This window comes from Stomoxys calcitrans, chromosome 3, assembly GCF_963082655.1.
Source record: "Stomoxys calcitrans chromosome 3, idStoCalc2.1, whole genome shotgun sequence".
Classification (NCBI taxonomy): Eukaryota; Metazoa; Arthropoda; class Insecta; order Diptera; family Muscidae; genus Stomoxys; species Stomoxys calcitrans.
Genome location: NC_081554.1, coordinates 142,167 through 214,255, shown reverse-complemented (window position 1 = coordinate 214,255; position 72,089 = coordinate 142,167). Strand labels below are relative to the sequence as shown.

At 36.7% G+C, this 72,089-nt stretch overlaps 7 protein-coding genes and 1 long non-coding RNA gene across 9 annotated transcripts; 6 read left to right on the top strand and 2 right to left on the bottom strand.

Moving 5' to 3' along the window:
- Positions 1 to 12,236: 12,236 nt before the first annotated feature.
- On the top strand, positions 12,237 to 17,288 carry LOC106088538 (protein CEBPZOS). The gene is made up of 2 exons (XM_013254109.2): positions 12,237 to 12,506; positions 17,152 to 17,288. The coding sequence occupies exons 1-2, from the start codon at positions 12,377 to 12,379 to the stop codon at positions 17,286 to 17,288; spliced, it is 267 nt and encodes an 88-aa protein (XP_013109563.1). The 5' UTR covers positions 12,237 to 12,376.
- Positions 17,289 to 17,411: 123 nt separating this feature from the next.
- Positions 17,412 to 17,651, top strand: LOC106088539 (uncharacterized). Its single transcript, XM_013254110.2, has one exon. The coding sequence runs from the start codon at positions 17,415 to 17,417 to the stop codon at positions 17,649 to 17,651; it is 237 nt and encodes a 78-aa protein (XP_013109564.1). The 5' UTR covers positions 17,412 to 17,414.
- Positions 17,652 to 17,690: 39 nt separating this feature from the next.
- Positions 17,691 to 19,301, top strand: LOC106088537 (tubulin-specific chaperone C). Its single transcript, XM_013254108.2, has one exon. The coding sequence runs from the start codon at positions 17,691 to 17,693 to the stop codon at positions 18,810 to 18,812; it is 1,122 nt and encodes a 373-aa protein (XP_013109562.1). The 3' UTR covers positions 18,813 to 19,301.
- Positions 19,302 to 25,487: 6,186 nt separating this feature from the next.
- LOC106088548 (uncharacterized) lies at positions 25,488 to 28,140 on the bottom strand. The gene is made up of 2 exons (XM_013254128.2): positions 27,863 to 28,140; positions 25,488 to 25,887 (listed from the first exon to the last, which is right to left on the bottom strand). The coding sequence occupies exon 2, from the start codon at positions 25,822 to 25,824 to the stop codon at positions 25,654 to 25,656; it is 171 nt and encodes a 56-aa protein (XP_013109582.1). The 5' UTR covers positions 25,825 to 25,887; positions 27,863 to 28,140; the 3' UTR covers positions 25,488 to 25,653.
- On the top strand, positions 25,844 to 26,240 carry LOC106088549 (uncharacterized). The gene is made up of 2 exons (XR_001221468.2): positions 25,844 to 25,934; positions 26,007 to 26,240. It is a non-coding gene; the product is annotated as an uncharacterized LOC106088549 (long non-coding RNA).
- Positions 28,141 to 34,642: 6,502 nt separating the features above from the next.
- Positions 34,643 to 39,274, top strand: LOC106088542 (cytochrome c). Its single transcript, XM_013254115.2, has 2 exons — positions 34,643 to 34,750; positions 38,447 to 39,274. The coding sequence occupies exon 2, from the start codon at positions 38,479 to 38,481 to the stop codon at positions 38,803 to 38,805; it is 327 nt and encodes a 108-aa protein (XP_013109569.1). The 5' UTR covers positions 34,643 to 34,750; positions 38,447 to 38,478; the 3' UTR covers positions 38,806 to 39,274.
- A 1,355-nt stretch (positions 39,275 to 40,629) lies between these two features.
- LOC106088547 (acetylcholine receptor subunit alpha-type acr-16) lies at positions 40,630 to 49,637 on the bottom strand. The gene is made up of 4 exons (XM_013254127.2): positions 49,497 to 49,637; positions 49,248 to 49,429; positions 45,476 to 46,130; positions 40,630 to 41,110 (listed from the first exon to the last, which is right to left on the bottom strand). Exons 1-4 carry the CDS (start codon positions 49,567 to 49,569, stop codon positions 40,746 to 40,748), a joined length of 1,275 nt encoding a protein of 424 aa, XP_013109581.2. The 5' UTR covers positions 49,570 to 49,637; the 3' UTR covers positions 40,630 to 40,745.
- An 8,961-nt stretch (positions 49,638 to 58,598) lies between these two features.
- LOC106088536 (neuronal acetylcholine receptor subunit alpha-2) lies at positions 58,599 to 69,815 on the top strand. Of its 2 annotated transcripts, none has more exons than XM_013254107.2 (4): positions 58,599 to 58,837; positions 61,155 to 61,351; positions 61,430 to 62,048; positions 69,259 to 69,815. In XM_013254107.2, exons 1-4 carry the CDS (start codon positions 58,756 to 58,758, stop codon positions 69,660 to 69,662), a joined length of 1,302 nt encoding a protein of 433 aa, XP_013109561.1. In that variant the 5' UTR covers positions 58,599 to 58,755; the 3' UTR covers positions 69,663 to 69,815. The 2 variants fall into 2 exon arrangements, with proteins under 2 accessions (XP_013109561.1, XP_059221075.1); XM_059365092.1 differs by lacking the exon at positions 58,599 to 58,837 and adding an exon at positions 58,918 to 59,019.
- Positions 69,816 to 72,089: the final 2,274 nt, after the last annotated feature.

Sequence of the window (72,089 nt, the reverse complement as noted above, 5' to 3'; positions counted from 1 at the left end):
TAGAGTTAACGATCGATCCGTGGAGCGAATATAGATTCGGATCATTACCTTGTTGCAGCAAAGGTTCGCACCCGATTGAACATGGCGAGGAAAGTACGATCTGACACTGCACGGAAGCTGGACATTGAAAAGCTGCAGACACAACAAATGGCAGCGGCATACTCCACTGGACTGACCCAACTGCTTGATGAAAGCACTCCTTGTTCCGATGATATAATGGCGCAGTGGCAAATTATTGCCCACTCCATGGAAAATGCCGCGAAATCCGTACTTGGGTACCGAAAGCCTCCTCCAAAAAACCCATGGTACGACCAAGAGTGTCGAGATGCCATTGAAGCCAAGAATGCGGCATATAGAGCAACCCTGCAATCAGTAGCAACGCGCCAGATGAAGGAGAGGTATCGGGAGAAAAGGAGAGAGGAGAAACGTCTATTCCGGAGAAAGAAAAAGGAAATGAAAAGACGTGAGTGCGAGCGAATTGAGGTGTACAGGTGTCAGAATGAAGTCCGGAAATTTTACCAAAGAATTAAACACCAAACCGATGGCTTTGGCGCAGGCACATCCTCCTGCAGAGACAAAGAAGGAAATCCGGTAACTGACACAGAGAACATGCTGAGGATATGGAAAGAACATTTTACCCACCTACTAGTGTCCGATGTTGGCGGCGAAGAGGATACCACAGAACCAATCCCTGATGATGGTATAGAATGTTTACCTCCTAGTCAGAATGAGGTCCAAGTAGCAGTAACCCGACTAAAGAACAACAAGGCAGCAGGAGCCGATGGGTTACCCGCTAGACTATTTAAGACCGGAGGCGACACGCTGATAAGGCGTATGCATCAGCCTAAAGTCAATGGGATAATTGGGCCCTATCAATGCGACTTTAGACCAGGTAAATCCACCCTTGACCAGATATTCACACTGCGCCAAATCCTGGAAAACACCCGAGAAGGACAAATCAACACCTCCATCTCTTTGTTGACTACAAAGCCGCTTTCGATACTCCTTAACGTTCAAAGGTATTTCAAGCCATGTCTGAGTTTGGTATCCCTGCAAAATTAATAAGACTCTGCAGGATGACACTTGCTGATACGCGTTCCTCAGTAAGAATAGGAAAGAATCTCCCCGAACCATTTAATATCAAACGAGGTTTCAGACAAGGAGACAGCCTATCGTGTGATCTCTTTAATATCCTGCTGGAGAAGATTATATGAGATGCAGATGTGAATAGCTATGGCACACTAATCATAAGAGAACACATGCTACTCGCCTATGCCGACGATATCGATATCATATAGTAACTGCAGCCTTTGAAAGAATCGAAAGAGAGTCAGTGAAAATGGGTCCTGCAGTAAATGGAGATGGATGGTTTCCACTCCCAAAAAGCCTTGCACAACCGAGCAGATAAAGAACATGGAGAAAGTTGGGAACCACAACTTTGAGACAGTCAGTAACTTTATCTACCTCGGCACCGCCGTAACCGAAACGAATGACATCAGTTTTGAGATAAAGCGAAGAATAATACTGGCAAACAGATGCCACTTTGGACTAAGTAAGCAGTTTAGAAACAAGGTCACCTCTCGACAGACGAAGACTACACTTTACAAGACACTGATACTACCCGTGCTGTTCCGAAGCATGGGTACTTGTGAAAGCAGATGAGACAGTTCCTGGAGTATTTGAGAGAAAGATTCTTCGTAAAATATATGGACCAGTTTGCGTTAACGGAGAATATAGGCGACGTATGAACCACGAGTTGTATGACGACGATAGCATAGTTACACGCATCGAAATACAACGGCTGCGTTGGCTAGGCCATGTTGTCAGAATGGATGAAGAAGCTCCAGCAAAGAAGTCTTTTGAAGGCAAACACGGTGGTACACGCAAACCGGGAAGACCAAAAGCCCGATGGAAAGATCAAGTTGTGGGAGACACCTCGAAACTTGGTGTCAGAGATTTTAGAATGAGCACAGAAGATCGAGGCGCTTAGAACGCTATTCTACGTTCGGCTAATGGAAGAAATATTCTGTCATAGCCAATTAAAGTAAGTAAGTATGTAGAGTTAATAATATAAAACTGGTGTTTTAAAATATCCGTGCATCAGTAATTTTTTTTAATAATTAATATTTTCTTTCTCAATATACTATATGCCGACCTTAGGAACATTTCATGCTGAACATTGGAAAATGGTGGGTTAATACATCTAAATCAAAACAAAATTTCGAATTGCAAAAACCAAATTTCAATTGAATTGAACATTTGTACCCGGAAGGAGAATGGATTGAAAAAGGCAAAATCCTTAAACTGCCGACTATTGGTACACTTAGCCAATGATTCAAGAAAAACTGGGGATTTTATCGAAAAACTTCATGTTTGAGCCCAAAAATGCCCAATAAATATGGAAACGGAACTATCAATGACAGTAGCAAAGCGTTCAAAGCCATCAACACAGCTTCCAAACAATGCTTAAAACTATGAGTATACCCTTGCGGAGCGGTTTCCAATCTCAAATCCACTTCGCTCCGACAAAATAAAAATCTTTAAAATAATTTTTTTTTGGTTTTCAAACTTGTTATTTTGGAGAGACCATCAGAAAAAATTTTCTGCGTTGGTTTTCCCCTCCTAATGCTGGCAACATTTGTGAGGTACTATGCCACATAAAAACTTCTCTCCAAAGAGGTTTCGCACTGCGGCATGTCGTCCAGACTCGGCTATTAAAAAAATGCGCCTTATCATTGAGTTTGAACTTGAATCGGACTACACTCATTGATATGTGAAAAGTTTGCACCTGGTCATGGGCAAAATTTACAATTCGCATTCGTTAAAGCGCTATCGAAAACATATTAGAGATCAAATTTGTACCAATTTTAAAAAGTATCGTTTTAAAGTCAAAACAAGTAAGAACGAGCTAGGTGCGGTAGGGCCTTATCTTGTATACCATCCACCATTGATGGCATTTGTCAAGTTCTTTTTACAGGCAGAAACTAAAAAGGATTTTTATATTCACCACAGGAAAGAAGGTACATCCCTGTAGTGACTCCGTTTGCAACAAATCGAAATACATATATTTTAGATCGTCGTTAAATTCTAAAATGATTTAACGATGGCTGTGTGTCAGTCCGTCTGTTGTAATCACGCTACAGCCTTCAAAATGTGAGATATTAAGCTTAAGTTTGGCACATATTCGTATTTTGTCTATACGCAGGTTAAGTTCTTGAACGATTGAAATCGGATCATATTTAAATATAGCTGCCGTATCTCCCAGTTTAGGGTCTTAGGCTATAATTAGATATAGCTATCATATGGACCGACCTACCGATTTAGGGTCTTAAGCCCATAAAAGGCCATATTTTCCTATTTCGCTGATATTGGGAGCAGTGAATTGGACTAGATTTCCCTTTGTCCGAAGCAAATTTGGCCCAAATCGAACCAAACTTTGATATAAATTTGGAACATGGAGATCCATAGGCAACCCGATATTCATTCATCATCAGCCCTATTTGTGATTATGTCATGACGAAAGTCAAGAACGAGTAAGCCAAAGATATTTTCGTCGAGCGCCTATAGAGAGAATACGACCGCCACCACGCCTATAATATTAAAGTCTGGGAGATTTTAATGCAAACATTAGAAAAGAGTAAATCAAATTGTTATCCCCAGAGTCTTACTTCTTATGAGCTGTTCATTTCAGTTTGCTAAACAAATTATTATTAATTATTTTGGAAGAGGCCACCGTAGCACAGATGATAACATGTCCGCTAACACTGAATGCCTGGGTTCGAATCCTGGGGAGAACATCAACAAAATTTTAGCGATGGTTATCTCCTCTTAATGCTGGCGACATCTGTGAGGTACTATGCCTGCGGCACGCCGCTCGGGCTTTCGTAATTTGGTTACAATTACTCATCAGCCCCTAATAAGGCTGTGAAGGATTCATTATATTTTTAAGAGAGTAGTCTAATATAAACGTGTAGTTCTATTGTAATTTTGTAAAAAAATATCATTGGCCCACATGAGGAAACTTCCAATAATGGATTGGGGCTAATAGACTTCGGTGCGACAAAGAACATCGAAGTTAGCAGCCTATATTCCAACATAGACCATATTGAGATAAATGGAAGGCATTCAACAAGCACGAAAGACGTACGATCATTATCTTGTTTCAGTAAAGGTTTGCACCCGTCTAACCATAGCGAGAAACGTACGATCTGACACTGCACGGAAGGTGGACGTCGAATAGATACAAACGCCACAGATGACATACTTCACTCGACTGGCCCAATTGCTTGAGCACTCCTTAGACCGAGCGGCGAAATGGGAAATCATTGACCACTCCATAGAAAATGCCGCAATACGATGGGTACTGAAAGCCTACCCCAAAAAACACTTGGTACGGCCAAGAGTATTCTACTTTCGAGTAGTGGAACAAATGTTCTATAAAGGCCACATAAATAATCAAGTAAGATATACTGGTGGTTACCCAACACTCAGACCGGCCGAACTTAATGCGTCTTAATTTCTCCTATTTCCCTTCACAGATATTGACCATTGATTTACAAAAGAATTTATTTGACATTCATTTTTGGCTACCCTTTTTAATTAAAAAAATTCAAATTTCAAAAACTACTTTAAATCTCTCCATCAGGCAAAGTAACTGCATTTTCGAAGATCAGGGTTCCTGTCTTAACGACTGCTGGACTTATTTTATTTTAGAACAATTTTCGCTTGAAAAGGTTCTTTCCTAGAATCGTATATTAGAAGTTATCTGCAAAGTCGTACTTTGTTTGCAGGAATGCCAAATACGTGACCGTGTTTAGTATGTATGCAAAGTATGTTAAATAAATGTCATTGTAGGATTTTCGCTGCAATGTATGTAAAGTAAATTTCATTGTAAGATTTTAGCTGGAGGAATCTGGTGGAGGGAAGAAGCTTCCCTTGTTCATTTCAAATTAACGAATGTTCCATTCAGATAAACCTCCCTCGTGATCAGGTTCGATAGATAAAAATCAACAAACACCCAAGATTAAAATAGCAAATTGCAGACAAATATATTCATGCATTATCCCATAAATTGCTAATATTGATATTAAAATTTTTTGCTCCTGCACTATGCGCTTCCCTTTTCATTACTTCCTCTTAGAATCGAAAAACAAAAATCAAAAGTGGAAAGGGCTGCTTGAATGCGAATATCAAAAAAAGCTTCAAGTACCAAGTTAAAAAGGATTTAGACATTGGTTTGCGCCGAAAGGGTTCGCACGACATCCTCTGCTTGACAATGAAATTCTCTCCAGCAATGCAACCCTCACTAGACAGGCATAAACAAAACTCCCAAATCATTGACTGTGTGGGTAATAGGCTTTCATTTCGACAGCATCTCCTGATTGTTTCAAGTAGCAATGGTATGACACATTGTTCCCTTTGAATGCCTAGTCCCACAGACCTCCTAAATATAAAACACAGGAAATGTATAACCACCCCATGTGCCGTTATCAATCCTGCTTGCGGTGGCTTATCTTATATTTGGGCTGCCGTGCCTTTTTGAATTTGCAGATTTGTGCCAATTTTCGATGCATTCCGATTAAGATCTAACATTGAATGGAGACAATAGACAGTAAGCCACAACTCATCTATCTGGCCAATGTGCACCTAGCACATCAACTCATACAAACATAAGTTTAGGGCGGTATATCATTATGCATTAGGTCCCCATCACAGACAGACATTTCCCTTAAATTTCGGACGATCCTAGCAACGATACGCCGAACTCATACACTACAGCGCTTAATTTACATGACTTTGGTAATGTGCGGCAGGAACTAGTGTTCAGGGACAAACAAATGTTTGGTTTCAAAAAATTATTGTTGAATTGTTGGGTTCCCTCATTGTTTGCCATCTTCGGCCATGGTGTTCATTGCCGACGGTGGGCGCTGAATAAAAACGCAATTAAATGAGCCATTTTGCATTCGCCGAACAGAAGAACAATGAAAAAGACCACAACAGAAAACAATGCGCATGTAATTGATACGGCCAACAACAAAACACACAAAAATGTGTTGAACCAAATGAAATGTCATCGATAAGCCCAGGCTCTATCACAATTCTTTTCAGGACAATAAGAACCAACCTAAAAGCTGAAAAGAGTTTAACTTTCGCAAAAGTTGTGAAGACTAAGCAGCACTGGCATTCAATCATTCATTGCACTGAAAAAAAAATCGGTTTCAATCACGAAATTAATTGGTCCAATTAATTTTTTAAACGAAACGCTTCGAAATTGGCAAATGATATACATATTCACGTTTTGCGAAAGCCCTACTAAGCTCCAGGAACACGAATTAAAAGGCCCGTTTTTGGAGCAAAGGACACAAAATACCACCGCGGGGTTTTCCAAAAATGTCGGGGGACGTATTCAAATAGACTTGACTAAATGTAGATCTTTTGACTCTTTAAAATTTAATGCTAATGGAAAGACTGCTAAATTTGCGACGACGAAATTTTCAGAAAATCCACTAATCCACCAAATCTTCTTTGAAAGTGGTTTTGTAATAGGAAAAACCCTAATGCAATACTGGAATTGCATTGACCACCGCTTATTATCGGTATTTTCGACAGCACCTCTTCGAAATAGCTGACGTTTTCTAATTGAAATTATTACATTTAGAAATTGAATTTAATGAAATGGTTTCAATAATAATACCGTTTGCCACAATAAAAATGCTGAACGCAATAAAAATGAAAAATAAAATGAAAATAAAAAAATAACAGCAGAAATGTTTGTTGTTTGTAGAGATGAATTTTTCAACACAACGCTCAAAAACAAAGCTCAACGCGCTCCATGGCGAAACAATTATTTGTACAACAACCACAAATCATACGATGCAATCCGTCATCTTGCCATCAAGCTGATCGACGTTTTGCCAACACACTCAAAGAAATTTGTGTACGTGTGTGTATACGTGTGCGTACATGAGCAGAGAATATGCAAGAAAGAAGATAACAACAAAGAGAATATACACAAAAATCTGACATCTTAATACCGTCACCGGCTTTTTACAGCTGTTCGTGTGAGACCACTTGTTTAAATCAGCTTTCATAAATTAAGCAGCAAACATTATCAGCAAACAACAGACTTTTAAGCAGGCAGGCTGATCTGAAGAGCAGAACTACTGCTGTAATAGCAGCAAAATTTACTACTAACAGTCAGCAGACAGTGTCTGCTATTATCAGCTGACTTTTTTCTATGAGTGTAATAGATAATAATAGTTTAGTATATGAATGTTTCGCGAGTTGCTAATAACATCCCAAGAAATTAGTTTGCTGATATCAGTATACGCTGTCTGCTAAATTAAAATTAAAAAATTTAAATTTTTGATGCAAACCATACCAAATATATAACCTTCTAAAAACCAATTTTTATACTTATACCCTTAACATTACAAGATAAGATGTTGTTTTAGCATAAATTACTACTGTCCCATATTATGACGATTTTCTGTCATTTAAATACATTTATTTATATCAAAATATAGTGTGTTTATTTACCATCTGTTATGACTCTCATCATAAATGGGAAATTGGGCTAAAATCAGTCAATAATCTAACATAGCTCTCATATAAACCGATCTTTGATCACAATAAAAATGCTGAACGCAATAAAAATGAAAAATAAAATGAAAATAAAAAAATAACAGCAGAAATGTTTGTTGTTTGTAGAGATGAATTTTTCAACACAACGCTCAAAAACAAAGCTCAACGCGCTCCATGGCGAAACAATTATTTGTACAACAACCACAAATCATACGATGCAATCCGTCATCTTGCCATCAAGCTGATCGACGTTTTGCCAACACACTCAAAGAAATTTGTGTACGTGTGTGTATACGTGTGCGTACATGAGCAGAGAATATGCAAGAAAGAAGATAACAACAAAGAGAATATACACAAAAATCTGACATCTTAATACCGTCACCGGCTTTTTACAGCTGTTCGTGTGAGACCACTTGTTTAAATCAGCTTTCATAAATTAAGCAGCAAACATTATCAGCAAACAACAGACTTTTAAGCAGGCAGGCTGATCTGAAGAGCAGAACTACTGCTGTAATAGCAGCAAAATTTACTACTAACAGTCAGCAGACAGTGTCTGCTATTATCAGCTGACTTTTTTCTATGAGTGTAATAGATAATAATAGTTTAGTATATGAATGTTTCGCGAGTTGCTAATAACATCCCAAGAAATTAGTTTGCTGATATCAGTATACGCTGTCTGCTAAATTAAAATTAAAAAATTTAAATTTTTGATGCAAACCATACCAAATATATAACCTTCTAAAAACCAATTTTTATACTTATACCCTTAACATTACAAGATAAGATGTTGTTTTAGCATAAATTACTACTGTCCCATATTATGACGATTTTCTGTCATTTAAATACATTTATTTATATCAAAATATAGTGTGTTTATTTACCATCTGTTATGACTCTCATCATAAATGGGAAATTGGGCTAAAATCAGTCAATAATCTAACATAGCTCTCATATAAACCGATCTTTGAATCTTTCCATGATGACTTCTATTACGATTTCCAATGTTCATGTCGTATATAATTCATATCGGCCAATAAGTTGATATAGTTTCTCTTACAATTTAGTTTCATGAACTCCTAGACGGTGGAATTTTTATCCAATTTGACAATTGTATTCCTTCTTCACTAAAATGCAACCATATGGCAACTGGATACTTCTCGCTTCAAAGAACGCCTTATATCTTAGCCATTCCACCACTTTCCTTAATTACAAGAAATTCCGCTTGATACACACTGCAGTGGTCGGGTAACCTCTTCGATATGAACATTCAACAATTAAAAAATCTTGAATAAATCCTTCAAAAAAATTCAGCTAAAGTTTTCAGGGTCATTCGGGTTAATATGCTTTCGTATTTGCTTAACAAAAATAAGTGTACTCAAAAATGTTTGCAAATTTGCACAAATTTTTACTGGAAGTCGTTCGTGTACTTTATTTGCCAGCAGAAGAGAGCGTCAAAACATGAGAGCAGGCAAAACTTTGACAGTTTGGTAATTAAGAGCTTGCAAATTTGTGCTGCAGGTTTTTTTCCGGAAAACTACGCGAACACACCCAATATGTAGACTCGCTGGTGTAGGGTATTGTATAGATTGCTCCGTTTGAATTTGGCGTTTCTTACTTGTTTTTGCCCGATCTCACTAAACAGATCATCTAACGAATCAAATAAAGGTATCAGCACATTGATTTTTAACACGATTTACGCATAATGTGTTCGGGAAATAACAAAAATGATTTAGAGAATAACGCAAGGTATTCAACTGTGTTAACGAAAATCGTTTTATTAAAAAGCAATAACAGAAAAGTTAACGAAGTTGGTATTCAGTATCCTCTTTTAACCATAATCGCCATCATTGAAATCAGCTGTTTTCGCTGACGAACAGAAAATCATCAACTAAACGACGGACAATTATTTGGTGTTTTCTTTAAGGAAGAGAAATCATCATTTACAGTGGATTTAGATAATTTTTCTCTTAAAACATTACGGATGTAATCAATTATGGCGCTATCACACTGCATGTTCTTGTCTTGTGACATGTCACTTTTTATGTATCATTGGTATTTCATTATGGTATTAACAGCAGATTTCTTTATGTTTTTCTCGGAAAGAATAGAGCACCGTTCTAATCGAAAAAATAAAAGTGCTATTTTGAAAAGTGATTTTCATGTGTAATTTTTATTCATATCATGCTATGTGTGCAACTTTAACAATTGTAAAATTTGACATGTCATAAGACAAGAACATGTAGTGTGATGGCACCTTTAAAAATAACTTTTATACGAATAAATTAGTATTGCTAACACTTTTCCTAAACACTTATGTACATTTTATTTAGATTTTTGATGTTTTTAAATTAAAATTATAATGGGAAGAATTATTTACGTATTTTTGGTGATTTCTCTTTGTGATTTTCTTTTTTTGTGTAGAGTTGCCAAAGGGAATAAATAGATGATAAATGGGTTTATTAGAAAAGAATAACAAACTAGATGTACTAGCATCTTGTAAAATTTCCAAAATCTTTGCCCTTGTGTCAAAACATGAGTGACTCGACTAACTTGAGTAAAAAAATGTTAATAAATTAGGCAGTTAAACTTAATACCCACCGTAACAGAAATCATATATTTATTCCCTTTGGCAACTCTACACAAAAAAAGAAAATCACAAAGAGAAATTGCCAAAAATAAGTAAATAATTCTTTTCGGTATGATGTTTACATTTTGCAATTTTTCCATTAAATAAAAAATAGGCCTTTAAACCATGGCGAAACAATCAACAAATCATATGGTGCAACCCGCCTTCTTGTCATCAAGCTGATCGGCGTTTTGCCAACACACGCAAAGGAAGTTGCGTGTGTTGGTCGTTCGTTCATTCTCTTTTAAATAAATGCTGAAAAAATTTATTTTTGTTTTTGGGTTTACCCAATCCTTTCTGGACCGACAAAGAAGTGCAGCAGGGTTGAATCCTGCCACCGACGCTATTTTTAATTTTATAAAACTCCGTATTAGAAGGAACTGATAAATGAGTGCAGCTGGGTTGTATCCTGCCACCGACGCTATTTTTGATTTTATAAGACACCGTATTGGAAGCAACTAATGTTGAGGCACCCTATGGCATACGCTGGGGTATTAACCATGACGTATTTACCAGGTAGAATACCGTAAACAGCTGAGTGCAATTTTTTCTCGCGAGGTGAAACTATCTTTCAACGAGTTTTGGTTGTGTGCGTGTATTATATATACAATGTTTTTTTTTTTTGTTGGGCAACTGCCACTATCTGTAAATGAATATAACTTGGTATTAACGACTTCCTCGGAGACACCGACGACGCTGATGATATATGCCTCTTCGATTTTTCACACGAACAGCTGTCAAAACGCACTATAAAAAAATGGTGACGAAGATAATGCAAACACATTCCGTACAAGTGGTACTGAGTTCTATGGGCCGAATAAACTCTGCTTCAATACTGTTGCCTTTGCTGTGTGTTATTGTTTGACTTTTGTTTGTGTTCTGACAAAGAAATGAGTCCGCCGTATTTCGCAATAATTTAATAGGCATTTTCGCTGTGAATGACATGTCATTGCTATTTTGCTCATAGAACTCAGTACCACTTGTACGAAATGCGTTCGTATAATCTTCGTAACCATTTTTATAGTGCGTCGAAGTCAGTACTAGGCTTAAAGGTGAAACCGGTACGATTGAGCGAAAATACTGCCAAAGTAGGACTGAGGATAAATATAGCAAAGACCAAATTGATAAAGATAGGAACGGAGGCAGACATACGCGTACGCACCAACAAGGCTAGAAGCGCCTTTCTTAAAATCAACAAAGTTCGAAGATGCAGTAACATCTAATTTAATTTATTATATAGTTGTACAACTTGGAGCTTGACACAAGCGACTACCCGTAAAGTCCAAGTTTTCATAAATTGCTGCCCACGACAAATACTTCGAATTTTCTGGCCAAACCGTATTTCCAACGAAGAATTGCAAATAAGAACAAACATTTACCCCATCAATGTAGAATTCCCGAAGAGAAAATGGACTTGGTTGGGATATACGCTACGCCGACCGCGCGATGATGTTGCGAGAAATGTCCTAGACTGGAACCAGCAAGGACAGCGAGGGAGGGGACGCCCGAAAAACACATGGATCCGCTGTACGAAGAAAAAGAGAATCAACCCATATATAATGGAATCAAGCCAAGGCTACAAAAACTTGCATTTTGGGTTGTCATAGAAAGATAATTGAGCCCCTGTTGTGCTTTCAGAATAGCTATGAAAAACTTAATTTCTTTTCATGTATTCAAAACATGAAATGCAGAGCCATCAGAAATAAACAAACATATTTACAGTAAAGTTTCTGTACCAACGCAGAAGGTTTATTTGGGAATTTTCATTTTTATTTCTTTACCATAAAAATAGCATTTCAATTTTGAACATATTTTCCTAATTTTAAAATACTTCAAAAGCCGACAAACTTTTCAAATATTTATTTGAAATGTTGACGACCCATATGCAAGTCTGTGTGTGTGAAGTTCTCATAAACTCTATTACGTTGCAACTATTTACGTTTTGTTGAACTTTACGCAGTGACACGTTTGTTAATTTCTTTACGCTACGACTTTTAGTAATTCGAATAAAATGTTAGCTGTCAACAACATCAGCTGACAGACTAGTCGCACCACACCAAACTGAGCAAATAAGTTGGAACCAGACTTTTCCAACTTTAATTTTCTGACTTCGACGTGTTTAAAGAAAAGAGCCAAGTTAAAGTGAGTTTTTATCGGTTATGTGTAATGTTGCCTAAAACACCCAAAAGTACATTCTGGAAATTTGTCAAAGGCAGTGCCAAGACACTTTTTGTAATTGAAGCCGTTTGTTTCGCAGCCTCTTATGCTGTCTACTATCGCATGAACACAAACAGAGGTGGGTATTTTTTATGTAACTACAAATCCATCGGTCTATACCAGCTTTGATACGAATCTGTTTCATTTTGTCAAAGATATTCAAAGTGATCCAAATAAAAATCTACATCTCTTTTCATCTTGCTTTGGTAAGAACGCAATATATTGTTCTAAGTAATGACATGGCGTCGCAATGATGACTCACAATAAAATCTCGCCGTTTAGCTGTGTGTGCAGCTACCATCTGTTCCAAACTTCCTCTAGAATACATTTTAAGTAACACAGACATTCTCTCCTACCCTGCATCTGAAGTCTAATTTATATCAAGTTGATCGACCAAAATCGGGCAATTAATTAAGCTTAGCTTGCAAGTGATATAATTATTGGTACGCAGTGCAATTGGCATGCTCTCTCATAGATAAACAATGTTATTGTCGTAAAGGTAAACCGTCAATTTCTTTTGTTGTTGGCATTGCGTCCAGCTTAGACCAATGGAGATTGCTTTCTATTGAGAATAGATATGAAAAACACGCCACGGGATAGCTGGGAGCGCCAAACAGGCTTTAACATTGAGGTGCGTTCTATGTAGTTGTTGTTGTAGCAGTGTGTTGTACACTGAAGAAATCCATCGGGTCAATCCAGCACGTACAACCGGCTTCCATGGGATTGATCTATGTAGTGTTCATTGCTATCACGAGAAGCTTAGCTGCGACCCCCGGATAGTGGAATGGCGCCTTTAAATAACCAATGGCCACCCTGTACCCGCGGCGATCGGTCCTTTGGATCGGAATGAGCTTGCTCACCGACAAAAGCTTGACTAGGATCGCCAAGTCCACATGAAAATGTGGTTACAACAACAAAAAATTTAAAAATAAATATATATAGTAGTTATTTAGGAACAGGGGATACTTCTCTCATATCAATGAGTGTAGCCTGATTAAAGTTTAAGCTCAATTAAAAAGTGCTTCCTTGTAACGCCGAATCGGAACGGCGTGCCGCATACCGACAGCACATCATTAGTAAAGGGATAACCAACGCAAATTTTTTTTGATGTTTACGGCGGAAATTGAAGCTAGGTGTTGGGGGTCATAAGTATATATGCTAACCTCTGCGACAAGGTGGCCTCCTACGTACCGGATTCACCCGATGGAATCCTTCATCAGCAAGGGCTGCCCCCTCGGTTTACAACACACTGCTACAACATTGCTACCACAGAAGCTTAGCTGCGACCCCCGGATAGTGGAATGGCGCCTTTAAATAAGCAATGGCCAACCTGTACCCGCGGCGATCGGTCCTTTGGATCGGAATAAGCTTGCGCACCGACAAAAGCTTGACTAGGATCGCCAAGTCCACATGAAAATGTGGTTACAACAACAAAAAATTAAAAAATAAATATATATAGTAGATATTTAGGAACAGGGGATACTTCTCTCATATCAATGAGTGTAGCCTGATTAAAGTTTAAGCTCATTTATAAAGTGCTTCCTTGTAATGCCGAATCCGAACGGCGTGCCGCATACCGACAGCACATCATTAGTAAAGGGATAACCAACGCAAATTTTTTTGATGTTCACGGCGGAAATTGAAGCTAGGTGTTGATGGTCATAAGTATATATGCTAACCTCTGCGACAAGGTGGCCTCCTACGTACCGGATTCACCCGATGGAATCCTTCATCGGCAAGGGCTGCCCCCTCTGTGTACAACACACTGCTACAACAACAATAACTCAAAAATGGAGTTTTTACTAGTTCATGGGATTAAATCCAAATCTTCCCTATTGTGAATTTATAATATTGTGAATAGACAATAATTTTGCTTGCAAGTATACTCCATTAAATTAGTTGTCATTAATAAGTTATAGGACAATGTTTTATATAACTCCAGGGAATAGAAGCCGTTGACCTCATGCCACGATATATTATTTCTCGGCTTTTATTGGCCAAGTTTTGTTTAAAGAAGAAATTAATTCAATTTTTTGTTTCGAGTTTATGGCTCATCATGGCTGATTGACTATAGGTAGGTATGTAGCTTTTTAACATTTTTAGCCATTTGCAGAAACAAACATCACAAAACATTTTGTGTGAAACCACTATATTTAAATTTGAACAGGTGTTTTTTTTCTCTTTGAGGGAAGTTAAAGGTCTTTAGCAACACTTAGTTCAAGATCACAGCATATTATACCTCAAATAAACCATTGGGAAAACAGTTTGAAGTATTTTTCGTTTTTGGCTATGTACCTACTGTATCGTCCTGAATTATCCTATTAGCAATAAACTTTGCGAATAGAAATTTTTTTTCTATGCATTTAAAAGCCGTTAAAAATTTAAGCCTGAATCCATGGATTTCGACAAAACGCAATGATCGAAAAATGTATATCCTATTATAGAAATTAATTAATTGGAATTTATAGCATAGTATCATAAAAAATCACTAAACCCACAAAAAAATCCTCTTTAGTATTGCCAAAGCTCAACTCAATCTTTAGTAATGGGCTAGTCGTCAATTTTGTTTCTAAGGCCAATTTTCGCTTAACTATTCTAATTACGGCCCCGCACGGGATAGCTATAAACATCACAAAGGGAGAACTTTGTGCTACATTCTGTGTGGTGTTCTTCGTTATCACGAGAAGATTAGCGGGGAACTACTGGGAGAGAACATCAGAAAAAATTATCAGCGGTGACTTTGCACTCCTAATGCGGGCGACATTTGGAGATACTGTCCCATTTAATGTGGCAGCCATGTAAAAACTTCTCGCCAAAGTGAAGTCGTATTGCGGCACGCCTTTCGGACTCGCTATAAACAGAAGGTCCCTTATGATTGAGCTTAAACTTGAATCCGGCTCGGTACGACAATGGCCATAATGTTCCCACGGCGATCTGTCGTATAGACCGAAACATGCTTGCTTGTTCAGAACATCGAAGTTCCCAAAATTCAATTCAATAGGAAAATTTTAATGCACAAAATATACAAACATTAATAGTTTGCTTGTGATGATAGAGGTATTTACAACTACTCTTCTAAACTTCTAAGGTACTCACAAAGTTTACCACGATAGGAATTATTGCTAAGAGAAACTTGGTACCTGGTATATTAACCAGGTAGGCGGTTGAAAATCTGACTTCTCTTACCTGGAATGAATTATTTACATAACCCTTAGTACTGGGCAATATCAGTCGGTTAGCACTGCGTGACCGGGTAAAACTGAGCAATTCGAAAAAAAATGGAGATTGTTGAATCAAAATCTTTCGTAATAATATTAATGAGCGAATGTCAATAAAATGTCAAAATGAGCAACCTAAAAAACGTTGCACATGTGGAGAAATACGATCAAATCGCTTAACCGAATACAGGTAATTAACTACTCAATGCAGTAAAGAATATGATGCATAACTAACGCATGAACCCGTTTTTACTTTACTGAAAGAGTAGAACAAGGGCAGTGTTATAAAGACAACGAAGTGTCAAATGGGTATGTGTGACAACTGTCTATAGGTCTATCAAAATATAAATCATCATCGGTAATAACTCCTAAACATTTTATATTTCGTATGAAATCAATCGCATGATTGTTATAAACGAAACGTTGGTCCCTGCAGTTATGAGTGGAAAATAACATAGCTATAGTCTTCGAAGGATTAATGGACAATCTATTAAGGCTCTATTACACGGCAAGTAGTTGTGTTATGACATATCAAATTTACCACATGTTGAGTTGTGCATGTCGTGCCACACAAACATAAAGAAATCAGCTGTTTTTGTCGTCAAATTAAATTGTTTTCACAAATTTATGATTTAGCCAAATATCTTACAAATTTAACAATTATTACGCATAAAAATCTGATTTTGCTCAAATTTTCAGGTTATGTCATACGAAAATAACATACATGTGTGATAGCAAAAAAGAAGAGTCATATGTAAATTGACAATTTTGACAAACGTTTTCATTTAGCGGAGAATACAAAAAGTGACATGTCATAAGACATCTACATGCCGCGTAACAGCGCCTTTAGACACCATCCATGCCATTAATAGATTCATTATATAATCAACCTTGGCTTGCAATACATCCCTGTGGTGGATATCTCCAGTACCTCAAAACCATTGATCGGAAAATAGTTGTAGCCACATTTCTATGTGGATGTGACGATCCTTGTCAAGCTCTGAGGGCACCCAAACACAAACAAACCACCAAAGGGATACTTACTCCTACATTTAAACATCCGATTCGTAATCTTCTTCCAAATATAAAACGTTTATTATGACTACTTGTATATTTTTTGCAGTTATTTCTTTATTTGTTTGAAGTACTTGTGTCTGACTAAAATAATTTAAATGACACTTAGGTTGAGTTGAAAAGAGGGTGTGGGTATTAATCCGTCCAATTGACATACATCTAAGCCAGTAATCGGCTTGCTGTGCGCTCTAAATTCTAACAAGGTATTTCAGGTTACTTTGTTGAACTTGTGAACTACATGAAGTAAATATTGAATGACCCATCTTGCCGTGTGCCGTGACTTTAAAACGCAGTATTAATTAGCTCACAAAAAGTTGCGCTTTGAAAATTATGTAAATATCTGATTTTTCTGTACCTTGAATTTTTTTATGTTTATAAATTCTTTTCGTTAAATACTGATTATACTGATTTTATTTAAAAAATTATTTTCAGAATTTCGCCATTACATCAACGAAAATTATCCCTTTGTTTTAGACTATTACTACAAAGTTGGAGAAGCAATTGGAAATAGCAACTTAAGGGAAATCGATTCTACAATTTGGCGTGCCCAGCAAAAGAAGGATAACTAGAAGTGGAGACGATAGCATCACTTTATCCCTTTGTTGACTACCCAGCCGAAATCTCATCCAGAGAGTTCAAGAACCTACCATTAAATTAAGAGAGAAATATATAATTCAGCGACTAGCAATTTGTAAATGGCTTCGAATCCTTACGTTAAATCGTTAATATGGTTAGTATCCTTTGGTGGAATTGGTTATGGTCTTCTGCGCTTAACTGAACCCTCAGATGAGAAAATAGCCAAAATACGAGCAACCACTGCAGGAGTACATCTGAGCGAAGAAGAAAAAAAGAAATTGCTATTCCTGAAGAAATTGCAATCAGCTGTCACAGACAAGACTCCGGTGTATTTGAAGAAGAGCGAAGACAATTAGAATTCTACAACCACAAGGCATTTTAAGAGGGGAACAAACATGAATAACACATGTTTCTCATTGCAAAATTTGGGGGACGATGGTGGCGATGGTGTTTCAACGATCAAAAAAGATCAAATATTGGAACGTTTGAATAAACGCAATAAGGAAAGACAAAATTATTTGGATGTGAAATTGGAACAGAGACACAAAGAGACCCAAGACTCAGAGGGCGCCGACTATTTTTCGCAGGCCTTTGCCGATAAGGTCAGGGAAATAGAAGTCCGCGTCAAAAATATTAGTGAAATATCTGCTAAGAAGTCTGTAGGTGAAGGTACCAGCATTGATATAGCGCGACATTTTACCGAAATTACTATGGAAATACAAGAGCTGCAGAGATATCTGACAAATTCAACCATGTTTCTCACAGACTTCAAAATAAAGGCTTGTCAAAGCATTGTCAATGATTTGATGCAAACATGTGAAGAGGCAAAACTAAAACTTATGCCCAAAAAGAAATTTGGATTCAGCGGACGAAAAGTGACCCCAAAACCATCTCTGAACCCGAAATTGGCTAAAAGCGACAACTTAGATGGCGTAGACAATAGCGAGCTTCCAGCCGCAGTATGCAGCAGCAAAGTTAACTGGACCCTATGCAACAGAACCAATGAATATATATGCCTAGCAGGAGATGCAGTTCACAGCAAAGATATAACAATTGCAAATTTAAAAAACTGCTTCGTCGAACTGCAAGGACCGGCCGGATCCGTGCAAATTTCTCATTGCTCCGACTGCACATTCCTCTGCGGCCCCATCGCTCGTTCCTTGTTTGCAGATTTTTGTAACAACTGTTCGCTTGGTGCCGCTTGTCAACAAATGAGGTTGCACTCTTCGTCTCAATGCCAAATTTATTTGCATGTCACCTGTCGCGCCATCATTGAGGACTGCAAACACATTGAAATTGCACCCTACAACTATGACTACTCCAGCATAGAGGACGATTTTTCTACAGCCAGTCTCAACAAGGAACTCAACAATTACAAAGACGTGGCAGACTTTAACTGGCTTTCCCCGGACGTACCCTCACCCAATTGGCATTTAGTCAAGAACTGTCCATCGGTCAATTGGAACGAAAAGAGACAAGAGTTTCTTTCGCGCAGAGTAGACAACGCGTCCTTATAGTCCTCAGATAATGCAAAACAAAATCCAGCGAATGTGCTCTGCAGAAATGTATCAAGAATTATTTTTGTTTTCCTAGTTGTAGTCGGCAGCATACACTGTGTTGATATATTCCAAGCACTTTGTAATTTTTTGGCATTCAAATTAACTTATTTCTTTTTATTGTTTTCTTATCCTAACGATAGTTACTCCAAGTCTTAAAACCCGGTACTTCAAAGTACGATAAAAATTTTTTTTATTTTCCTTAGTTCTACATGTATCATGATAATTTTTTTTCTTAAATACAAATAACACTTAACACTCTACCATAAAAAGTACGAATTTGCAATACATAATTTAAATTATATATATATATATGAAATTTGAAAATTGACGTTTTTTTATTTGTATATAGTTGGACATCTTTGTCAATCAGGTGTGTTCTGCGGGTTCACTTTTCCCATCAAATCAATTTGTTATTGTAACACCAATAAAGTGTTTAATTATCATTGATTTTCATTATAAGCTTTCCTAAGGCTAAATCTGTATTTTACCACAAATAATTAATTTTTGTTTACATGTGAGTCCACCGTGCCGCAGAGGTTGGCTTGTTCGCATGTGACTTTGAATGCTTGGCTTCAGATCCTGACGAAAACCCCAGAAAACTTTTTCAATGTTATGAGGAGATAATCGCTATCGCCTGGTGACATTCGTGAGCTAATATGCCGCGTAAAATTTTCTTCCCAAAGATTGATTTATTGACTCGGCTATAAAAAGGAGATCCCTCATGGATGAGCTTAAGCTTGAATCGAACAGCATTGATATGTGAGAAGTTTGCATCCGGTTCCTCAATGGAATGTTTATGTATACATTTGCATTTTTTTTACGCGATAATACATAAAAAATTGTTTAAACGTTCAGCTGAAAAGGCCAATCATTTGGAGGCCGAATATGTTGCGTTGCCAGGTGATATAACCATAAAGTAAAAATAAGTACAAAATTTTCCACAGTTCCACATATCAGTGTTTTGAACGTTCAGCTACTAAGTAAATTGTAAAAACATATGTAATTCAAAACAAAAATAGAAATTAATATAACAAATTTACTCAACTGAAGTTGGGTTGCAATCCATAATCGAACTATTAGAATGTGCAAAAACATTAGTTTAAATGGGTTGCTCAACTATATATATATTGGGTTGCCCAAAAAGTAATTGCGGATTTTTCATATAGTCGGCGTTGACATATTTCTTCACAGCTTGTGACTCTGTAATTGCATTCTTTCTTCTGTCAGTTATCAGCTGTTACTTTTAGCTTGCTTTAGAAAAAAATTTAAAAAAAAGTATATTTGATTAAAGTTCATTCTAAGTTTTATTAAAAATGCATTAACTTTCTTTTAAAAAATCCGCAATTACTTTTTGGGCAACCCAATATATATATTATATATATATATATATATATATATATGTATATATATATATATATATATATATATATATATATATATATATATATATAATTTATATTTTTATATATCATATGTATACAAATATTTTTTTGTATATATAAAGGCTTATTTATTGCAAAGGACTATAGCACAAACCTACCTCGGTTTCCCCATATGACTCAACAGTTTCAAAAGGAATCTATTATATATATATATATATATAATTTATATTTTTATATTTATAATTTATATTTTTATTATTTTTATATTTATATTATATATATATATATAATTTATATTTTTATATATCATATGTATACAAATATTTTTTTGCTGGTTTCCATAGGTTGATATGTTACAGCAAAAGCTGTAAATATGTTTGTTCGCGTTCTTTTCCAGGAAAAATTTCCAGGAGAGTAAGAACATCCTTTACTCTCTTTTGCTATTTATATGAATTATACACAGCTGGTTTTCATAAAACCGATGTTCGATGCTGCAAATTCCTGCTGGGAAAAAGCCCAGTAGAAATTTGCAGGCTCTCAGTTACCAACTTCCAAAGTTTTACTTGATTCCAAGCACTCTCCCTCTCTCTTCTGCAAGCAAATAAAGTACGTGAACGACTCCCAGCAACAATTTGTATTTCAAATTTAACAAAAAACTAGCTGCGCGAACTCTAAGTTGCATATGGACATAGGCTATGAAGCTTTTAAAAGAAAGCAATTAAGACGGACTTCGGATATTACTTTAAATATGTTTAACCTTCATAATTTCGGGCACCACAACAACTTTGAAGCCGGAAAAATTAATCTAAAGGCTTATTTATTGCAAAGGACTATAGCACAAACCTACCTCGGTTTCCCCATATGACTCAACAGTTTCAAAAGGAATCTATTTAAAATGGATGCCTCTTTCTACTCTTAAAACAAATGCAAATTTGCCGACGAACATTCCATTAAAGAACAGGAGGCTTAATTTCTCACAAATCAATGAGTGCTGTCCGATTCAAGTTTTATTAGTTGAAGAATCAGGCGTAACCTCTTAAAGGAGAAGTTTCTACTTTTGAAACATCAAATTAAAGGCGACTCAGAATGCCGCCCCACGATCTCACTTTTTCAGATTAGATTTATTTATTTAAAAATGTAAGCGAAGCCATCCGGTCCAATCAAAATCAGTTTTAACTTATAAAGAAATTGTTCGTACACAAATGAAGGGCAGATGAAAGTATTGATCGAAAGTCGAACATCACATTCGCGTTCTTGGAACAAATCGTTCCAAATATCCGATAAATCATACATTTGCCATTCAAAGTTGTATTACTTCGTATTATTTCCCTTGACGGGCTGAAGGACGACTAAAATTCTTAAAGGGAGAAATTTGCGTCACTTACCATTACGTATACTGTGCACTTGATGTAAAGATCTCTCAGATCCTTTGCATTGTTAGAACCATCAAAACTACACGCGACTTTGTCGACAAGGTGCATTGGCAACAAATAAAAAAATGCTTTAATATTATTTAATTGCTACGTTGTGTTGTGGTTGCATTAAAAAATAACAGTAAAACAAACTTGACATTTAACATATCGATAAATTTTAAAACCAAAGCGATTATCGATGATTTGTTTTTGATCCACAAACGATAAATTAAAATTGATAAATCGTGGCTCTCATCCACAGATGTTCAATAAGAGATAGATGTATTTATTATGCGACTCTTTTAAGAGCACAAAGAAATAAACGAAGAAAATTAAGAGAAAAGAACATTTAAAAGAGAACTGTGAATGACCAATTATTATGATTTGGCTAGTTTTCAATAAACGAAACAAAGAAATAAACGAAGAAAATTAAGAGAAGAGAACATTTAAAAGAGAACTGTGAATGACCAATTATTATGATTTTGCTAGTTTTCAATCGAATGTGCACCCTTTAGCTGTTGAACTTTAAACTATTTTTACAAAACACTCTCTTTTTGGCTTCTTTTTGTTAATTTACTTGTGTTTTTTGTTCCCAATTCCTTTTACTCCTCTCGTAGGTGATTGAAATCAATAATATTATAATTATATTAATCATATAATAAATTAATAAATTGTTTCATTTCCGAGGTGTTTTGTTTTCTTGTTTTTCATCATAGCGAAAACCATAGATGAGAACCATAACAGCTGGCAAAAGTAGAAACCGGAAACATTTTTTGACATGCACGAAACATGCAACATGTTGCAGCGAGGTGTTCCTCCAATTAAGTCTTGCAACGGCCATAACTCAAGAACTCGTAATATCATGTTTACACTTATCGAGTTTTGACAAGAGATTACCGAAGTTTTGAATTACCACATCCAATCATTGGGATTTTGTCATATCTCCTTACGTACTTATGTGTCTGCTCGCATAGTTCCATATATTCGTTCGCATAGTTCCATAAATTCGAAAGCTTTTTCACCACGTTTTTAAAGAAGGAATTCCAATAATCAACGGTAGAAAAATCTTCATGTGTTTTCGGTAGTAAATTCATGATAAGTTATGGCTGGTACTATGTTCGTTTTTCGTGACACTTTTTGTGATAAATAGAATTTTAAGGAACAAAACTTGCTGATTTCAATCAGTAGGACATTCTATCATTACATATGAAAAAATCGAAATAAAAGTATTTTTGTAGTGTTTCAAAAAAGTAACTGTGAAAAATGTGTGTTTTCAACTGTGTAAAATGAATATATTGTAGTATTAGCCTTTAGGTTAAATTTAAAATATAGTAATACACGAAGTTCAAGTTTCCTGATGCACGTTATACTTATTTTTTACAAAATGTAGATGTCAAAATCAGCCAAAGCGGGGTGTTCCTTCAATAAAACTTAGTATTCTGTTCAGCTTTTCAAGCGGAATGCTGTCAAACTCCATATAAAAAACTTCGGCGAAACGTTGGCTAAAAATAAACGGAAAAGTAGTACTCTACTTACAGGGCTGGTATTCCATTCTGCTTTCGGAATAGCCGCTGAAATTTTTAATTGTTTCGCGAGCGGAATTTGATAGCAATCAAATGTTTTTGTTCCCATACCAAAATACGTTTCTCTATCTGCACTTATTGTTTTCTCTATTTTATATATTACTTCTCAAATAAATATATAAAGAAAAACGAACCATTAAAACCAATAAAACAAACTAAAATGATGTCGGCAATAGTTTCAGGTGTTGCCACTATAATAGTTTTTTGCCATTTTCCTCACTATAAACAGAGTACTATTTTTCCGCCGATTTTCAGCCAATGTTTTTTTATATGGAGTTTGACAGTATTCCGCTCGAAATGACAAAAAATCAATATGACAACACTTGAAAACATTGCCGGCACTATTTTTGTATGTTTTATTGGTTTCAATTGGCTTTTTTATGAATTTAATAGAGAAAACAATAAGTGCAGATAAAAAACGTGCTTTGGTATGGAAACAAAAACACATGATTGCTGTCAAATTCCACTCGCAGAACAATTAAAAATGTCCGCGATTATTCCGAAAGCAGAATTGAGTACCAACCCCAAAGGCCAAAACAGAATGAGCGCATTGAGCTCTGGATTTAAGCATCGCGTTGCAAAAATGCATCTTTGCACACAAATTCCACAAAAGCAACGAGGAAAAGTTAAAAGATTTTCAACATTGACGCCTGAAACCGAGAGTCATTCGGTGTTGCCACACTGGAAGTAATGTTTTTGGTGGTCAAAGTTAAAAAATTGTTTAACTTTTGCGAGTTGCTTTTTTAACATTTGTTTGTAGAGTTGCATTTTCAACGCGACGTTCCTCAACGAGCTCATTATGTTTAGGCCTTAAGGATGAAACAAAAGAAAACGTCAGATTTCTAATCTTTGTTCGTAGTTGCAATTTATAAGTTAACCCCCACTGCTCTTAAAATCCAGATTTAATGGCTCGATCTGTTTTCTCTTTATAAAATCAGCTGACGTGAGCCTTAAATCCGGATTTAATGCGATTACACCATGTTTAAACCAAATTGAGATAATTCCCAAAGCCCATTTACACTACGATGCAAGCTATTTGTATTTGTGAACAGGATTTTTATTGTGTTTAGCATAAATGATCAACATTTTTATTGTGTTTAGCATATATGTATAATGTAGTGGGAAATTAAATTGGTGAAGCGATTTAATTAAATTTCTCTACAAAATTGTATAATTTCAAAAAGAAATTGTCAGTTCTTGAGAAAAAGTGCTTCAGAAAATACCGTTTATAATCTAGATTTGCTTCGAGTGTGGAAGTCTGACGTTTTTGTTTCGAATTGATCCATATGAAGAAATGTTCGGAAGCTATGCTTCTATCAATCAATATTAAGAAGCATACATTATAAATGGGTAATTACATATTCCAAGACATTAGAGTTAAATTAATATACATATGTTAATACCCTATTCAATTACTGCAATGCTCTCCATTTTCGGCAGGGTATCGGAATGCATTTATTCTGTTTATATTTTCACTTTTAAGATTTTTCTGTTTGCACTTCTCCATTTCAAACTATAAATTTATTTTATAAATGCAAAATTATTTTGTGTTTTTTTAATTGCATCAGGTACATATGCACAATATGAGAAGCAAGAAATTTTGTTTTGCATTCAGTGGTGTGTATATATATATTAGTCTATATCTATATTCGTCTCATTGGCACCTTTGTTCGGATTACATGCAAGTGAAAGAGAACAGAATACCATGTCGCCTTTTGTAGAGCCATTTACATACTGTTTATGCTATTAAATAACAATTTTAATTCATGTAATTAAAAATGTGTTATGCATTAGTCTTTTTACCAATCACATGTCATGATTCAATTGAAATTAGTATCTCAATGTCAAAAATGTTCAAAGAAATTAGTCACTTTCTTTAAAACGTTTTTATCAATCAATGCCAAGTAAATTATCAAATTAAAGTCAATAATTTTCTGTGAATTGGCACGCCAATCGACGAAAAAGGATCCTTGTCATTGAGCTGGAACTTCAATCGGGCATCATCGATCCAGAGAATATTCACCAAGAAAGCTTAACGCGCTCATTCTAACAGCAACCACCATTAGATGTTGGAAGTCATGCATAAGTCTCTATAAGAAAATTTAGTTTTAGCAATTTTAGTCACTGACATTAAAAATGACGGGAAACAAAGCAGTTATTTCTGAACTGTCATCAAGGGTTGGATACTCGACAAACTTTTTCGAAACCAATAACACCATACCTTTATGCAACATTATGAAGAAAACAAGAAGGAGATTTTCAATTAACATTACTAAACATTTTTAACACTAACGACATTTACTAATCCATTCTAAGTTCAAGTACAGGTTGTTTTTTGCGACATAAATTGCATACTAATTATTATTGTTATATTGACTCTCTAGTGTCCAGGATAGCATAGTCCTTCAAATGCGGCTTGGAATTATTCGGCACGACATAACAGGGAAGCAAAGCGGAATAGACGCATCCAACTAAATATTTTCGATTCGACGAAGTTTTCATCCGCCTGAGAAGTCGTCATACTCACTCGTGACGTTGATGAGTTGGAAGATTGACTGCATCGATTTTCTTGTTTGAGGGCCGGGGAAGCCATTTTTGTAATCGGTGTGAACGTAATTTTGCCGAGCTAAAAGCACCAGTTGATCCAAAGGATTGTCTGCGAGTAAAAGAAGGAGATAGAAAATGTATCAATAATCAGTAAAGGTAGGAACAAAGTTCGCGTATTCACAGTGCAAATTACTTAATAATATTTTTTTCCTTCTTCAACTCTAACAGATTATCGGCTCAGTTAAGCGAAATATTCGCGAATTTATTGCAATACGCTGTTGTTGTTGTGGTAGCAGTTTTGCGGCGGGTGTTAAGTCCTTGCCCATGTATATCCGAAACAAAACGTGTAAAAAAACTTTGTCATCGTCAGGTGACGAGAAAAATGTCCAGCTTGAACAATGCATACAACAAACTGTAGCAAACACTAGAGAATAAAATGTTTCATTTATTATATAAATCCAATGCCAACATTAAGGTTTTGCATTTGTTGTTGACCTTCAACATTTCTGTTCTCCAATGAAATACGGAGTAACAGCCAAAACATTTTTTCTCCTAGTAAAATTCCCTAAAGGAAAAAAAATACTGATTAACTTTTTTTCAATAAAAATTAAGTTTTATATCAACAACCAAAGCATTGGTAAGTCATTCAAAAAACACTACGTGGTAAATTTCAGCCAAATCCCCTTTCAGGGGTTCAAGATGTCAAATCGGGAGATAGGTTTATATGCGAGTTATATCAGGTTATAAACCGATTTAGACCGTACATGCATGACACATTTATTGGAAATCGTAAAAAATAATGTGTGCAAACTTTCAGCCTAATCGGACATCATTTGTAGTATCTAGGGGCTCAGAAGTCAAGTCGAAGGACCACTTAATATAGGAGCAATATTCAAGTCTTAACTAATGTGGCCAAAAATTTCAAGGAAATAGCTTCATTCGTTCGACTGCTATCATGATTTCAACAGACGGACGGATGTGGCTAGTTCGACGTAGAATGTCAAGACGATCATGAGTATATACCGTAGATCAATATTCCGGGGTGTCACAAACGGACAAACTAGTATACCCCTATAATATAGTGGTGGGTTATCTTTTTATTTTGGATGGATTTTTTGGATTTTTTTGGATTTTTCATCTCGGGAGATGCGTTTCTGCAGTAAATATCAGTGTAGGTGAATATGCTTTCCATTAAATCATAGCTAATCCAAGGCTATTGGCCAGCACCAAACACAACGAAAATTCGTATACTCAAGAAAACTAATTTTAAAGCTACCTTGGTGGAATTTGCATTAGAAAATCCCCAATTTTTTAGTTTTCCACCATCATAATTGCCGTACTCCAAATGAAAAAATGTTTTCCCCAATTACGAAAAAATACCGTTTGGCCAAATTTCCCCTAGTCTGACAACACTGATTATAGCTCGCACAGAATCAAATAAATTGTAATTTTAAAATTTCAAGTATTTGTAATCGAGACAGCAATAGCCAGCATGACATCGAGTAAAATGCAAAAATTATACTAAAAAGCGAAAAATATGAAAAGTTGTCATCAAATGCTCGTCACCTCTAGAACAATTAATTGAAGCAGAGCTTGGCATCTCCGTTGGCCTCTATGGTTTCGGTCTGCTTTAAATTCTTACGTTACAACATAATCACACACATCACTCTGTGTGTCAGTGAGTTTTCAGTGGTTTCAGTGTCACCGAGTTAGATGGCCATACATCCAACTGCACTTATACATACTCGTACGTGTACATACGTACGTACGTTTGTACATACATACGTAGGTACGAATCAAAATGTTTATGTTGTGTATACGTACGTGCTTACATACATACATACATATATGTATGTATATATATGGACGACACAAACTTTACATAAGATACTCTTTGGAGATTGATAAAATTGAACAATTCACTATAAAAACGCACCTGTCAGCCTAAATAGTCCGTAAAATGGAATATGTGTCCAATTACTGTGTCCAAGAACATCTTATAAGTCCAAAATCATCGGAAAGCAACTCTAGTACTAATTCTAACTGCTAGCCCAACTCATATACCTACATACATACATACATACCTTTTTATGTATAAACGCAGGGTCACGATGGCTTCCCTAAAACTCCACTTTAACAAGTTCGAGCTCTATAATTAACTTGGTGATTGGAATTTGTTGGACTAGAGAGTAAGAAGTCCAGCGAAATTGTTCTGTAGGTAAATGCGAATGAGGAGGATGTTTAGATGCTTTCAACTTCGAGCGCTAAACCGAGTTATAACGTGCCAGCTAACTGAATGAATTTCAAGTTATTAAACACAACACATTTGATAACGAATACACAGAAAAATGACAGCAACCGTAAGCTAAAAACAAAACATACAGAACGAAAGCTTTTCCAAAGCTAAAACTTTTTCAATAATAAACAACACTATGAGCGCATCTCCTAAGAAAACAAAATAGCCAAGGCTCTCTGGCCCATAGACGACGTACATCTCATTAGTAGAACGTCTATTCTCTGACCAGTGTTACAACATTACAAACACACGCACCCACACACATGTTTATATTTGTACCAACAGAAAACGGTATAACGGTCAAACCGAATAAATGGATTTGGTTCTGAACAATTTTGCTTAACTCTGATTCGGCTCTACAGGGATGTAAATTATAATAAAAAACAAGTAAAAGCGTGTTAAGTTCGGCCGGGCCGAATCTTATATACCCTCCACCATGGATCGCATTTGCCGAGTTCTTTTCCCGGTATCTCTTTTTAGATAAACATATTGCTATGCTATTAAGCTATATCAAGATATGGTCCGACTCGAACCATAAGGGAATTGAATGTTGAAGACCATAGTGGAAGCCATTGTGTAAAATTTCAGCGAACTCGAATAAGAATTGCGCCCTTTAGAGGTTCAATAAGTAAAATAGGGAGATCGTCTAAAATGGGAGCTGTATCAGGCTATAGACCGACTCAGACCACACTTGACATGTATGTTGAAGGTCATGGGAGAAGCCGTTGTACAAAATTTCAGCCAAATAGTATATTAATTGCCCCCAGATCCCAGATCAATTTATGTGGCGGCTTTAACAGGTTATGTATCGATTTGAACTATACTTAGCGGAGTTGTTGGAAGCTATAACGAAACCCGTCATGCAAAATTTCAGCCAAATCGGATAGGTATTGCGCCCTCTTGAGGCTCAAGAAATCAAGACACCTGATCGGTTTATTTGACATCTATATCAGAAATCGTAATAAAACACCTCATGCAAAATTTCAGTCAGATCGGATAAGAATTGAGCTCTCTAGTGGCTCAAGAAGTCAAGATCCAAGATCGGTTTATATGGCAGCTATATAGAAACATGTACCGATATGGCCTTATTATAATCCCAACCGACCAACAATAGTAAGAAGAATTTGTGCAAAATTTCAAGCGGTTAGCTTATTCCTTAGAAAGTTAGCGTGCTTTCGACAGAAACGTGGATATATTAAATAAAGATGCATATATTGATTACAAGCTGACAATGAATTTACAAGAAATGTGTTGTAACAGTACAAAAAGCTTCATTCTGGGTTTTTATTCTTATTAGTCAGACTTAAAGAATCTCACGGTTTTGTTTTTTTTATTTCCGCCCACTGCCAAAAGGATACTTTTTATTGAACTCACCTTGACTTAAAGACGATGGAAATGCAACACTTGCTTTTTAACATCAAATCGTAAGGCTTTATATGCATTATTAAGGAGGGTACTTAATTCGATTTTCACTGTGAAATATCAAATATCTTACTTTAATTAAAAATGATACTTTAATTAAATTATTAAATAATTTAGTTTTCGTTATAAAGAAAACATTAATTTAACCTGTGAAACACGAACTTAATACCGGCTATTAGTCTACAATCTGGGAAGAAGATAATGAATATTCGCTTTCTTTTGAAAACAGGCTTTCCATCACTTCTTCAGTTAAATCTTTTTGAAGTTTCGGTTGAACGCGCATTCGGCAGTCACATTTGTCCATGAGTCGATGTAAATGCGAACAAATACAAGTATGCGCTTTTCTCTCAAAAGAGGGCAATGCCAGAGAGAATTTTTGTCGGTTCAAAGAGACTTTGAATTTCGTTGCTGTGTTATCTCCGAAATGTTTGCCCAAATGTATTGGCGTCATACAAGTGTCTAACAGAACTGGGTAACAGTGTGTATATGGGCCAAAGCTTTTCGTTTTATTTCAAATTTTGTGTTGACATGCCAGATTTCTTTATTTTTTGTAACCCTCCTTTTTGGTACAGGGTATTACAGTATATTTCGCTAATAGTCCACATAGTGCGTTGCACGAAATCAGAGACTTATATCGTGAATTGGGCTAAAAGTTATTTTTTATATATGCCATTGTTTGTAAAAAACGAAACAGAAAACAAACATTGTTATTTCAAAACAATCTTTCGCCCTTATTCATAATTAATTAAACAACTAACTTAATGAAGCCTTAAAAAGGTTTATTTGACAGTTCTATTAAGGAAATCTACATTAATTTTTGTGAATACCGGTGATAGTTTATAACAAAAGTCATTTGCAGCTCTGACTTATTTTCGTTTGACTAAATTTAATTGAAAGATTGTAAACTTCGTTCTAAATTTTATGTCTCAAAAATATCATTCTAAATTTTTTGTCTCAAAAATATCATCCTCCATATCACCAAAGAAGGCTGTACTTCTAACATTCGCTTTGCCACAATTTATAGTCTCTAAAATTTCATCATCGGAGTCCCAAAACAGTCAAGCTTAACATTATAATATAAATATTGGGAAGGAATTTGAAATATAAGGTTATCGATATCAATATTTGCGTAATGGATATTATCCACTTGTGGGACAAGTTACTCTTTAATGCACATACAATTTTACAGACCTGTATGTCTGTCAAGCGTCTGTCAAAATGTACAAAATTTTAATTGTGGAGTATATCTTACAAAAATTATGTTATTTTAAAATACGAATGCTTCATTGATTTGGCTTATAAGCAAAAATGGACTATATCGCTAATGGAATACTCGACTCGAAAACGAAACATGATGGAATATATCTTAAAATCTACTACATGCGATGTGGACTATAAGCGAATATACTACATAACTTAGTGACTGTGTTGTAACACTCGAATGGTTTTACAAACATTTTCCTGATTGACTTAGCCATTTGTGTACAAAGAACAGATTGCGTTTCTGATCAAATTTACTTCAAATTTGGCATAGATTTAAAATATTTAAGTTGTTTAAATTCAGGTGTAACGCCCATAGTCAATTGCAAATGCAAATTTGCCCATGAATATTCCGTTAAGGAACAGAGGCAAACTTCTCTCATGTCAATGAGTGCTGTCCGATTCAAGTTTAAGCTCAATGATAAGGCTCCCCCTTTTTTTAGCCGAGTTCGAAAGGTGTGCCGCAGTGCGACAACTCTTAATGGATAAGTCTTTACATAGCTGGCACACCAAATTGTACAGTACCTCTTTATTGTCGACAGCATTAGGAATGGATAACCACGGCTGAAACTTTATTCTGATGTTCTCGCCAGGATTCGAACCCAGGCGTTCCGCGTAATAGGCGGATATTCAAACCTCTTCGCTACTTTTCTCCAACGTTTCGCCAACGTTTTTTTATATGTGGTGTTTGAGAGCATTCCGCTTGAAAAGCTGAACAGAATACTCTGCATAAAGCCTACTACTGATTTCATTCGCAGCGCAAATGCCTATTAAGTTGTTGCGAAAGTCGACGAACTCTATTCTTTGCCAGAGCACAAAAGTTAAAAAAAAAAAAACAAAACAAAGACAACACCATTGAAACAGAGATGATTGGTGCCCATTTTACATTGGCAATTAATTGAACGAAAATTTGTATTGGCGCAGCGACATGTCGCTACTATTTTGTTTATAGAACTCAGCACCACTTCTACGGAATGTGTTTGCATTTTCTACGTCACCATTTTTTTATACTGCATTTTAACAGTTGTTCAAATGAAAAGACCTTGACATAATTGCCAGGTAGTGTTCCGTAAACAACTGAGTACATTTTTTTCTCGCGAGTGAACTATCTGTCAATAAGTTTTGGTTGTGTGTGAGTATTATAGTTAAGAACCATAACACACACAAACAACAAAAAATGGCGCGAACTAGTAACATACTCAAAATCAGAGTTGCACTAATCATTGGTTTTGACAGATAGTAAACTCAATATTTTGTTGTTGGGCAACTGCCACTACCTGTCATTTAATATATCTTGGAAAAGACGAAGTCAGTACTAGGCTTAACGCAGTAATCTTTTTCGATAGGTGTTATGTTAAGCAGGGTATTTTGTTCAGCTCTTCACGCGGAATGCTGTCAAACTCGATTTACAAAAAACGTCGGCTAAACGTGAGAAAAAAATTGGTGAAAAGTACTACATATTATGATTATAATGAGGGAAATCGCGAAAAAAAATAATGGCTTTCAATGGTTCGTTTTTTATCTGAACCATAAGTTCAGATAAATAAAAACAAATGATTGCTGTCAAACTTCGCTCGCGAAACAATTAAACATTTCAGCGACTTTTTCGAAAGCAGAATAGAATATCGACAATAAAAGCTGATACTATGTTCGTTTTCCACCGTTAAAAGCTCTTGTTCTGACGCAGAAAATGCGAACACATTCCATGGATGTGGTCCTGAGTTTTTTGAGCAATATGCCAGCGACATGTCTTTGCGCCAATACAAATTTCGCGTCAGTCAATTGCCAATATAATTAAAAGCTCTTGAACTGGGTCACAAGCAACTCTGTTTCTAAGAGTTGCTTTTGTTGTGTGGCTTTGTATGACTTTTGTTTGTGTTATTGAGTCCAACAGAATGCGGCATACTTCGAAACCAAGTAATAGACAATTTTCGTGCGAATGACCTTGGTGCTAGGTTTTTTGTAATAAAGGCTATGGTCAAAATCGACAAGTCAAATTCCCAAAGTGTCTACAAATGATTTCCAAAGTTCCCTAAATAGAGGAAATGTGTAAAAATATAGTAAAATAGGCAAAAAAAAAAAATATATATATATTGTATGTAGACAATCTATAAGAGTAATTTTTGTTTTATTCTGAAGTTTGTCGTTAGTATACTGAAACATCAATAAATGGGCATATTAGACTAGTTTAATAAAAAAGAGAAGATTTACGACTTATTAACACACGATGAAAAAATATGACCAACTCATTTGAGCAAGAATTGGCAAAAATTATTTCTATACCCTCCACCCTAGGATGGGGGTATACTAATTTTGTCATTCTATTTGTAACTCCTCGAAACATGCGTCTAAGACCCCATAAAGTATATATATTCTTGATCGTCATGACATTTTAAGTCGATCCAGCCATGTCCGACCGGTTGTTCGTCCGTCTGTCTGTCGAAAGCACGCTAACTTTCGAAAGAGTAAAGCTAGGCGCTTGAAATTTTGCACAAATACTTTTTATTGGTCGGTACTTTGATATAGCTGCCATATAAACAGATCTTGGGTCTTGACTGCTTGAACCTCTAAAGGGCGCAATTCTCGTCCGATTTGACTGAATTTGCACGTGGTGTTTTGGTATCACTTCCAACAACTGTTCTAAGTATGGTTCAAATTGGTTCATAACCTGATGTAGCTGCCATATAAACCGATCTGGGGACTTGACGTCTTCAGCTTTTAGAGGGCGCAATTCTTATCCGATTTTGAACGTGGTGTTTTGGTATCACTTCACACAACTTTGCTAAGTATGATACAAATAGGTTCATAACCTGGTATAGCTACCATATAAACCGATCTTGGATCTTGACTTCTTGAGCCGCTGGATGGCGCAATTCTCATCCGATTTGGCTGAAATTTGAACGAGGTGTTTTATTATGACTTCCAACAATTGTGATTACTATGGCTCAAATCGGTACATAACCTGATATAGCTGCCATATAAACCGAACTGGGATCTTGACTTCTTGAGCCTTTAAAGGGCTCAATTCCCACCCGATTAGGCAGAAATTTTGTACAACGGCTTCTCCCACGACCTTCAACATTTGTGTCCGATATGGTCTGAATCGATCTATAGCACGATACAGCTCCCATATAAACTAATCTCCCTATTTTGCTTCTTGATCCCCTACAAGGCGCAATTCTTATCCGAATGGACTGAAATATTACACAATGACTTCTACAATGTTTAGCATTCAATTAATTTGTGGTCGGAATCGGACTAGAACTTAAGATAGTTCCATTGGCATGACATTTCTTATTCATTATTCAAGAACTCGCCAAATGCGATCCATGGTGGAGGGTATATACCATGGATCGCACAAATCTGGGGTCTTGATTTCTTGAGTTTAAAACAGCAAAATTTAATACAAAAGTCTACTATAAAAATAACAACATTCTATGATTTTATTTTAAACAAATTTTGGGATTAAATTTTTTTTTTGTTGAAACATTTTTTACTACTTTGACACGAGAGAAAATTATCTCGAATCCGGGCAAAATTGATCGACTCCGCAGCTTATCACAGAACTAAAGGGCACAGAACTAAAGCTCAAAAGTAAAAAAGAATTGGCAAGGAATATTTGGCATTTCTTTATATTCGATGCATTTGCGAATTTGGCGAAAAGGACAGGGGTCAAACTTCTAACATATCATTAAGTGCTATTCCATCCATTCTATTCCATCCATGTTTTTGTTTTTTTTTTTGTTGCGTCCAATCAGCTGAACCCTTGTCTGTAGAACCATTAACAGAGGGTTATCTATTTATGTTTGTCGCTAGATAAACTGAGCAACTTCTTTCTTATGAATACAGTCAAAAGTTTATTATGGCACTCTCTCCTCTCTCATTTTGGGCGAGAATCACTTTTACCTTTTCAGCGGACCGTCCGTAGCCAATTCCGTTTGCCTTCAATTTTCAGTTTCAGTCGTTTTGTGTCATTCGGTCATTAGTGTTCACTGTAAGTATTAGCTGCAAGAAAAGTAAAAAGAAAAAGTGAAAAGTGTTTTCAAATACGTACAATACGCGAATAGAAATGGCAAAGGCCTCCAAATTATTCAAGGAATCCATAATAATTCGCACGCCAACCAAATGCTAAAGACATTATGATTTTGGGAGATAAATTGGAGCATGCTACACAATACCATCAAAATGTGATCCTGTGCAAATTCAATTGTTATCCAACTTCATGGTTAAATTACATAATTTTGATGGGTCGGTTAATTGTATTTACTTGTTGGTAGCACCTACATACTTACATAAAGCCACCAATTTTCTTTCTTCCTAAACTCTGGTCTTCGGGCAAGTGAATTTGGGGGCAACTGTTTGCAATTTCCCAATTAAGTCTTGCACTCCTAATTGTTGTTTTGTTCCAAATATGGAGTGGATTGGGGTATTGCATAAGAAATTTTTTGGAATGAGGACCCTGTAGTGGGGTTCACTTATTGTCGCACCAACGTGCTAAATGAAGTAATATCGTTTAATTGCCCTTAAAAACCAACAAGTGAGTGAGGATTTTTCATGATCAATGTCATGCAATAATTCACACTACGAATGGCGTAATGCATACACACGCCCATAGATATATGTATGTACCCATATCTATGCATGAATGTTGGGTATAGAACGTTTATAAACATTTTCTTCGATGAATTTGTGTGTTATTTTGGTACTCTCGTGCAAAAAAGAAATTTCTCTGGATGCAAAGCTACTGTGGGGGAGAGTGAAAGCGCTGTAAATTGTTTTTGTCTTGTTTGTTTGTTTCATTACCTCTCATCGCCTTGACATCTGTCGGAGAAAGGGGGTGGTGGAGGGTAGCATATGCAGCTTGCATACTTGGCCTACATGTGGGTTATGTAAAATACCGATTCAATGCCATTGCGGGAGTGAGTATTCGTGGTAATTCTTCTGACTTTTCAATTATTCCCAACTGCCTCTTCTTTTCTTCGCCACAAAGAGTTAACAAGACACTGAGATATTTTTTTATCCAAGCATAGTGATTTGGACTATTCGTTGGCATGGGTCCAGTTTCTATTTGCGATTTCTTTCAAATCGCTAGTATTTAGTTTTGTTTTTTCTCAAAGACCAAAATAACACAAAAAAATCGCTCAAGGTTTTTTTGTTTAGACAATTTCTCTTACATTTGACGTTTCGTACCACTAAAAAGAAAAACAAATTTAAGTGTATCTGTCTGGTGTTCGCGCATCTTGGCAACATAGATAAAAGCTAGGTTTTCGAACCCAAGGGAATACAGTGCAGTCCGCCTATGAGTTATACAATTACATTTACATGTTAATTTACGTGCAGTTGTAACGTTTTTTGCGTGGCTACTCGTGGTTATTTCCAACAAGTTCAATGTGATATTTCGTTACAAACTCATTGTAACAAATTTAGTTTTGGTCGAAAATAAACTTTTTTTGTGTGCAGATAATTATTCGAGAGCAGAACAGTTATCCTCAAATAAAGCGGGTTTCCTCCAAATTGCGTAACTTGGTGGTTCGGTACATGCACTTTTACCGGCCACAGCGCATTCAAACTGAATACTAATAACAAATAAATGAAATGGGCTAAGCTATACATGAAACATTTCAAATTAAATTTAAAAAAAAGTAAAATATTTATTTTGACTGTACTTAAGCTTATCGGCAGTACCCGACTCCTTTCGCTGAGCTGTAAGGTGGGCACCAACCCTCCCCTGGCATATTACAACTCTTTGGCACCAATTACTATTTAATTTCAACCCTTTTGATTAAGTACCTTTAACCCACTTGTCGTATATTATAACAATCAATGAACCAAACTTCTTTTGATTTATGTATACAAAGAGATAACCCGATCTATATTTTTAAACTTAAGATTCTGCATCATATTGACCTTAAATTCTTTAATTGTATAAAATTGTTACTGACAATTTTCGATGTGAAGTTTAAGTCAATAGCACAACCATTGGCGTAGCTCGACATTTTCCCTGAGGGGAGGAGGGGTTGAAAAGAAATTCTTTCAACGTATGCATTATTGCTTTTGTAAGCAAATTGGCTCTTCTAATTTCATTTTTTGTGATAACACTGCGCAAACAACACAATTTACCAAAATAATAGGTTTGTTCGCGTACTTTTTCAGTAAAAATTTGCCTGTAAAAAATTGCAGGAGAGTAAGAATAGCCTTTACTCTCTTTTGCCATTTATTTGAAATAAACAGCTGGTTTTCATAAAACAGCTGTTCGGTGCTGCTAATTTCTGCTTGGGAAAAACCTCCAGTAGAAATTTGCAAACTCTTTTAACAATAATTTCTGCTGGGAAAAAAACCTCCTTCTGCTGGGAAAAAAACCTCCAAACTTTAAACTTTTAACAATAAGGGAAGTAATGTTTTGTGAAAAACAGACAGTGGGCGATCTTAATACCTACCTTATTAAATAAATTTTTGTTGAAAATTTACTTTATTAATTTTCAACTATCAAAGAAATTGCAAACATTATGCATTGTTTACCATGTCTATAGTGGAGAGTGTAGCTCTTAAAAAAAGCAGCTATTGTTTCACGGATATCATGTATATTCGCGATAGCCTAAATATAGATAAACTTCACGCGTAAAACGGCTGATTGTGTGTTTCAAATATAAAAAAATTAATAAATGTATTCACAAAACCTAATGCAGCAGAAAGTTTATTTTGCAGTTCAATAAAGAAAACAAACTCAATTATTTTTTTTTATTTTTAAGTTCCGCATATGAACATGTGCGATTGAAAATGTAAAAAGTGCAACACTTTGAATGGATAGAACGACATCTGCACAATGTTGTACCGAAAAAGTTAAAATTTTTTCTCGAATCGAAATCACTATTTGCGATCATATGGCGTATTTTCATTTATAGAAGATACTTACACCCATACCTCGCATGCGTCGTTTTAGTTTGCTTTTTTTCGACGTTGCGTCGCTACTTAATTAATACCAATTTTCCCTTTGAGTCTTTCGATATTCCTTTGTTTTCCGTTGGAGATTCTATTTTATTTTTTTAAAAGATGGTACTATCTTGGTGCTATGGGAAAACTTAGTCCACTTTGTGTGATGATTTTTTTGGAACGCAATCCCGACGCTAAGTGAGGTATAGGTGTACTAGTGCCCTGTCCTTTACATTAGCTTTGATGGCTAGTCTTATACACATATTCTTATGCTCTATGTTTCAGTCACTGTTGAGATAGCGACAAATGATCACGCGAAGGGGTTGATGCTTCGTTTTTTGTTTTTTTTTAAACCTATGATTTTTATTGATTGAACGCTTGGTAGGTATAAAAAAGTTCTATTTTTTATGTTTGTTTTTGCAAAACACCAATAGTTCAGTCCAAAACATGTTTTTTTACATATTGAGGGAATTGAAAATACATATAGAGAGTATTTCACACACACAGTCACATTTTCGTTTTGGGCATCGCTGATTTAGGGTTTCACTACATATTCTGCTATATTATCTTGCTCAGTGATAATTTGTTGTGTATGTTCTCTGTAATGAGCAGGTGAATTACAATCTCTGTAATAAAATCTATTTGTGAACTGTTGTATACGTATTTAGTAAATTGTACATATTTGAAAATAAAAAAAAACATTTGTTTATTTTCAAATTTCGCAATTATGGAACCTTTGCTAACTGTTATTTATTTTTAGGACACTTCGTTAACAAGATTTAAAAGACAACAATGGGTGTTCCTGCCGGTGATGTTGAAAAGGGAAAGAAGATTTTCGTCCAACGCTGTGCCCAATGTCACACTGTTGAAGCTGGTGGCAAACACAAAGTAGGACCTAATTTGCATGGCATTTTCGGCCGCAAAACAGGCCAAGCCGCTGGTTTCGCCTACACAGACGCAAACAAAGCCAAGGGCATTACATGGAATGAGGATACCCTCTTCGAATACTTGGAGAACCCCAAGAAATACATCCCCGGCACAAAGATGATTTTCGCCGGTTTGAAGAAGCCCAACGAACGTGGCGACCTCATCGCCTACCTCAAATCGGCCACCAAGTAAATTAGTCAACTGTTGCTACATTTTAGTAGATACAGCACCACCAACCCAGCCACCTAATACAACAAATCATACTGATCACAGAGCATTAACAAATTACTGTACTTCAACGTTTTAGTATGGAACTGTTCATGAGGCCAGCCAAAGTCCGAATATAATCGGTAGTATTTCCGAGGCAACTTTCTCATTTTCTGTACAAATCTTGAACGCAGAAGATCCTCCATCATAGGTCAATTTTAATTTAAATTAAATTTTAAATTTAACGAAATATAATTAAATTATTAATAAAAAATATATAATATTCAAAAACAAAAAAAAATACAATTAAGGAAAATCAACTCAATATAAAATTATGTTAAAAAAGAATAAAAACGCGTAAAGTTCGGCAGAGTCGAATCAAATATGCCCTGCAGCATGGATCGAACATGGATCAAATAAAATATTTTCTTTATTGGCAAATACTGAGAAGTGTTATTTGGGGTCATAATTTTTTTTATACTGGAATAATAATTTTCATGAATATTGGGGCTCACAGCATGCAAAATCTGCCGGGAACTGCCATCTTCAAGAGGTCAAGAAATTAACTTGGGATATCGGTTTATATAGTAGCTTTATCTTGTTATTTACCAATACGGATTGTACTTGGCATGGGTATTGATAGTCGGAGCAACACACTACCAACTAAAATTCAGCTAAATCCAGATAACAATTGTGCCCTGTTCCGGCTCGAGAATTCAAATTGAGAGATATATATGGTCCATATGCAATTCCATTGCATATCAAGAAGCAATATGTGTGTAATACTTGTAGGTGATAGCCTTATTTGCCCAAAGTATAGTTTGCTTTTGATAGACAGAAGTAGACTATCATGGCAATCAAGAATAATAATCTATGAGTCGTACATCAATATTTGCTGATGATACAAACGCAATTACGAAGCTATGTGCGTTTATCATACATTTCCCAGAACAAACCCCTAAAGCTTGAGGGAAGCTAAACTCTGGAACGTTTTTGTATGCTAATAGTTCCATTCATAAGCTATGAATGGGGGTAGTATAAACACCCTATTGAAAAAAATGCCCTTGCGTGCAGAAAGAGAAGTGGTTAAAATTGTTTTTTCTATCATTTGCTTCTATGCACACGTAATACATTGAAGATTTATTTATTTATTTGCAAATTTAATACTATAAAAGCTACTATTTCTAGGATTAAACGACCACTAGCAGCTACTCTGGCTTTCGGCTCAAGATTTATGTAATTTAAAATCTTTAGAAATCAAATCGTACGATTTATATGGCAGCTTTACCATTTGGACAATATTTGATACAATTCTCTTCCCTATTAATGTAAAGCTTGAAATATATGTATGTTGGGGATCGTAACTAAAGTCCAGCTTTAGAACTGAGATTTGCTCATGAAGCCAAACAGTACATCAGTCGTGGAACAATTTGGAGCATACTTGGCGAGGGTATTAAAAGCCATTACCAGACTTTACATGCAAAATTTAGGCCAAACTAGCCAAAATGTGATCTTGTTGGTGTAAAATTTTTTTACTGCAAAGGTTCTCTTTGAAGATGTTTTGTGTATTTTTGATTTGTATTTATAATTTTATAAACTAATTAACAAATCAATAATTGCACATACTGGCCTGTTCCGGTTTTCAAATTCGCAAATCCCAAAAAATTGCTTTGCGTATATTTTTCAAAGCTTATACTTTTAGGGTTTGAAATCACTTGTGGTTCCACTTACTGAAAAGAAATTTGATTTAAATGCGCAAGCAAACTTTTATGGGGAAAGGTTTGCAAAAAAATTAAGGCAAAGAAAATCTTTTGTTTTGAGTTTCCGAAACCCGGTACAGGTCTCATAGTCTTTATATAAGAAACCATTGCATTTTTTTTATTAAACTTGGATCTTAGGTTGATATTTTCATTTCTGTTCGAAATTTATACAAAACAAACTGTTGATACTATTAGGTAAGTTATAGCTATTGAGCAAAATGTGAGGCGCTGCAACAGTTTTGCGAAACGTGTCCAATCAATTTCAGGTTGGTATCGCTGATCAATCAAGTTCGAAACATCATCCATCCCTTCCAGTGGCACTAATTTAGAATGCCTCATACTTCGGCCAAAGGCATTCTGCGTCCCCTCAACTGGAACAAGTCGCAATGCCAATGTTGAATACAGCATCCAATCTATCATATGCGGCATAGGATACTTGAACTTCAATTGAGAACGAGTGGCGTACTTAGAGAATACAGCTACCAGTTGGGAAATGGTCACCAAAATGAAGCTTGTGCTGTAAAAAATAACTAAGATAAAACAAAAATTACATACGTATGTATCAAGAAACAGCAACTTCCAGAACCCAAAGAATTCATAAATTTTGAATTGAAATTCTAAAGAAAACAAAATAAACCATCTTAGAATATGTACATTGATAAAATTTTATCTAATTTTAAAGATTCGAGCCAAATATTAGCAAACTAAATATTTAAAGATCATAAATTTTCTAACTTTTTAAGGAAACATCCCCATTGGCGACAAATATTTTCCTTTCACGCTTTAACATGCGAGATAAAAGCTAGGGGAAAGAGTGGGTCTGGGAGTCTACTTGGAGAACCCAGGGAGTGAGATCTGTTTTAGACTGCCAGACCATAATACGGTCCTGCGGGCAGAGATCCGGGCGATCACAGAATGCGTGAGGTGGTGTGGTGCTAACGCTAGGACGTCGAGTGTGAACATCTTTACGGATAGTAAAATGTTCATAAGGGCAACAACAATAAGGACGATAAGATCACGAATAGTCTTGGAGTGTAAGAAGGAGATAAACGCCTTCTCTGAGAATGGCACAATCCGCATCGTTTGGGTGCCGGTCCATAACGGAGTAAGGGGGAATGAAAGGGCGGCAGTGAAGGCCAGAGGACTGCCGTTGATGCACTTGGTTAGCCCAAAGCCTTTCGGGGTGACTCAGTCCAATTTAAGGGCGTGGGCGACAAACGCGTATCTAACACTGTGGAACAGCGAAAATCCTATGGGGTCATCCAAATCGTGAGAGGATGAAGCTATTACTGAAAGGAAGTAAGAAGGAGGTCAGTATAGCTTTTGGTGCCATAACGGGACACATAGGACAGCGAACTCACTTATGCAAAATCGGTGCGGCAAGCGATGGCATTTGTGGGGAAGATGATGAGACGTTGGAGCATTTCCTATGTCATTGCCTGGCTTTAGGGGCTAACAGAAACCTATACTTAACTGGGTACACAATACGATACATCAACCATCTTAGGGGAGTGGTATGGATAACAATTAAGGATTTTGTAAGTAGCACGGAATTCCTAACATAAAATTTTCTTTTTCGAGGTTACTTTTTTGTTTTTAGACTGCACAACAAGCTGATTACTGGCTTAGGTGTATGTCTATAGTGGAATGGGGCCGATTAATATCTGCACCCTCTTTTCAACCTAACCTAAGGATTTCTTATTTTAAATGGTAATACATTATTGTTGAAAGGTTCCAAGACAGCAGTGGAAAGTAGTTAAAGACGCAAAATAGCCCTACAAAAAGGAGCGTCTTTAAATGTTAAATTTTTTTTAAGGTTAAGATGCTAAGTTTTAAAAAACTAATTTTTCAAAAATAATAATTGGGCAGTCACCTATGAAGTGAAATAAGAATCAATCAGCCATCAAAATTTGAAACGGATGGTCAAGTTCCTTAGTAAATAGGAAATTTAATTTAGAGAAAGCATCTTTGTTTTAAAGTTTTGGTTCTTTGGCTCGTTGCGATTTCATTGCTTAAATCCTACGAATAACGAAAAGTCTTTAATTTTGGGCCAACTTTTTTTCAGTGTACATAGTTAGATCTATGGCATGTTTTATTACTGAATTCAATTTGTACAATAGTATAATCCGCGAAGCCATGTAGATTTATTTGCAGATCGTTCCTGTGTAAACTTTGCCCCAGGTTAGGTGACTAACAACCAACCAAGCCAAAAAAGTAGGGAACCAAGAGTACCGGAAAAAAAACTTTCATCGGTGAGAGTATGGTTCAATTAAAAAATTTGGGCTACGGAAATCCAGAATGATGAGAGGACTGATTGCCTAGGCGGAACCATCCAGGAATCCAGCTTTACTCTTAACCAACCAACCAACCAAGCCAAAAAAGTAGGGAACCAAGAGTACCGGAAAAAAAACATTCATCGGCGAGAGTATGGTTCAATTAAAAAATTCGGGCTACGGAAATCCAGAATGATGAGAGGACTGATTGCCTAGGCGGAACCATCCAGGAATCCAGCTTTACTCTTAATTTGGATGCATGATTTCCGCTACATATACTCCCGAAGACTTTCATTATAGTCATATTTTGTCACGATCGTCCTACATGTCCGCTTGTTTGTTTATTTTCTTTGGAAGCGAGAGCAGCCCCTCTACACTTGTCCCAAATGTGGATATCAGATACGTACTCCACTTCTGAAGACATTTCATATTAGTTGGAGAGAGTTAGGTAATGTGGCGAGCCGTCATTATTCCGATCGCATACATTTCCCTGTAGGGGAAAATGAATTTGCGGATGGCGTAGCTCACCAGATATTTAGTGCCCAATATCTTGAATACTTTTCGTTTGGGAACCAAATTGTCCAAATTATGTTACATGTAGTTTAAGAGGGTTTGGGAGCGGAGCGTTCCCGAAGTTTATTTCACCCCGAGTTGTTTTTTTGTTTTTGGCTTATCGTAAGGGGGTATTGGACGTATTGGTCAATTGGTCATATTTTATTGATATATATTTAATGTACCCAAATTGTAAATAAAGGACATATATAAGGGGGTAAACAAAATTTAACCTTATACAGTGCATCCATCTCCAATACATGCCGTTTCGAACAATGAGTTGATGGACATAAAAAATCAACTACCCTGGCAATTTTTCAGTTAAAAATTAAAGTGTTTCTATTCCAAATTGGTGTGTTGTTTCCAAAGACATAATTTACCCAAATGTTCGTTTTTGGACAATAACTGTGTTTATCGCTGTTTTTTGACATTAATTCGTAAAGAAGATATATTGGGTTGCCCAAAAAGTAATTTTGACATTAATTCGTAAAGAAGATATATTGGAAGAAGAAGATATATTGAAGATATATTAATATTCACCCCAAATTGGGTTGCCCAAAAAGTAATTGGGGATTTTTCATATAGTCGGCGTTGACAAATTTTTTCACAGCTTGTGACTCTGTAATTGCATTCTTTCTTCTGTCAGTTATCAGCTGTTACTTTTAGCTTGCTTTAGAAAAAAAGTGTAAAAAAAGTATATTTGATTAAAGTTCGTTCTAAGTTTTATTAAAAATGCATTTACTTTTTTTTAAAAAATCCAAAAAAATCTTTTTGGGCAACCCAATATATCAAAACATGGACCGATTTGAACCATACTTAGCACTGTTTTTGGAAGTCATAACTAAACATGTCGTACAAAATTTCAGCCAAATCAGATATGAATTGGGCTTAAAAAGTCAAGACCACAGATCGGTTTATATGACAGGTTATGTACCGATTAAAACTATACTCAGCACTCAGTTGTTGGAAATCATAACAAAACACCTCGTGCAAAATTTCAGACACATAGGACAAGAATTGCGCTTTCTAGTGGCTTAAGAAGCCAAGATTGGTTTATGTAGCAGCTATAACAAAACATGGACCGAAATGGCCCATTTACTATAAAAAGTATTTTTGCAAAATATCCAGCTGCCAGCTTTACTCCTACGAAAGTTAGCGTGTTTTCGACAGACAGACGGACGGACGTGGCTAGATCGACTTAAAATGTCATGACAATTAGGAATATACAATATATACTGCATGGGGTCTTAGACGAATATTTCGAGGAGTTACAAACAGAAAGTGAGTGGCCAAGGTGACGTATTACGTATTGAGTGTGTGGGCTTTATTATCGAACAGAAATCATACGCACTCATATCCAAAAAATATAAAGAAATTTTACTTTTTTTTAGTTAGTTGTTAATTATTCAATTTTAATTCGACTCAAAGTCCTTTTTATTCAATTAAATTCCAATGGATATAGGGTATTTTAATTAAATTTTATTTTCGTTAATTTTTTTGGTCTAAAAAAAGTTCAGCATAATCGGATAAGAATTGCGAACTATAGGGGCTAAATAAATACAATCGGGAGATCGATTTATATAAGGTCGTAGGAGAAGTCATTGTGCCAAAGCCAAACTAGATAATAATTGCGACCTTTAAGGGCTCAAGAAGTCAACTTGATAGATCGGCTATATCCAAATCTGACCCGACATCAATAAGAAATGTCTTTGCAAAGTTTTAAGTAGCTTGTTTAATTCGTTCGAACTCAATCGCAATGAGAATTTATGCAGTTTATAGGGTCGAAAATCAATATTTCGAAATGTTGGAAATGGAATGACTAAACTAGTATACCCTTATCCTACGCTGGTATGTACTAAAAAACTTTCAAAATATTATAAAAATTGTTGCAACTTTCAGTTAAAAGCAAGTTTTCATAATAAAGTGTCCAAAATTCTCGCTGCTTCGCAAAAAGGATCGTAACGTCCCCTTCCATCGCGAGTCTGTTATGAGACAAAGTATCAACGAAGCTGGTTAATTTATTGATTTCTTCGTGCATGCAAATCTATCAACTGTGTTTAAATGTCTTACCAATGTTTGGTGTTTCTTTCGAAAAATGGTGACCGATATTAGCAAAGTAGATGAGATGTCCGGTTATAAGCCACAAACTCAGGGCATTTAGCCAAAACATTTCACATCGGCTTGGTTCTAGGTTCAAACCCAAAAGCGTAAAAGCAATTATCAATATCCCGGGCACACGGAATATGACGACATAGGACGATTCTCTTTCGAATGTGATGTTGTAGTCCATGGAAACGTAGGGACTTGGGCAACAGGGATAATATTTTGTTTCATGTGACGCGTTGTACTTTGTCACTTTGTATTCCATGTTCAGCCTATTGGTTACCGAGAAGTTCATACTGGCATTGGCGTTGATGTGCAGGATGTCCAGCTCGAGACCATCAAAAGTCCACGAGCCCAGGGTCAGCTTGCAATCGTGACTATCGTGGGGCCAGTTTTTCATGTTGGTCGAGCAAAAGATGTTCGCTTCAATAGTGTCACTCCAAAGGACAACACCATTATTTTTAACCGTCACAAAGCCGTTTCGGTGCATTCGCATGAACTTATCTGGAGCATTGTTGTAGAATTCCAAATCCGGAACCCAAACATATCGCTGTCCAATACTTATGTGGCGCATGTTACCATAATTCGATGGATTCCAAACCAATTTTGGATCACGCCATCTCTGAAAGAAAACAAAAAAAAAAAACACAGAAAGGAATCAAAGCCACTGCTAAGTATACTGATCGACTTAAAACCACTTGCTGATTCGAGTTTGCCATTTCCGCCTTAAGTCTTACCATGTATTCTTGTGATGAAATGCTTGACCGATGGCGACAAAGATACAATTTTGGTCCGATATTTACAAAATTTTAACTGACAATGTTTTATTTGATGCCTCAATATGTGTGCACAGTTTCTTCGATATCTATTGTAATTAGATTTAAATAAAGCCCTTTCATGCAGGCAGATAGATATGATGGTGTAGGGTCCGTTTATTGCCTTTCCTAACTTGATTTGTAATAAGATTTTCATCAAATCATTTCACACAAAGCTTTTACGGTTAATACAATGATCCTATGTTCTCTGAGGCCACCGAGAAGCAGAGGTCAGTATTACTAATGTTGGCTACATTTGTGTGCTGTGCGGCACGTCGTTCGGAGTCGGCATAAAAAGAGGCCCCTTATCATTGGGCTTAAACTCTAATCGGACTGCGCTCATTGATATGAGAGAAGTATCTTCTGTTCTTTAATGGAATGTTCATGGGAAATTTAGTAATTAGTAGTATGTTATCCGTTTTAACTTAAACAAGTAAAAAGGCCAGGCCGAACTTTGGATACCCACCAACTCGGGTATATATGTAAACCCCCTTTCGTCACAATCCGGTGAAACTTGGATAACTTAAGCACCCAAATTCGTCACGGACATTGAGTGGGCTAATAGATATAAGTTGCTGTTCAATTATGTAGAACAAAATATTGGTCTTTTTGGCAGCGTTATCCAAATATAAACCGATCTGAACTACATAGGAAACTGATGTCGAAAAGTCTAACATTAGTCACTGCATCAATTTTCAACGAAATCGGATAATAAATCCGCTTTTTATAGGGCCAAGTCTTCAAACCGAGAGATCGTTCTACACGGCACCTGTAACCCAATCTGGGACAACTCCACTATTATATCCGTAGTTATATCTTAATAGTGGCTGGTCTCGATCATATTTTATTCAGGTCCCGAGAACTCATATACAAGTAACGTTTTCAGACAATAAATCTACTTTTTATGGGATTAAGACCCCAAATTGGAAGATCGGTCTATATGACAGCTACATCTACATAGTTTGATCTGACTCATATGTGGGTCGGATGTCGGGAGGCTTAAAACAACTCACTTTTTCAACGGAATCGGGTAATAAATAAAGCTTTTATGAGCTTCAGACCCTTAATCGGCAGATCGGTCTATATGACAGCTAAATCAAAATACAGTCCGATCTTTACCATATTTGGGTCAGATGGCAGGTAGCTTAAACAACTCACTGATTTAAATTTCAGCGGAATTGGGTAACAAATGTATCTTTTATGCGTTCCAGACCCTTAATATTCATATCCAAATATAGTCCGATCTAAACCATATTTGGGTCGGATGTTGGGAGGCCTAAAACTAATCACTGTTTCAAATTTCAGCGAAATCGGAAAAAATAAAGCTTTTATGGGCTTCAGACACTTTATCGGCAGATCGGTCAATATGGCAGCTATATCTAAATATAGTCCGATCTGAACCATATTTGGGTTGGATGATAGGAGGCTCAAAATAATGGACTGTTTCAAATTTCAGTGGGCTTTAGACCCTTTATCGGCAGATCGGTCTATATAGCAGCTATATCCAACTATAGTCCGATTTGACCCGTTCAAGAACTTAACCAGCGTGCATCAAAAAGACGTATCTGTACCACTTTTCAGTTAAATACCCTAATTTTTGGAGGCTGTCAAGTGATTACAACAGACGGAAGGACAGACAGACACAGTTAAATCTTCTTAGAATTTTTCGACGATCTGAAATATATATACTTTGTAGGGTCGGAATTTTATATTTCGATGTGTTGCAAACGGAATGACTAAACTAAATATACCCCCTATCCTATGGTGGTGGCTATAAAAAAGCGACGAAAGAATAATTTGAATCGTTCGAAGTACAAACAAATTTTCGCTTGAATCGCGTTACCCATCTCTGTTATCTGGGGGTTTTCAAAATTTCGTCTTTGATCTAAAACTGTGGTCTGTGAAAAATTTCGTGAAGATTGAGTAACAAATACGGTCTCCATCTTGATTACAAATAAAAAAAACGTCAGACGGACAATCAGTATAGAAAGGATACGCGGAAAGATGCACATGGATGAACCGAATCAGGATGAATTTCCGAGTAGAACCGGCGTTTATGTCTTCACTTTAAAAACCAAATAACTGTGTACTTTGTTTAATTCTCAAATGGATCCTTTAGAAAGTGCCATATCCTACCGTGGACGTCGTGTCGGCACGGGTTAATATTCACCAATCGCCATAATATTTCCTATTTTGTTTATAAGGACCAAAAAATGCGTCTCCCTATTTGCAAAAGCCAACTCTTATATCTAGTTTTAGGTAAATAGGAGAGCATTCGAGTCATATCGCCCGTTTTGGTCGACTCCAACGATTCTATGGATTCTTCTTGTCGGTGTTAAATAGTAAAGTCTCTTATGGTTCTATAAATCAAAACGAGATGTTGTTTTTCGTGGAAGCTAAATGAAAATAAAAAAAGCGACGAAAGAATAATTTAAATCGGAAGATCGGTCTATGTGGGGGCCATATCAAGATAAAGTCCAATATAACCCACCTTCGAACTTAACTATGCCTATGGCAGACAGAGCAAAACTCATTTTTAAAATATGAAATTTCTTAGATCTTTTTGTTGTATATGCGTTCAAGATCAGTTATTATTGGCTGGCATTTACCACAGAGGTAACTACCTAACCAATGGTTCTCCAACTTATTAATTAGTTGAAAACCCTAGATGATTTTATTTATTAATAAAAGCACCATTTGATTTTAAATCAAAATGTATTCAAAAGCTTGGTCAGAAGGTTAAACGAACTGCATTCTCTGGAATTCCATCCCTTCATCAGTGACCTTCTTCAATGAATGACTCAGTCAATCATCAACATTAAGAGCCTAAACGCCGAGTCTTGAAACAGAATTTGCCTATTATTTTCGATTTTAACAAAAGGTGCAACTACGAGCTAATTGAAGTCCAGCGCTTAAAAACTTACGGCGTACAAAATTCCCACTAAATGGAATGCCCCATCTCTTGCACGGTAATCGAAATGCTGCAATTCAATGTTGACGAAAACCATTATTATTTCATTCGATGGTCCCGGTTTAGATGATGGATGATAATTCGTTAGCAATGTCTTCATTAGCAAATCTCGGACATCGTCAGCCGTCAATGTGGCTGTCAACGAAAAGAAATTTAATATGTGACAACTCGTTTCCTCCACATAGTTAGGCACAGGACTCACAATTATCCGTTGCTATTGCTGGATAGACGAGGGAGACCACAACAACGCCTAATACAAAGGATCTAAAAGTCATTATCCTCGCCCAAATACACCGTAGCAAAATGTTCAGATTCACGTTCGACACACAACTGAGACTTTGCTTCCCAATCGTTAGAGATTTCTCTGCTTTGAATTCAGTTTCGTGGGCAGCCATAGTAGAAAATTTGTTTGATTTTTTGTCTGTATTTCAATTAAAGTAGTGCACAAACGGCCAATAGGGCGCCTCCAAAGCAGGTAATTTTTAGTAGACCGATAGAAAGAAGCTGAGAAAAAAATCCATGCACAGTCTAGCGTCTCTTGAACAACTTTTTTGCAGTTCGCATCACTTAGCTCCTCTTTCGAAATTTTTCAACTCATACGGCGCTTCACTGCGAAAGTTTAATGTATAAACATTAAATTAAGAAATGATTTTGACCTCTCGGTGCTAACGAAATGAAGGTTCAATTGCAACTCTTTTCTCAAATTCGACTGCAGTATTTATTTGGTGAAATGTTGCTATTTTCCGCATTTCTATCAAATTGACTAAATCAACGGCACGAGGCGCCCTAATACATTTCTGTGTGTGCCGCTTTTCGCCTCCCCATCACAAACTAAATTAGGCTTTAGTCTGACACAATGCTGGTTAGGTCTCTATCAAATAGCTTAAAATGATCTCCTAAAAAATGTGAACGCTAAAAAAGAAGTCTTTACATAAGGAACACAACTAACGTTGATTAACCGCATTCTAAATCAGTTCGTTCAATGGAATTCTGAGATTTGGTGGGGGAATTTGCGAAGCTCAAAATTAAAACCCAAGATGCTTCTCCCTATTGCTTTCGGGATAAATAGTCGTTGGCTTTGCAGTGCAATTGTTAAGTGGCTGTCGAATCACACGTTTCGACTAACAAGAAACATTTTAGTTTGGGTTACAAGTAAAAGCTTGCAAAGCCTCGTAGGGCCGAATCTTGGACAAATTGTGTACCAATATATTTAGTAGTTTTATTGGTATGTTGGTTCCAATCCCATTTTTTAAGAAGAATTTATTTTACGTAATACACCCGCCATATACGTTATCGACAACCATTTATATAGTTAAACAATTTAATTATTTTATAAATGGCCGACATAAAATTCAGTTTTGGATATAAAATGTATGGAAACACTCTCGTTAAATTGTAAGTATTGATCAAAAGCGCTTTAAAGTTGCCCGAAGATGGTATATAGTAAACTGACTACGTGGAAGTAAATTTCAGCTTTAGTGGAGAAGAACGGTATCTTCAAAACTCTTCGCCCCAATTCCTCGTTTTTAGGTCTTTACAAATGTGTACTGAAATTTGTTAAAGTGTCAGTCGAATTGGCTGACCCATCAATAGATATAAACCATTTACAGATTACATGTTATTGAAAATATATGACCTCTATACGGGGGTTGCTATATAAGTTTCTGGTCTAATAATGAAAACTCAAATTTTTATCATTAAAAATGGATTTAATGGGTTTCAAAGTATCCTCCAACAAGATTTATGCCCTTTACCATGCGCTCAAACTAATTGTCGAAGCACTTTTTCCATTCCGATCGAGACACCTCCAAAACATGATTGTTGAACGCTTCAACAGCATTTTATGGCTACGAAAATCATTGACCACGCATTTTTAGCTTAATGTGCAGGAATAAAAAGAATTCATTGGGTGCCAAATCAGGGCTGTACGGTGGATGACCCATCAATTCAACGTTTTGCCCGAGCATAAAGGCGCTGGTTTTGAGCCGATGTGTGAGAGCTCGCATTGTCGTGGTATATGATTCGTCTTCTCTTGTTCGCTATTCGAATTTCTCCCAAGACTTCAGACAATCAAATTGTGGTGTATCACTCAGAACAGTCGTCTCATAACCAGTTTTGTAGAAGAAACAGGCGTGCATTTGCTTCGAAGTGCTTCTTCCATCGAGCCAAATACAACGAAAGTTATATTTGGCTCGACTTCGACGACCTAGACGGTCGATTTGCACTATAGATCGATCGAACGATCTATAGCACAAAGGCTGGCTCAGAATCGATCATGGAAAGCGATTCTGAGCGAGCGTCGCCCAAGATTTAATTCGTTAAACTAGATTTTCACAGTGTTATAGGATGGTGCTTCATCGCCATACAAAGATATAAGTTCATCAATGCACTCTTGTCGTGATAATCTATGTCGAAAGTGGTAAAAAATGGTCGTACGAAAAGTTAATTCCATTTTTATACCCCCCACCGAAGGATGGGGGTATATTCACTTTGTCATTCCGTTTGCAACACATAGAAATATCCATTTCCGACCCTATAGAGTAGATATATTCTTGATCAGCGTAAAAATCTAAGACGACCTAGCCATGTCCGTCTGTCTGTTGAAATCACGCTACAGTTTTTAACAACAGAGATATTGAGCTGAAACTTTGCACAGATTCTTTTTTTGTCCATAAGCAGGTTAAGTTCGAAGATGGGCTATATCGGACTATATCTTGATATAGCCCCCATATAGACCGGTTCGCCGATTCAGGATCTAAGGTCCATAAAAGCCACATTTTTTATCCGATTTAGCTGAAATTTGGAAGAGCGAGTTGTGTTAGGCCATTCGACATTCTTCTTCACTTTGGCCCAGATTGGTCCAGATTTGAATATAGCTGCCATGTGGGCCGGTCTCTCGATTTAAGGTTTTGGGCCCATAAAAGGCGCATTTATTGGCCGATGTCGCCGAAATTTGGGATACTGAGTTGTGTTAGACTCTTCAACATTTTTCCGCAACTTGGCCCAAATCGGTCTAGATTTGGATATTGCTGCCATATAGACCGATCTCTCGATATAAAGTCTTGGCCCCATAAAAGGGGCATTTATAATCCGATTTCTCTGAAATTTGGCACAGTGACTTTAGTTAGGCTTTTCGACATCCGTGTCGTATATGCTTCAGGTCGGTTAATTTTTAGATATAGCTACTAGAGCGACCAATATTTTGTTATACACAATTGAACAATGACTTGTACTTATTAGTATTAGGTCCAAATCGGAACCTATACATAGACGAAAGGGGGTATATATATATACCCGAGGCGGTGGGTATCCAAAGTTCGGGCCGGCCGAACTTAACGCCTTTTTTCTTGTTTTTAATTAATTTTTTCAAGTCACTGCAAATAAAACATTCATTCAGCTTTAACATTAATTAAAATGAGAGAAGTATCCCCTGTTCCTTAATGGAACGTTAATGGGAAATTAAGTAGTAGTATTATATGCCAAAAATTTAAGATTTTTCCTCAATTGTAAGATTTTGGCAATGAGAACGAGCCATTGAGCCAAAACTTTAAAATAAAGACGCTATAAATAGCTACAAGATTAAGATTTTTCTTTATTCGTAGTATTTTAGCAACAAAAACGAGCCAAAGAGCCCAAAACTTAAAAAAAAATGTTACCTTTTAATAAAATTTCCTATTTACTAACGGACATGACCATCCTTTTCAAACTTTGATAGCTGATTGATTCTTTTTTTACTTCATGATAACTATCTAATTATAATTTTTTTGTTAACTTCCTTTTAATCTAAGAAAATGAAACATTTAAAGATGCTCCTATGTGTGTATTTGTAAGACTATTTTGCGTCTTTCACTAAGATACGATGTTGTCTTGTCTCAAGGTCAATTTCCTAATTTCTTACAATATTTTAACCTTCATTTAAGATATTTGTCTTTATTAACAGGACGCAAAGTTTAGTATTTATTAAATTAATATCTTTCATCAAAGAGAACTTTTCCTTATAATGTAGGAAAATTTATCATCTTTAAATTAAGTTTGCTAAACTTTTGCTCGAATCTTTAAAAGTAGGACAACAAATTTTACAGTGTAGCATTGCAGATTAGTCTATGTCGGTATATAAGTTCGGCCCGGCCACCATGGACCGCATTTGCCGAGCTCTTGCCACGGTATCTCTTATTTGGCAAACAAAGGATAAAAGAATAGAATTGCTATGTTATTGAAACAATATCAAGTTATGGTTCATTTCGGACCATAAATGAATGCTAAACATTGTAGAGGTCATTGTGTAATATTTCAGTTCATTCGGATAAGAATTGCGCCTTGTATGGGCTCAAGAAGCAAAATCGGAAGATAGGTTTATATGGGAGCTGCATCAAGCTATTGATCGATTCACATCATATTAGACACGTATGTTGAAGGTCATGACAGAAGCCGTTGTACAAAATTTCTGGCAAATCGGATGAGAATTGCGCCCTCTAGGGGCTCAAGAAGTCAAATCCCAGATCGGTTTATATGACAGCTATATCAGGTTATGTTCCGATTTGCGCCATACTTAGCACGGTTATTGGAAGACAAAACAAAACACCCCATGCAAATTTCAGCCAAATCGGATGAGAATTGAGCGCCCTATTGGCTCAAGAAGTCAAGATCCCAGATCGGTTTATATGACAGCTATACCAGATTATGAACCGATTTGAATCATACTTAACACAGTTGTTGAAAGTTATAACAAAACACTACGTGTAAAATTTCAGTCAAATCGGATAAAAACTGCGCCCTCTAGAGGCTCAAGAAGTCAAGACCCAAGATCGGTTTATATTGCAGCTATATAAGGTAATGGACCGATTTAGAGTATTTGTATTTGCGGAAAATTTCAAGCTGCTTCCTCTACTCCTTCAAAAGTTTGCGTGCTTTCGACAGGCAGACGGACGGACATGGCTAGTCCCACTTAAAATTTCACGACGATCAAGAATATATATATTTTATGGGGTCTTAGACGCATATTTCGAGGTGTTACAAACAGAATGACGAAATTAGTATACCCCCATCCTATGGTGGAGGGTATAAAAACTAAACATGGTATTAAGAAATATCTGTGCCAAGTTTCATCCACATTCGTCGATCTCTGCTATTTTTTGCTAACTGTACTAAAAAATCGACAATGTGTATCATAGCATGCCCGCCTTTGACGCTGAACGCCTAGGTTCAAATCCCGGCGGTAGTTGTGCTTCACCAGTACTGGCGACATGTGTGAGGTAAATTACGTTGGGTAATCAGCCGTGTAAAACTGCTCTACTAAGTGGTGTCGCTCTGCGGCACGCCGCTTGTACTTCGACAGCACTCATTGGCATGAGAGTAGTATCCCCGCTTTGATTCGTCTTTATAATTCCATTGCTAACTATTCCAGCATCACTTCCTGATTAGATTAAGCCTGGGGCCCATTTCTCTATCTATGAAAACACGAAATGAAAAGTTTAAGTTTACGTTTTCATAGCATTTCTGATTCTTGTTTTGGATAAACACAAAAACGAAAACACATATTGTCAGCATGTTTTCATACGAAAACAAAAAAAAAATATTTTGTTCATTTAATTTTTTCATAGAAAGAGACTATATATATCAAAATGAATTTGTGTTTGTTTGTATATTTGAGGGTATGTACGTTTGTTTGTTCCCTATAGACACAAAAACGGCTAAACCGATTTTCTTGACATTTTCACAGATTGTGGTCTGAAAGGAACAATAGGCTATATAATTAGTTGATATCGGAAGGGGGGCGGACCCTCCTCCTACCCCAAAATTAAAAAGAAAATTGGACCGATCGGGACAATATGGGACTTAAATGAAAGGTATTCAGGAGTAGAGTACGAATTTTGTATTAAAAATTGGGACCAAGTAACTGGGAGGCCGCCCCGAAACCAAAACCCCCTAATATAGGTTTATTGGACGATAACGGCAATATGGGACTTGAATGAAACATATTCGAAAGAACATTACGAATGTGGTCAGGAAGGAGGTATAGGCCATATAATTTGTTGATACCAAAATCAAAAGTGGACCGATAGGGATAATATGAGTATCAAATAAAAGGTATTGGAGAGTAGAATGCGCATATGGTATTAAAAATTGGGTTCAAGTATCTCAGGGGTTGCCCAACCCTAAAAACGGCCCCAAACTGACATATTGGACGTACATACCAATATAGGACTCAAATAAAAGGTATTCGGGAGTGAACTGCAAATATGTCATCAAAAAATAAGGTCCAAATAACTGGCGGTCGCTCCCCGCCCCCCTCCCCCCAAACACACAAATGGGAATACTACCCGATCATAGCTGGAGAAGCCTCGAATGAAATGTATTTGGGAGCAGATTACGAATAAGACATTAAACTTTGTGTCCAAGAATCTAGGTGGTGCTTTACCTCCTAGAATCGCCTCGCCTGGAGTGCGTCATTCAAAAGTGTGCTTAAGTGTACTTATTCTGCTCATGTATCTAGCGGACCATCTCATTCCAAAACAGTCGATTACTCATAATGACCTAACAGGACGCTGTGTGATTTAATTGTTTTGGGACATAAATAAATGTATATTGTCGGAACTGTGGCGTACATTGCTGGGTCAAAATGTCGGCTTTTCCCAATATCGACAGAAGGAATCAACACAGCCGTACATACCAGACTCAATGCATTTTATTGTTAACTAGCTGACCCGGGCCCGCTCCGCTGCGCCTTCTTTTACTTTATATAGAACAAAAGCTTCCTTGGAATATTTATTTTCGACAGTTAAGGATCTTTTAGTGAAATACCATGCTACGAAAATAGTACAATATATAGCTTGACTAACAGTTTAACAATATAATTGCCTTTATCTTAATCCCATATGATCTTTATTGGAATGTAAGGTGTACTCCATTCTTAAAATACTTCATTTCAGTCCGATATTCTCATGATGTCTTATTTAGTGGTGTCCCCCAGATACTTGGCCTGAAAAAATATGAGCATCGTGCTCTTCTCTCAAATATCATTTATTTAAACCTCATATTGCCACTTGGCTTAAGAGGAGTTTACAGGATGAGGCGTCCCCCAAACACATGGGCCCAAAATAGGTTATCAAATTCGTTTTCTAATCTCAAATACCTTTCATTTGAGCCACATATTGGCATGGTCGAAAAATTTTTTCCCTTTGGGGGTGTTTTGGGAAAGGTGTGATGCCCTAAACACATGGTCCTACATTTGGATATCAAATTCGAATTCTACTCCCAAATACCATATTGCGATGGTCACTAAAAAATTGCTGTTTGTGGGATATTTTGGGATCGTGCATCGTGCTCTTCTCTCAAATATCATTTATTTAAACCTCATATTGCCACTTGGCTTAAGAGGAGTTTACAGGATGAGGCGTCCCCCAAACACATGGGCCCAAAATAGGTTATCAAATTCGTTTTCTAATCTCAAATACCTTTCATTTGAGCCACATATTGGCATGGTCGAAAAATTTTTTCCCTTTGGGGGTGTTTTGGGAAAGGTGTGATGCCCTAAACACATGGTCCTACATTTGGATATCAAATTCGAATTCTACTCCCAAATACCATATTGCGATGGTCACTAAAAAATTGCTGTTTGTGGGATATTTTGGGAAAGGGGTAGACCCCAGAAAATTGGTCCCGAAAATGGGTATCAATTCTTGCTCTACCCCCCAATACCTTTCATTTAAGCTCCACATATATCTATATATCATTTATTTGAACCGCATATTGCCATTGCCTTCAAAATTGGATATCAAATTCGTTTCTAATCTCATAAAAACTCCTTATTGCCAAAGTCAGCAAATATGTTCGGTTTGGGATATTGGCCCTAAAAACTATGAATATTTAGTTCCACTCTCTTTAAGACCCAAATTGTCTTGGTGAGCAAATACGTCCTATTTGGGGGTTGTTACGGTGGTGGGACGTCCGCTAGACAGTTGGCCTCTAATGTTGATATCAGATACGTGGTCTACTCGCACATACCTTTAATTTGAGCCCCATATTTCCATAGTCGGCAAACATGACCGGCTTGGGGGGTGTTTTGGGGGATGGGCGGCCACTCAGTGAGTTGCCCTTGAAAATATACATCGGACTCGTGTTCCACTTTAAAAGCCCTCTTATTTGAGCCTCATATTGCAATGGTCAGCAAATACATCCTATTTGGGTGGTGTTATGGGGGTGAGGTGGCCCCATAGACAGTTTTCCCCAATATCGGTATCAAATTCGTGCTTTACTCCCAAAGACCTTTCATTTGAGCCCCTTATTGCTATGGTCGTAAAATTGTCCCCTTTGGGGGATGTTTTTGGTGAAAGGCGGCCCACAAACACTTGGTCCCATATTATGATATCAGATTCATATTCTACATTCAAATACTTTTTATTTAAGCCCCATATTCCCATGGTCAGTAAATAAGTCCTGTTTGGAGGGTGTTTTGGGAAAGGGGTGGACCCCCAGAAACGTGGTCCCACATTTGGAAATCAGATTCGTATTCTACTCGCAAATACCTTTCATTTGAGTCTCATATTGCCATGGTCGGTAAATATGTGCGATTTAGGGGTGTTTTGGGGCTTGGGGTGGTCCCCCTAGAACTTGGTCCAACAATTGGATATCAGATACGTATTCTTATCCTAAATACCTTTCATTTGAGTCCCATATTGTCGTGATTGTTCTAAATATATGTTTGGTGGATTTTAGGGTGGGACAGCCCCCCTAGGTACCCCATCCGAAATTTGGATACCAAATTTTTATTTTTAGGGTGCTATATAAGAGCACACAAAATTTCGCTTAAATCGCACCACCCATCTCCGATATCTGTCGTTTCTGAAAATTACGGTAAGGGGGAGGTTCCGCCCCCCTTCAGATATCAAAAAATGTAGTACCATATTTTCACCACGGGGTCATTATGCACCATCTGTGAAAATTTCAAGAAAATCGGTTCAGCAGTTTCCGAGTCTATAAGGAACACACAAACATACAAACAAACAAACAAACCTACAAACAAACACAAATTGATTTTTATATATAAGATATTCTTAACACACAACATATCCTTAGTCCTTCCAACTAATGTTTTCTACAAAAAACTCTGAACTGGCATTGTTTGCTACAATTTTTGACATCGAGAAATATGAATACTGTGTACTTACTTTTGAGATAAGCCATAATTAAAGTCTGCACTTTGTTATTGTGTTCGTGTGTGTTTGTATTGTTTATGCGTGTGTGTGTGTGTGAACATGAGTAGCTTTGGGCTCGGCTCGTATCCATAGAAATGTTTTGTCCGAGTTCAGTTCGCGTTTGCATCTCACAGCGCTCGTTCACCGCTTCACAAGGAAAGAAGAAAAAGAGGCTCTCGCCAGAGCAGTTGACATTTGCAATTCAATTTCAAATTAAGAAAACCAACAAAAAATAAGAAAACAAAACATTCCACTTGTGATAAAAAAATGTACACTTCCTGTCTTCGTGCCACGTCCACGTTAATCGCGTTGGGATTTTGGTTGCTCTCCTCCGCTCCGCATGTGAATTGTAAGACTTTGTTTATTTCAATTGTCGCTTACTTTCTTCATTGTTGTAGCTGTGCTAACGGGACAAGCGGACGGTCACAAAAAGCTAATCAACTGCTAATCCAGCGAAATCACTGGCATATCTGTAGTAGATCATCCATGTGCCAGCCAAAGACTAACATTGGGTTTATAGTTGATAGTCAGGTGGGGACCAGGTTTACGTTCGTCGATGTAATGCCTGAGCTAGCCCAAGCTGTACAAACAGTTTTTCCTTGCGAAATAGCATTTTCATGGAAAAGGTCATGACATAGGTCGTCTAAAAATTCAAGCATGCATCCGCAATCTACAAAAACTTCCAGTTATCCATCTTTTTCGGACAAAAATAAAAATTGTATTGGGCGTGATTGATTCGAGCAAGAAGATAAATTAATTCGATTGCAAAAGCATCCATCAGCATCTTATACATATATGAGTATGGAATTGTGCGTTTTTTTTTTTGTAAGTGGAAAAAATCAACAAAGCCATGATCTATGACAAATTTAATATAACCGCATTCGAACTTAAAGCGCTATAATACGTTACGTTTTATGTTCACGTAAAATTTAAAATGTTTCGCAAAACTCTCAATTTACCGACGATGCATCATTGTTGCTTAACACCTGTATGGTATTTTCGTATGACATAAGCTAAAAATGTGAGCAAAAGCTTACATTTTATGTGTACAAATTGGCCTAAGTTGTGAAAAAGCTGGTTAAATTAATCATGAAGTTGTGGAAACATTTTCATTTGGGGTTGCTTTCATTCGTCAGAAGGCATCGAAAAAATAACATGTGATACTTTGAATAGCGATAGGTAGTTTCGATCTTTTATTCGGTGAGGTTTTATTGCAATCTGTAGGAAATTGCAATACGTGGTTAAAAAAAATGATGTTAACAAATTTTATGACCAAATAAAGCTGTTCAAAAACAACGAGAGTCTATATTTTTTAAGACTAATCGAAGCCTGGGCGATCGAGGCAAACCATTGACGTCCCACTATTATGTATCAATGCGTGCACTGGTTATTTTGCCTAATTCCAAGAAAAATCCAAGTGCTAAGTGCGGATCATAGCAAAAGTAGCATTAAGCCGACAAAATGTCTAAGACATTTTGCTGTGCCCAGACCAATCGTTTCAAAGCTGTGGACTTCCTCCACTCTTATTTACACACATAATTTTTTTAAGAAATTTTTATACTCAATTAAAAATTTTTGCTTAAATTGGTCCTTTAAAGAAAATTTGCATTATTAATAAAAGATTTTGTAGTTGCATTTGTGACAAGCTGAATAATTCAATGAAGGCGGTTATCAAATCATCCAACATATTTATTGGAAATCGATTATTCCTTCAAAGAAACGTTTAACTTATTTACTTATTTCAAGTAAATAATTGGTATTTTTCCATAAATAAGCATATTGGGGGTAAAATTAATATACATAGTACCTTATACAATTCTTCCTACAATGCTCTCCATTTTCGACAAAGTTTCGCAATACTATTCTTCTACTTATATTTTCACATCCTAGATTTTTCTGTTTGCACTCCACCAATTCACACCATACATTTATTTTATTTCAAAATGATTGAATTCTAAGCAATAGTGAATCTATTTTGCACTTTCTAGTGCTCCTTTTTTGCAAAACTATTTCCGTCTAGCCACGGGTTTTTCTGAATTACATCAGGTTTGCACAAAATGAGTAGCCAGAAATATTGTTTCGGCATTCAGTGGTGTATGCGTACATATATTTGTCTCATTGGCATTTCTGTTCGGTTTACATGTGAGTGAAAGAGAACACAATATCTTCTTGCTCTTTGATGAGCGAGATACAAGTATTTATTCTATTAAATAACAATTTTAATTCGTGCAATTAAACATTTATTAAACATTACTTTCTTTACCATGGCACATGTCATGACTCAATTAAAAATGGAACTTCAATGTCAAAAATTATCAAAGCAATTAGGCACTTTGTTAAAAACATTTTTTTAATCAATACCAAGTTTAATTGATCAAATTTAAGTCAATATTTTTTCTGTGTAGGCGTTTTAAACTACTGTGCTATCCAAACCTAGGGATTTGCTTATAATCAAAGCAATTGTATAGAGTGTGAAACATGTGACGTTTCAATAACCGCTGTGATATTCAAGGTCAGCAAAGAGCATTTAAAAAAATAAAAGACCATTCGACTTGATTAGGCGACTTGGACTGGACCGGCGCTTGCAACAGATTAGGCGCTCGCCATAAGTCTGTGTTCTGTGTAAGTGATAAAACATTCATCCATTAAGTGCATTCCGTTTTCAGCCGAGGAAACCAACGAATCATGGAATATCACTACAATGGATCGTTTGCGCCTTCAATTATTCACAAATTACGATAAGACCGCACACCCCATGGTAACTCCCACACAACGTACAAATGTGAAGCTAGGCCTCTCCCTACACTATATTGATATCAACGAGCTGGAGGGTAAAATGACCATGCATGGCTGGATTAATATGGTACGTATGACCACCATCTGAAGGTGATTCGAACATATGTTTTTGGGGGAAAAACTCAAGTCAAGTCTTCTTTTCAAGCAATGGCAAGACGGTAGTCGAACCTGGAAACCCGAGTACTTTGATAACATCACATCTTTGCAAATTCGTTCTCGGGAGGTATGGAAGCCATCCATAACCCTTTTCAACGCTGCTGGCAACGATGGCGATTATGTGGGAGACACTCAGACTTTGCTCACCCATGACGGCACCTTCCTCTGGGTCCCTCCGGTCGTCTACACGGCCTACTGCAATTTAAACTTGAGGCTGTGGCCCTACGATACACAAACGTGTAAGCTAAGAATCGGAACATGGACACTAACCACTATCGACTCGAATCACATGGGCAACTTCGATATGGAAGACTTTACCCAATCTTCTGAATGGAGCGTTCTCGACACTGGCATGACTTACGGCAGCGAAGAGTTTTACAACTACGCCGAGTATTCGTTTATTCTAAAGAGGAGTTCCACCATGTTCTCGGCAGTTATTTTCACCCCAGCCTCATGCATCATCATGCTGTCTCTATCTGTGTTTTGGCTACCACCTCAGATGGGGGAGAAAATTTTACTGAACGGCGTCCTTATCGTCATTATATCAGCTTTCTTGATGTACTTTGCCCAAATGTTGCCAATACTTGCAGAAAATACTCCGCTTATTGGTAAGAGTCGACACTAAATCCTAGCCATTACATCCATCGCATTAAACATTTTCAATTTTACTAATATCACACATTTCTTAGTCGATCCTCGCAAAGTTAACCTGTTTGTGAATTTAAGATTGAAATTCAGCAACTTTGGATCAAACATGGCACAGGTTTAAGTTTAAGCTCAATGATAAGGGACTTCCTTTTTATAAACGAGTCCGAACGGCGTGCGCAATGCGAAACCTCTTTGGGGAGAAGTCTTGGGCCATAAAAGCCGCATGCAACACCCAATTTTGCAGAACATTGACACAGCGGTCTGTATTAGGCACTTGGACATCCTTGCTTACATACATCTGCCACATAGATGAATCTCCCGATTTAAGATCTTAAACCGTAAGAAACAAATTTACGATCCGCCCATGAGCATTCCATAAAGGAACAGGGTCAAACTTCTCTCACATATCAAGTGCTGTTCGATTCAATTTTAAGCTCGATTATAAGAGGGTTCCTTTTTATAGACGAATACGAATGCCGTGCCCAGTGCGAAACCTCTTTGGGGAAAAGTGTTGGGCCATAAAAGCCGATTTGAGATCTTGTCGCTGATATTTGAAATAGTTAGTTGTATCGGACTCTTTCGACATTTGAAATGAAAATCATCCTGATCTGTTTTACCAATTTTGACACTGTCTTCCTTTCAAGGCTTTATCACCATACACATCTCGTAACTTTTTAGCAACCTGCTCCGCGTTTTTTCCTTTATGGAAATAATAAAGTAAAATATGACGAAAATGCTCCTTTGTGGGCTCCATATTAAAATTGACGCCAAACAAATAAATGTAAACAAAATTTCACGCACTTTTTTCTAAGGCAAGCTAAAAGTAACAGCTGATAACTGACAGAAGAAAGAATGCAATTACAGAGTCACAAGCCGTTGAAACAATTTGTCAACGCCGACTATATGAAAAATCCGCAATTACTTTTTAGGCAACCCAATAGATGTTACTGTCATATAATCTAATTTCCCCCTTTAAGGTTTTTAACCCATAAAAACAGAAGTTTGGAATAACCAGAAGTGGCAAATATGATCCACATCGGACGACGAAACCTCACAAGATTTTCTAATTTTTGCAAATTTTTGATGCAAATACTGATTCTTCCATTTCTAATTTGTACAAATTTTTGTTGCAAATACTGAGTCTTCCATTGGCAAAATGTTGTTTCCTCGGCTGATGTTGATGAAACGACCAAACTCGGTCGTACGTACCGGATTAGCCAGATGGTGTCTTTAATCGGCAGGGGATGCCGCTTCAGTGTACAACACACTTCTACAACAACAACAACCGAGTTGGGTATAGTTTAAAGGACAACAAGGTAAAGTTGCAAAAAATAATGCCAAGTCACAATATAGAATTTACAGAGATGGAAAGTGCTAGTGTGTCAACAACGTTGAACAAGAGCAAATTGGCCAACTACTTATTACAAACTGAACTCTCATTAAGTAATGTTTGCTGCGGAATGAGAATAGAGCTTGTTTGGACTAAAAAAAACACTTTTTGCATGGTGTCCTTGTTGGTTCCAGTCTAGAGCATTTCTCGCTATATCATCGCGTGGTCGGCGTAGGATACAACCCAACCAAATCCACTTTCTCTTCCGGATTTTTACATCGACAAGGGAAGTGTTTGTTCTTATTTGCAATGCCTCGTTTGAAATACGATTTGGCCAGAAAATTCGAAATATTTGTCGTAAGCAGCGATTTATAAAAATTTGATTTTTTTGCTTGTGTCAAGCTCCATGTTGTACAGCCATATAATAAAATAGATTTCACACTACTGCTGAAGATTCTAACCTTTGTACTACGTGAAATGTCACAGCAGCTCCAAAAGTTATCAACAAACAAAGGATAATGGATTAAATTGTCATACTTGGCTTGGAAGCTGGAGACCATAGTAGATGCCATAGTGCAACATTTCAACCAAATCGAATAAGAATTGCTCCCTGTAGGATCTCAAAAAGTAGACCTATAGATCCAAATTAGATAAGAATTACGGTCTCTAGAGGCTCAAGATGTATAATCAGGAGATCGGTTTATGTGGGAACTATATCAGGTTTAAGGCCGATTCGAACCATACTTGGCACATTTATTGAAGGTCATAAAATACATCACAGTACTAAATTTCAGGCAAATCGAATAATAATTGCGCTCCCCACAGGCTCAAGAAATATTATCGGGAAATCGGTTTATATGGGAGTTATATCTAAACAGATATAGTAACAATCCCTACCGACCAAGAATACATGTATATACTATATGGTGTTTTAGACAAACAGAATGACGTTGTAAGTATTCTATCCACATCCTATGGTGGAGGGTGTAAAAAATTGACCTCTGCCATTGTGGCCGCATTGAATACAGTCCACTTTTTTATATAGGGACTTCCAATTCACATCCCATCAACTAGCTTCATAACTCGTTCCATCTCCACTTATTTCTACCCTTGCGTCGAACTGGAAGAGTTCCCCAAAATTTGGACATCCAAAGCCTCTGCTATTGGCCAAACAAATTGCAGCCTTAATGAGCTTTCTCTTTGATCATGTTATCCTTGATACAATGCCAGATGTTGCCAGGCAGGCCAGGCAGTGTGGAATACATGTGAGCCGATTTTTGCTTAAAAGTACTATTCCACCATACCTTATAGAACATATAGTAACTACGATATGCCTGGTAACAAAAGTTGCATAGACTTCTAAACGAACGATTCCAAACTAGACGACCACGTAAGCTTTGGGGTGTAATCTGAGGAACAGGGCAGATTATATCGAGGAGGTAACCCGACCAATGTAGAGTGTATCAAGAGGAGACCATTGTAGTGGAATGGCTAAGACATTTCTAAATAAAAGCTTTTCGAAATTCGCCTTTTCTGGGTGTAGGGCCACAGAGATATCCCTGGAAATTATAGAGCGGACGAGCATGTGAGACTAGAAACCACCTTACACATTCCAGGGGAACTGGAATCTATGGGTATCCCTCAAGCAGCATGTAAGCAAAGTCTTCGGGATCAGGCTTTGGGTTGTACTCTACCGAACTAGGACCGGTCCTATAGAGAAAGTTACCCGACCACTGTAGAGTGTTTCAAGCGGAAATCCTAGCAATTAAAGAAGTGGTGGAATTGCTAAGTTGTAATGGAATAACAACGATTCACATAAATATCTTCTCAGACAGTATGGCTGCCATTAAATCTCTGGGGAATATATTTCTGAATTCAAAAACCGTTCTCAACTGTCACAGAACTCTCAATGAGATGGCTGATCAGTTGAAAATACACCTGTCGCGGGGGTCGGCCACAGAGATATCCCAGGGAATTGTAGAGCAGACGAGCTTCAGTGACTAGAAACAACCTTATACATTCCAGAGGAACATGTGCCGAAGGGCACCGAATAACAGATGGGCACAAAGTGCGGGTTGGGACACTCCAAAATTAAGTGGCCCAATCAAGACTTTAAGAGGTCTACCGTCATTGTGCCCGTCATGACGGGTCACTGTCTGATTGCAAAACAAGCTGACAAACTGAAGGTTGCAAGTAACGAATTCTGCAGAAGCTGTGAGGACATCAAAACTTCAGCCTAATCGGACTTAAATTGCGCGGTCTTAGGACTCAGAAAGACAAATCGGGAGATAGGCTTATATGCCAAATATTTCTAAACATAAAACGATGTTGGCCCTTTACAATCCAATCCAATGTACATCAATAAGAGGTATCTGTGAAAATTATCAGCAAGTTATCTACAGGTTAGGTTAGTTATGGTTGAAAAGGGGGTGCGGATATTTATCCGCCCATGCCACTATGGACATACACCTAAGCCAGTAATCGGCTTGTTGTGGGCTCTAAATACTAAAAAATTAACCTCGAAAATGAAAATCTAAGTTAGGAATTGCGTGCTACTTGCAAAATCCTTAATTGTTTTTCATGCCACGCCCCTAAGTTGGTTCATGTCTTGTATAGTGTCCCCACCTAAGTGTCGGTATCTGTAAGACGCGAAAGCCGGGCAATGGCATAGGAAATGATTCAACGTCTCATCATCGTCCCCGCATGCCCTACACATGCTATCACTTGCCGCACCGATTTTACAAAAGTGAGTTCATAGTCCTATGTGTCCCGTTATGATAGGGAGAGCTATACTGACCTCCTTCTTACTTCCTTTCACTAATAGCATCGTCTTCTCATGATCTGAATCTCCGCGTAGGATTTTCGCCGTCCTACCGACCGTTTCGCTGTTCTACAGGGTTGCATGCGCATTCGCCGCCCTCGCCCTTTATTTATACTGCGTCGACCCGAAAGGCTTCGGGTTACCTTTACTCGTTGGAGAGTTAGCATGTTTTGGACAGACAGATTATTCTTTGATTGAAGGTATCAAAATACTGTACCCTAACAACTCTGCTGTTGCCATTTGGCCGGGGTGATCTGGGTTACGGGAAGGATTTACTAATTATCTCTTTACTTTAAACAAACACAATTTGTTCGTGTTTTTCAATGTCGAAAAAGGATTGCAATGTTTGCATTTTATTTGTATGTGTATATATACTCACATATACATATCAGTCCATATACGCTAGTAGGCTATAGTAGAGAAGTGTTTTATTACTCATCTGGAAGCCTCTGGCAAATCTAATCCATATGTTGAATTGAATTGTTGGGCTGTAGTTTCTGAAGGTTGAAATCTATAATGGTAACTATATCCAAATCTGAACTAATTTTGTTGAAATTTTGCAGAAGCTTTCAGATGAGTAATAGAAGATTCTATACCAAATTTCATGCAAATCCGAGTAGTAACTAGGCCCTTGCAAGTACAAATCGGTCGAATTTTATATATGGGAGCTCTATCTAAATCTGAACCAATTTTTATCAAAATTGATAGGTAACTATTGTAGATTGAAAATTGACACATAAAGAGTAGTTGTACAACGGACCTCAGTTGTTAGTTTGTTGTGGTAAGATTAGATTCCATAGGAATTCCCTCGTGTGTTCTAACCACATGTTCCAGAAAGAGCAAGCCCCGAAAAAACACGAAAGTGGCAAAGATGGTGTACCACCGCCGAAACGTTCACTAATGATGTGTTTGTTTCTGTGTCTGATCCGCCTGTGTGTCTGGCCTTTTTTTTCTGTAATCAATAAAAAACCTTTCATTCAGTTATATTCGTTCTCATGTTCAAATAGCCCCTAACTCTCCCCTCTGCGAGATTAATAAAAAATAGATGAAAACGACCAGTCTAACCGGCAAATATACAGGCAGCGTTTTTTTTTTGGTCTAAAAAAATTATATATGCAAATTTTCGTGATGATTAAATAACAATAACAAATGCGATCTTCACCTTAGTTACAAAAAACGAACAGCACTGCTGATAGTCCGTCTAAGGCAGGTATTTCTGAATCGGTACAGTTCGAGGTCTTGTAATAATGTCCATAAAAATGTATACTTAGTATAAATAACAATAACTAATGCAGTCTAATGCAGCACAGAAAGGATTTGCGGACAAATCAGCAGGTATTTCTGAATCGGTACAGTTTGAGGTCTTGTAATAATGTCCATAAAAATGTGTACTTAGTTTACCAATTTCGTGCTAGCGCCTAAAATACTCAACCGGATTCCGGACGTCATAGCTCCACGGGTTATCGTTAACCGACGGCCATAATATTTTTCTTATTTGGATCGAAAGGGACAAAAGGAGGTATACGTTTCAATAGAAATACTTTTTATTTTTTGAGACACTCTAATATACATATACAAATATCTTCCAATCGATAGGCGCCGACTGAAAGAACGCACAGCATTTTATCAATTACACATTAGATTTAGGGCTATATCTATATACGGATATGCGTAGACTCAGTTTTGTTGCGATGTTTACAAAATGGTGAATACGATGTTTTATTCTTATCGTTAAACAGTGTGTCTCAAAATTAACTATTTATACGAAACACGAAAGTAAATATGTTTCTTTCTGGAACAACGTACTGTTTAGCGATGAAAGTAAGTTGGAGTTATAAAAGTACGTTTACATTGGCCACTAAATCCAAATTTATGGCCTTTTCGAGATTTAAGTGTTAAATCCTGTGTTTTTTTGTAGGTTTTATCATACAAAAATAAAAAACCATTTTTGAAGTTTTTTTTTTAAATCCCAAAAAACCCGATTCTATGGCTTCAATTGTGTATGCATGTGTGTGATATGCACATTCACGTGTGCGCATGTGCGCTTGTGTATGCCACTTAAATCCCCAAAAACGTAGTGTAAACTGACAGGATTTGTTTTTGGATTTAGTTAAATCCAGATCAAAAAAATTTCAATTTAAACGTTTAAAAAGCTTTAAAAGTATGGTCTTTCACGAATATCGTCAATATAATATGTTCAAGCATTTTTTCCCATCTTAAGTTCTCTATTACGAATACTTCCCTGTAACGATTTGTTTTTAAGGCTCATTTTGTACACACACAAACTCTATATCAAAGTTTTTGGCAATAAAAAACTAATAAAGTTCATACAAAAAAACGCACATGCAGATAGCTACAAAATAAAAAAAGCTGTCAAATATGTTACATTTGCATTGACTAATATGCCCAGTTTCTCGTATACACCCAGCAAGGCTTTGTGTTTGCCTGACGACTGATTGGAACAATACGAACAAAAAAAGGAAAATATCAATTAAAAATAAGTTTTCGTGTGATCGGACGACAGACGAAAAAAATTGCAAGACTAAACATATTATGTACATACATAGAGAATTTGAACTTCTGTTTGGCGTCGCTTGTGAATATAGATAAATGGGAATTGTCTAAGAACATGCCGCAATTAGAATTCTGCTCTCAATGCCATGCAGTTTGCGTCGTTTGCACTTTCTCGTTAACACCTCGGCTTTAACCATTCAAAATTTCAAAGAGCAATTTCTACCCTTTCTAAAATGGCACTATTTTTATATATATATATATATATATTTTTTTTGGATTCCATCCAACTGTGTTTTGTTTATTTTTGCACTTTGTAATTTGTACTAATATTGCACTAATGTTGGTCAGTTACTCTAACAAAACTGAACAACTGCTACGTTATAGAGAATTTCGACTGTAGACCGACGTTATCCTTCCACAACATGCATTTTTATTCGATTTTGTCAACTAGGAAAGTGTGAATACGAAGGAGCGGAACGCGAATAACTAATTTTTTTTTTTTTAGTTCTCTTTTACAGCTCCAGTTTACTGTTAATCAGTCTGTCTACCATAATCTCGGTCGTCGTTCTGTACCTCTCCACAGCAAAACATAAGCAACGTGTGCCCGAGCTCCTTAGAAAAATTCTCAACGGTAATGCGGGACACTTTTTGTTGCTGAGCCAATTTTCCTTGGAAGCTGAACCACACTCCTTGCTGAATAACGGCACCAAAGAGCTGGGGGAGCATATCTACGACAATGCAGATCAGGGGGAAACGATGGCTGATCCTACAATACTTAATCCCACATCGTCGCCTTCAACGAGGTCGCTTCAATTCGATTGGGTCCTATTAGCAACTGCTTTCGATCGTATTTGGTTTTTGATTTACTGCATTTTGTTCATAATCCTGGCAATTGCATACTCCGTATGAGTTATGGTTGTCACTTATGCAGTTAGATAATTGAATGGAAGCCGAATGCTTTAGAGTTCCCCTGAATCACAATATACCAGTATGGTGCTAAGCAGAGCTTATGTTATAGTGAATTTTGTAAATAAAGTGGAAAATTATCATCTTTGCAAAGCACTCCCCTGATTTTGCCTGTCTCATAAAAAGTTGAAGCTATACAAAACCTCAAGACGACCCTGACAAAAAATCGTCAAAAAAAGAGTAAGTATATCCCTAGACCACAATTTTGAAAGATACCAGGTCTTGAAAATAAATGAATGACGAAAGCGGATTTCGGTCTAACCAAATCATGTTAATCACCTTAACCGATCGGAAAAATATAGGTCCTAACCCGCCGCACTCCTAGATAATAGTGTTAATGGTGTATTCCCACAAAAAAATGGATATGCAGTTCAACCTCGATTATCAGGGCCTTTATTAACCGGTTGCCCCTGTTAAAATACTACGACTATTTAACGTGCTTACCTCTATTATCGGTGTACCTCTTACATGATTTTTTGATGTAAAGTTCTCGGATTCCCTTTTTTATTTTGAGTTAAAGTTGAGTATCAAATTACATTTAGTCTGAAATTGAAAGTAAACCTGAAAATGGCTCCAACCAAAAAAGAGAAAAAAAGAAAACCTAAAGTCTTTCAATGCTCGAAAAATTAGAACTAATTTAAGATCACAAAACACTTGCTCCGAAACTTCAAACATCGTAAATTAATCATCCAAAAAAAGTATTTCTTCGCCCAATCTTGGAATATCAAGTCGGCTTTGTGGACAGATGCTATGCCTAGAGACATAGTAACACCAGAAGTTTTACGTTAGGTTTGTAACAACCTGCTATTCCAAGATAATGGAATCATGTAAACTCTGTACAGCATTAAGAGAAGTCAATAAAAATACATAAATAATAAATTTAAAAAAAATCTCTACTAACCTTGTTTTTGATTTTCCGTGCTCAGCTCGATCTTGAGCGAACCTTACAATATAGACTCAAATGAAAAGAGCCCGGGAGTAGAGAACGCATTTTACATCAAGTGTGGGAGTCATCCATAGACCGATATCTCCCTTTAAGGGTCTTGACCTCATATAGGGCGTATTATTTACTCCATTTAGCTAATGTTTAGAAACTAGAAGTTGTATGGACCTCTATACTTGGAGGATATCACCACAATCTACCTGCCTCTAAGTTTTAAGCGCTCCTTATCGTCAAGTCGTCGATATTTTGTTTTATATCGTGTCATAGATCTTTGCATCTTAAAAAATATATCGATAACTTTCAACATTCTTTATAACATTTATTTTGGTCAAATATTGGCAACCTGACGTTCATTGTGGTTGGAAAACGCTTTAGCATTGTCGACAATATAAAAATATTGAGACCCATATTTAAGAAATAGAACACGTTTACATCGAGTTTAAGTTTGTTTTTATTTGCAACTAAACGCAGGCTTGTTGTTGTCCTTTATATTTCCACACATTCTACAAGACTATTTTTTTCAACTTAATATATTTGAAAATATTTCTCTCCGTTCGAATGTGTTCAAAGATTGTTCAGGGCGAGTATATACATACATGTGTAGGCAGATAAATATTTGGTTTTCTCAAACAACAGCATAAAAGTCGGCATTAAGTTCGTGTTTCATAGTGACAATCATTATTATTTGTTCAAGATTGCTTTTTTCACATTAAATTTGTAAACAAAAACATGATGATTTTATTCCGTGAAACATTCCCACAGTTTGAAGAAATTTTATTGAAATTTATATTTTATCACTAAGACTTTTGTAAAAAAGTAATCGTGAAAAATATGGAAACTCGCTATGAAACACAAACTTAATGTTGACCTTAAAGACCAAAACATAAATTAAAACGAGTTAAGATCGGCTGGACCGAATATTATATACCCTGCACCATGGATCGTATTTGCATAGTTCTTTCACAAGCAGAAGTTAAAGACTAATCCATAACGTACAGAGAATTCATGAGAATTCAAATCGGAGATCGTTTTATATGAGAGTTACATAAAGTTATAGACCGACTCGGATCATTCAAAGTTGCAGATTAATCGAGCAAATTTTGCTGTTTTGTAATTGTTTTGTTTGAAAAAGTCTAGTCTGAGATATTTTTATATTCACTACAGAGACTATGAACCGACTTGGCCCATTTACAATCCCAACCGACCAACATCAATAAGAAGTATTTTCGCAGAAGAAGATTGTTGGATCAAATGGCACGGCGATCAAGAAAATATAAGCATAGGACAATACTTCGAGGTTTAACAAACGGAAAGACGAAATTATTCTGCAACCATCCTATAGTGAAGGGCACAACGTACAGAGAATTGCACCAATCATGTTCACGAGAATTCAAATCGTAGATCGTTTTATATGAGAGTTACATAAA

What these genes read in the sequence shown, in the direction of transcription:
- LOC106088538 (XM_013254109.2), top strand. Translation starts at nt 12,377, where the DNA reads ATGTTGCCTAAAACACCCAAAAGTACATTCTGGAAATTTGTCAAAGGC. An exon ending in TCGCATGAACACAAACAGAG is followed by an intron (nt 12,507 to 17,151) that starts GTGGGTATTTTT and finishes AATTATTTTCAG; the next exon opens with AATTTCGCCATTACATCAAC.
- LOC106088539 (XM_013254110.2), top strand. Translation starts at nt 17,415, where the DNA reads ATGGCTTCGAATCCTTACGTTAAATCGTTAATATGGTTAGTATCCTTT.
- LOC106088537 (XM_013254108.2), top strand. Translation starts at nt 17,691, where the DNA reads ATGAATAACACATGTTTCTCATTGCAAAATTTGGGGGACGATGGTGGC.
- LOC106088548 (XM_013254128.2), bottom strand. Translation starts at nt 25,824, where the DNA reads ATGGCTTCCCCGGCCCTCAAACAAGAAAATCGATGCAGTCAATCTTCC.
- LOC106088542 (XM_013254115.2), top strand. Translation starts at nt 38,479, where the DNA reads ATGGGTGTTCCTGCCGGTGATGTTGAAAAGGGAAAGAAGATTTTCGTC.
- LOC106088547 (XM_013254127.2), bottom strand. Translation starts at nt 49,569, where the DNA reads ATGACTTTTAGATCCTTTGTATTAGGCGTTGTTGTGGTCTCCCTCGTC. An exon ending in AGCAATAGCAACGGATAATT is followed by an intron (nt 49,430 to 49,496) that starts GTGAGTCCTGTG and finishes TTTCGTTGACAG; the next exon opens with CCACATTGACGGCTGACGAT. An exon ending in GAAAGAAACACCAAACATTG is followed by an intron (nt 41,111 to 45,475) that starts GTAAGACATTTA and finishes GTTTTATCTTAG; the next exon opens with TTATTTTTTACAGCACAAGC.
- LOC106088536 (XM_013254107.2), top strand. Translation starts at nt 58,756, where the DNA reads ATGTACACTTCCTGTCTTCGTGCCACGTCCACGTTAATCGCGTTGGGA. An exon ending in CTCCGCTCCGCATGTGAATT is followed by an intron (nt 58,838 to 61,154) that starts GTAAGACTTTGT and finishes TTCCGTTTTCAG; the next exon opens with CCGAGGAAACCAACGAATCA. An exon ending in AGAAAATACTCCGCTTATTG is followed by an intron (nt 62,049 to 69,258) that starts GTAAGAGTCGAC and finishes TTTTTTTTTTAG; the next exon opens with TTCTCTTTTACAGCTCCAGT.